The sequence below is a fragment of the Cibotium barometz genome, chromosome 6, assembly GCF_041138505.1.
Source record: "Cibotium barometz isolate CiBa-2024 chromosome 6, ASM4113850v1, whole genome shotgun sequence".
Taxonomy (NCBI): Eukaryota; Viridiplantae; Streptophyta; class Polypodiopsida; order Cyatheales; family Cibotiaceae; genus Cibotium; species Cibotium barometz.
This window is the reverse complement of record NC_141051.1, coordinates 25,790,392-25,862,480: the sequence shown is the minus strand read 5'-3', so window position 1 is coordinate 25,862,480 and position 72,089 is coordinate 25,790,392. Positions and strand designations below refer to the sequence as shown.

General features: G+C 41.5%; 1 protein-coding gene across 2 annotated transcripts; it reads left to right on the top strand.

The window, feature by feature from the left end:
* The first annotated feature begins 28,864 nt into the window (after positions 1-28,864).
* Positions 28,865-60,995, top strand: LOC147637570 (serine/threonine-protein kinase STY13-like). 2 transcript variants are annotated; one of them, XR_015266056.1, is made up of 7 exons: positions 28,865-30,088; positions 30,198-30,330; positions 30,873-31,071; positions 59,337-59,461; positions 59,555-59,713; positions 59,795-60,328; positions 60,643-60,995. XR_015266056.1 is itself a non-coding variant. In XM_086799369.1 (6 exons), the coding sequence occupies exons 1-6, from the start codon at positions 29,820-29,822 to the stop codon at positions 60,119-60,121; spliced, it is 1,212 nt and encodes a 403-aa protein (XP_086655495.1). In that variant the 5' UTR covers positions 28,865-29,819; the 3' UTR covers positions 60,122-60,350. The 2 variants fall into 2 exon arrangements, 1 of the variants encoding a protein (XP_086655495.1); XM_086799369.1 differs by lacking the exon at positions 60,643-60,995 and having other exon boundaries at positions 59,795-60,350.
* The last annotated feature ends 11,094 nt before the right edge of the window (positions 60,996-72,089 follow it).

Genomic DNA, 72,089 nt, shown 5'->3' with positions numbered 1-72,089 from the left:
GTCCACATACCATATATCATCATCGTTTGTGGATACATATGTAATTTCAACATGTGCTACATAACAAACAAATGCTCACGTCTATTTTCAGCCTGCTTGCTTGAAGATCATAATTGTTTTGTTGTAACTTGCCATTTTTAATATCACTCTACTTCTTATGACATTCTACTACAAGTGACTTGGTTTTCCATAATAAAAGCAATCCTTTGAACATCATCTCAATTGTTATCTCTTCCAATTGCCTCAACCTGCTAGCCTCTTCTACTTGTGTGTGTATGCTATGAATCATTGGAGTGCTCCTATTCATAATTCTGATTTACATAGATCTCTTTATGGTACCATGCTCTATGCTACCATAGAGAGATCTAGGATAGCATAGGATTCATAGAGAGCTCTCTATGGTAGCACACTCTATGCATTCAAAAAGCATAGCTAAAACAGCTCATAGATAGCATGCTCTAATGTACTTAAAAATACAAGAAAAACATATACAAAAGCATAAGAGAATGGGATAGTGTAGAGCCTAAACTTAACACAAGAGGGCTTAATAAAACTTAAAGGAAGAACATACAAAAAAAAAGAATCAGGCAACAAGATTAGTTTTTTTAACATCCTAATTAAATATTTTTAATGTGTTACCTTCCAATATTTAAAGATTTTTAATGTTACCTACCAATAATTAAAGATTTTTAATGTTACCTACCAATAATTAAAGCTTTTTTAGTGTTACCTCTACCAATAATAAAAGAAGCATGAAAGATAAAGAGGGCTTATTATGAGCATAAGGAGAGATTAAGAGGAAGAGAACTTGCAAAAAGGAGTTAGTGATTAGTACCTTGATTGCTTGCTTAGAGTAGATTTCTTGATTAGAGTTAGTGATTACTTGCTTGCTTGGAGTAGATAGCTTGATTGCTTGTGTGCTTATCTTGTAATAAGCATAGAATTGATAAAGTAAACAAAAAAGAATCTTGATTAGGATTATGAAACCTTGAAGAGAACTCATTTGCTACTTGAGAAACCAAACCCTAACTAAGAAACAAGGACATATTACTTTCCATGCATGTCAAATGAACATGGTGATACAATTATGAAAGAGAGAGGAATAGGAAAAGAGAACTTCTTCTTCTCCACCTCTAGTGCTATGCCCATATGGCATGCATGATTTTATCATTTTTCTATTAATAATACAAAGCATCACAATAATCATACAAAAAATTTCAAAAAATTGTGATGTTTATTACCACAGACCATACAATGATCATCAAATATAATAATCATCACATATCTATAGAATGGAGATGCTTATTGTGGCGGTTAATTGTGATGGTCTATGTAACAATAATGTAATTATCAAAATTTTGTTTCACACACCATAGAAGTGTATCCATATTGGTTTTGAATTTACTGGGCATATTTTGGACTTGGCAAATGGAATCTCCACATATACGGCTACACTACTATATTTTGAGGATGAGGACCTAGATATTGAGCTAACAAGGATCAAAATTCATCCATGACACAGGGGCAAGCCACACCTTGCTATTCTTTAAAACATGGGAAGCTCTAGGTAAACCATCATTGGAACCAACTGACGCTAGGGCTTGTAGATTATTCCACATAAGTGTGGTATTAGTGGAAGGGATGCTTACATGTGCAAATCATTGTCGACAACAACCCTGTGGTGGCCAAAAAGGTTTATGTTATGCATGTGGAGTTATGGAAGAATAGGTATTACTAGGGATAACATGGATTAGTGCAACCGATTACTCCATTCAATGGAAAGATAAAATAATCGAGATGTATATTCCAAGTACTAAGGAATGCTCATCTTCTGTAAATACTCAAATTTTTCCAAGATCAAAGAAACAAGGAGGACTACACCAAGGAAAGCCCAATACTAGTAAACCCTTTTATTACTTCTGGGAAGAAGAACTGCCATCACTCAAGTCAGCAAGCTAGAGAGCAATGGGTTCCTATGAACCTTTTGAGAACACAAGGGTATTATAAAGGAAAGATATGGATTTGGATACCTGAGCAAAGGAAAGGTGATCATAGAAAAGACACAAGAGCCATCATTGGTTTGGAGATGCAAGCGCCATCCTACCCAACTAACATAGATGAAAGCAACATACCAATAATGCATGAAGAACTAAAAGTCGCAAATGATCAACATCATTGGTGGTGACAAAGGAAAGAAAAAAGTGGTGGAAATGGCTAAACCAGATTCCATCAAAAGGACCGAACTCCATCTTCATCTACCAATGGCTAGAGCAGGAGATGCAACACTCAAAGAAAGAGCTAGATCACCTTTATTTGCTCGAGCTTCATCCACCAATGGTGGACTAGGAGATGCAATGCTCAAAGAAAGAGCTAGATCACCTTCGCCAACAATATCCCTCGAGAACCAACAAAGAGAGTGTGTACTAAAGACTTGAAGTTGGAGGGGGAGTAAAAGATTCAAAGGACAAACGGATAGGAAAGTCCCCTACACCCCTCAAAGACAATCATGAACAAACAAGTTGGAATGTTCAATGTGACTTTCCCCATATAGTCATGCCGTGAGCCCTTGCCAACCTTTTTAATGACTCGGCGCCCTAAACCATGTGTGCATTTATTCTATTTGTGTGACCCTTCTTTACGCTCAACTTTTTCTTTTTCTTCCACCATTACTTTCTACCAATTCATTTTCTTGCATCTAGTATGGCCATTCACCACCTATTTTCCCTCTTGCATCTATGTTCTCATCTACATATTCTCATTTTAAAAGCACATGGTTTACATGAGACAATAATTCTCTACCATGTGATGTGAATCTGAAAAGAATCCCTTTTGTCTCGGTTTTTCTGAGTCATCCTTTCTGTCTCGCATAATGTCCCAACATCCTACACATAAAAGCAAAAGATGTCACAAACCCTAGAAACTCTATGGATAGTCTTGATTTTTCATCTTAAGGGATGCTATCAAGATCTAGTATTCTTCCCTTTTACTCTCACCTTCCATTACCCCACAAAAAACTAAAAAATTCACCGACTCTTCCATCATAAAAAACTAGTTTGATCTTTCTTGCCAAAGAAACCTTCCCTATTTCAAAGGAAAACTCATATACTTGCTCAAAAAACCTTCCTAAACACAGTTCTATATTTCCCATACACTTCCATAACCAAAGATCACACGTGAATATCTCAAGATATTCACATCGTTGAAAAACCAGTCTGGTATTTTGCACCAGGATGAAATCTTAGGAAATGTATGATTTACATGTCCTATTTCTTCTTTTGCATTATTACACCAATCTAACACACTAGGATGAAATATCAAGAAATGTATGATTCACATGTCCTATTCCTTCTTTTACATTATTACACTAATCTAACTCACCACAATGAAATCTCAAGAAATGTATGATTCACATGTCCCATTCCTTCTTTGCATTATTACACCAATGTAACACTATCTTACATCAAAATGCTAAATTTCATTAGAAGTGAGTTTTTACAAAATTCGTGCATGAATATCCACCCTGGTTATTTATGTTACAGACATTATAAAAATTACATGATCTACTAAGCTCCACCACCATGTAAGTGATGCATGATACTAACATGCATGAAAAGGGTCGAAACTATATAATTTTGTATATGTGAATATCTCAAGCCATGAAAAGGATCAAAACTATATAATTTTTTATATGTGAATATCTAAAGCCATGAAACCCTAGTCTAGTATTTCATGTTAGCATATAGTCTAGTACATGATCTACTAAGCTCCACCACCATGTAAGTGATGTATGATACTAACATGCATGAAAAGGGTCAAAACTATATAATTTTTTATATGTGAATGTCTCAAGCCGTGAAACCCTAGTCTAGTATTTCATGTTAGTATAAAGTTTCAAGTGAGGCACTTTTCACATTATTTACATCTTCTTTTGAAATTATTTACAACTTCTTTTACATTGGTGGACCATTCTAACATCAATGCCATGAAAAACTAGTCTAGTTTTTCATGCCAAATGGAACCCTTCCATATCATTAGATAGGTCTGTAGATAACTTTAGTACACACTAATAATATATTTTACTACTAATATATTAACTAATGTTAACTAAAAAATAAAAAATAAAAAATAATCCAAGGAAAAGGTAAATTAATGATTATCCCTACCAACCAGGTGGCTAACACAAGTGGATGGTTACTTTTGCAAGACGACTTGAGAGAACATGAAAGAGCAAGCAGACTCCGACTATGCAACACAACTGAGCAAGAATCCTTTGAAGATATAGGATCCCCCCAACAACAAAAAGAAAGGAAATAAGACGATATCCAAATGTCTACCACTAGCAAAGATGAACACACAGGGTGGAGCACAAGGATCTAGCTTTTAACACAATGGTGAAAGAAATGGAGTTCAACAATAATGGGTCGAGTATATGAACATAAAGGAGAAGGAAGACAAACTGACAGGGAGTTAGTCTCAATGAAAGTAAAACCAATCAATCCATATAATCGAATAGACCTCCACAAGCTACAAAAAATCCACATGAACCTTATTAATGAATGGGTTTACTATATTTACAAAGAGCTTAATGCTTACCTACCACAACATCAAAATAAAGTGGTGAATCCCTATCTTCTCACAAAAGTGTTAAGTTACATAACAAGTACACCACTGCTTATGAATGAAGACGTGTCCAAAGACCCATCATAGCTCATCAACCAAGAATAATTGGTAGAACATTTGGAAGAATTTGATGCCCTCATTACTAGAACAAAAGAAACCTTGGCCACCATGGAGACAAGAAGAAAAAAAGTTCCCGCACCAAGAAGACACCAATCAAGACTTCTCCTCACACGATACACATGGTATGTAAATGCAACAAGAGATAATGAAGATGAAGAATATGAGTAAGGGGATCTACCACCATCTCCCACAAAGATGTCAAACAACCATCACCAAGCATGAATCCTTATTGGTATTGAGGTTTTCTTAGTGTTTGAGGTACATGCAACACCCCTAGTTCAAGTCCCACACTAAGTCATAATGCCATAAACATGTACTAGAACCAACAAGTGCAGAGGATCTCCACAAAATGGAACCCCCACCACTAAACATACAAGAACTAGAGGTCCCAAAATAGCTAGAGGTACCATCTCTACCGCAACAAGAGAAACCTGTCACAAAGAGACAATAAAAGTGGTGAAGGAAGAGGAGACTCCCATGAAAGAATAGGTAATCACCCTTGTGCCCATAAATACTAAAGCAGCAAGGCCTTCCAAGAAGCACGGAAGAGAGGATGATATGGAAGAAGCCGAGTAGCATCCAAGCAAAATGCAAAGAAGGTTTCTAATAAAAGATATTAATTTAAGGATGTCAGCACCACCTTTCCTCATAGACCTCCCACCCTTACTCCCATGCCACACCAAAGAAAGTTTGTGAGCTCCATGGTTGTGATGGGAGAACTATATCCATGATAGATACAAAAATACAAATGCATATATTGAGAATCCATATAAGGAGGATGATGTCAATCAAGATCTAGTTAAACTATCATATGTTGACAAGTTACATTCTAGACCATAACTAGCACCTCCATCTCAAAAGCAAGTAAAGTTTTGTGAAGAAGAGATGGAGATGATAATAAACTAGTGGTGGGAAATATCCAAAAGAAGCAAGGCCAAGTAGGCACTCAAGGAACATTAGCAAACTGCATGAGGGTAAGCTCAAAGAACTAGGACCCGATATGGATTTGTTAGCTTCCAAGTACTACTATGCCTCCAATCAAAGAGAACTACAAAGTATACCTCCATTTAAAGATAACTACTACAAATATTGTATTTGTATTCTAAGTAATCCACACATCTAAAGGCTAGGGCTACCCAACAAAAGAAACAAAAGCAACAAGTAACCAAAGTAGAATATGAAAGGAATTTATAGCTTGAGATAGAGAAATGTAATAAAATTAAGATACAATTACCACAAACAAAAGAGAAATTTGAAGCCAACAACAAGCCATAAGTTAAGGAGCAAACTGACCACATTACAAAAGACCAAAGAAATTAACAAGCAACACATAGCACACTTGGAAGGTAAGCATGAGGAACTCAACAAATCTCATGGAGAAGATATCTAATCCCTCCATGGTGACGCACAAAAAGGATGAGTAAGGTGGTAACCCATCTAACCAATACCTTAAATGAAGTAAAAGTAAAAGTTGAAGCAAAAGAGGGACTTCTTCATAAATCACAATTGTAACCCGAGAGGAGGTAACAAGGCAAACCCAAGCCTCCAACCACAACTATGCCACTTTAATTCAAGCAAGAGAAACATGCAAAGTATCCATAATAGCACTCCTTGACATTGTCATGTTCTACTACCACAAACTTCAATGCATGCCATCATACTGTTGAAATATGGTGCCTATCATGTCATGTATTGGGCATATGTATGTGGGAGTAAGGTAGATGGAGCCTAGGATGATATGAAATTATAATGGATGCAAGCTAAGGTTATTAGGGGATGTGAATGGATGAATATAAAAGGTGGTTAATGGTCAAAAAGGTAGCACATGGAAAGTGTTAGGAGGGACATGTAGTGTGAGCATTTATTAAGACATGGATGGCACAAGGGTGCACATAGCTTGTGACTTGAGGGCTCCTTAAGGGCTATAAGACCATGTAATTGAGTTCTCTCATGTGAGAGCAATGCAATGATATCATTTATTGTGTGATTAGTCTTTTCTTTTTTGTACAAGTTGTGATTACCTCTCAACCTTAAAATAGTCTTCTTAATAATGAATTTCATTACTTTTTATCCTTCGTAGCCTAGCGTATAGATCCATGCTTTCTCAACATGGTATCAAAGCCATGGTAGGTTAAGGTTGTTCAAGCCTAATTAGTGATGTCTTAGTAAAGATTCAGTTAGTCTCTCTCACTTTTCTTCTATTCATTATTAGGAGATTAGAGGATGTTTAAGGAGCTAATTTAGGATTTGATCTCCTCCTTCCATAATTAGAGCTCTTAATTAGCATTAGCCTGGTTTTCATGATGTCTTAGTAAAGATTCAGTTAGTCTCTCTCACTTTTCTTCTATTCATTATTAGGAGATTAGAGGATGTTTAAGGAGCTAATTTAGGATTTGATCTCCTCCTTCCATAATTAGAGCTCTTAATTAGCATTAGCCTGGTTTTCATGATGCGAGCAATCAACATGCTAGAGAGAGACTGCCTCCTTGTTAACGACAATAAGCTCAACACGGATTCATTAAACTGGTTGGTGGCAGAGTCTCTAACAAGCCGTGTGCATTCTAGGAGCGACCCCATCATAAGTACAAAGGCATTCTCTGTAGTTCATAAGAAGCCAGAGGAAGTAGGTGAGATCCCTTCACCAGAAACTTGGTGGTATTTATATATTAAAAAAGGATTCCAGCAATCGAGAGGAAGAGAAGTGCAGCTCTCCAGCGATGACAACAAGACGATAAGGTTGAAAATAATTTCAAAACCTTAAACCTCATTTTAAAAAAAAGGTTTTTTTTTGTGTACATTATCACCACAACAAGGGGTTGTTCAAATGGGGAATGAGTCTCATGTATGGTCTTTTATATGCTTGGGTAACACCATGATTGGCATCATCATTAACAAAAACTACACCAAATGTTTGATGTATATTACCTACTCCAATTTCATGTTTATGTATGTTAATGTCAATCTATGCTATGTCAAGGAAATGTATGCCACCCAATGCCATGTACAATGCAATGTTTTGCCAATGAACCATGTATTTTTCCATGAAAGGCTTTATGCCATGATATACACCATGATATACACCATGTATGTAAGCCTTGAATTTTCATGGGCCATAATGATGTATGACCTCATGATGATGGAGCCGCACGAAGACCAAGATGAAGCAGCATGTGTGAAGACAAATGTGAACGAAGCTTAAGATAAAGACCAAGATGGAGCTCAACATGAAGATGAGAAGAGAAAGATGAAGACGATGGCTATGTTTAGCTATGTTATGTTATGAAATGTATGTTCATGTTCCCATGTATGTCATGGCCAACGATGGCTATGTTTAGCTATGTTATGTTATGAAATGTATGTTCATGTTCCCATGTATGTCATGGCCACTCCCTTATAAGACATAGTGGTGGGTAATGTCCCCATGTATGATATCTATGTCAACCTTGCCCTTGGTTAAGATGTTCCCATGTGTGTGGATGTGATGATGTCTATGTTCGTGTCCATGATGTTTATGATGGTGGTGCCATGATATGGTGGTATCACGATGTATGGTTGATGTATGCCAACCTTGGAGCTCAGTGTGAGTGAGACAAGTTAGAAATGGGGAGTTATGCCAATGTATATTCATGATGATGTAATCACCTCTAGCCACTGATGATGTAATCACCTCTAGCCAACCACTGATGATGCAAGCTAAGTGATGTATGTGTGTCTCTCCATTAGGGGGGGCAAATGTCATGTCTATATATGTCACATTACCTTACACCCATTTGGGGCACCAAGGGGGAGTGTTGCAATATGGTGTTCAACATGTTATGTATGGGGCACATGTATGTGAGAGTAAGGTAGATGGAGCCTAGGATGATATGAAATTAGCATGGATGCAAGCTAAGATTATTAGGGGTTGTGAATGGATGAATGTAAAAGGTGGTTAATGGTAAAAGCTAAGATTATTAGGGGTTGTGAGTGGATGAATGTAAAAGGTGGTCAATGGTAAAAGCTAAGATTATTAGGGGTTGTGAATGGATGAATGTAAAAGGTGGTCAATAGTCAAAAAGGCAGCACATGGAAAGTGCAAGGAGTTACATGTAGTGTGAGCATTTATTGATGCATAGATAGCACAAGGGTGCACATAGCTTGTGACTTAAGGACTCCTTGAGAGCTATAAAACTATGTAATTGAGTTCTCTCATGTGTAAGATCAATGTAATGATATTATCTATTATGTGATTAGTCTCTTCTTTTTTGTACAAGTTGTGATCACCTCCTCAAATTTTAATTAGTCTTCTTAATAATGAATTTCATTACTTTTGATCCTTTGTAGCCTAGCATGGATCCATGCTTTCTCAACACATACATGCATAGTACTTTTGAAGATATGATCGCGAAACAAAGTTCTAGATGCCTTTCTATTACCTATGGCACACCATACGATAACTATAAACCCAGAGATCTAGATACAAGATCTATCTTGGATCAAATAAATTTAAAAAATAAATATTTTGAGGATAGAATTCACAACAAATAGGGGGATGTTAACATCATTTTGGGTTAGCGAAACATCTCTTCTCTACACATGAGATATGTCTTATAATAAGTTTCATGAACAATACTATAAAATGTTGTATTATGATAAAGGCCAGCCAATGACCAAGCTCACTACTACAAGAATTTAGGCACCCAAGTGTGAAAAAGGGCCAGATGTATAAAGTAACCTTTTCTCATAGTCAAGGGGACAATCCCTCTTTGTGAGTCTTGTTATCTACTTGCTTTCTTATGCTTTAGTCTTTTAGGAGAGAGTTGAGAGTAGTATGCATGATTCTTGGTGCATGTGCATCTTGTCCGTTGTGTGAGAGTGATCAAGAGTGAGAGAAGATGCCTCTTTTTTATTTATGTTGCATGCAATGCATTAGTGTCCTGGGGGTTAGCTACAAGGCAGCTTACTTCAGCCTATTTTGCTTTGATAATGCTTGAAGGGTAGTCTTCTTTTCTTTTTGAAGGGAATCCTCCTTTTCTTTTTTAAGGGAATCCCATTTTCTTTTTTCTTGTCTTTCTTGGTAAGGATAGACTAGTTAGCCATAAGCTGAGAAGTAAGCCTATCTAGCTTTAGTGTATGCTACAATTGGGCCTCAAAATGAGTCCTTTCCAATACATCCTTGGCCCTCAAAGTTTCATGTATTTAAGCTTTCCTCAATCTGATCTGTTCGTATAAGGTAGGGATTTCTTGAGCATTCTTGGTAACTCTTTGTGCTTGAACTATGTGTAAACAGGATAGTTGTGCAATAAAGGGTCAACAAATCAACTTGTTGATACATCTAGCTTGGAAGTTTGATTGTTTAATGGCAGTTAGTCTTTGTTTCTCTGAAGTAGCCCTCCTAGCACGTACATCTCTTGCCATCCATTTGTCGGCAATTTGGTTTACATTTAGGGACATCAAGCCTAGCAATTGTGCGGTATTGGAGGCATTCTCTTAAACTCACTTGTTGGTCCTTGTGATGTGCTTTCCTCCTACTACAGCCCTTTTTGTGGTAGTTTTTAGGTTAGTTCTGAGGCCTTTAATATCCTTTACTTGTGGTTGTGGCTATGGAGAAGGTGTTATTTCCATGCCTATGTCTGACTTAGAAGCTATCACCAAGAAATTTCCCCTTAACTTCAACCTTTCTTGTGGCCTTTGGCTTCTACAAACATCTTAGTAGTATGTTTGTGCCTCCTCTTCTACTTGCGGCCTTTGGCTATTACAAACTTCTTAGTAGTAAGTAGGCAGAAGAAAAAGAAGAAGAAGAGGAGAAGAAGAGAGGAGGAGGAGGAGGAGGAGGAGGAGGAGAAGAAGAAGAAGAGAGAAGGAGCAAGAGAAGAAGAAAGAGAAGAAGAAGAGGAGGAGGAGGAGAAAGAAGTAGGAGAAGAAGAAGAAGAAGAAGAAGAAGAAGAAGAAGAGGAAAAGAAGGAGAAGAAGAAGACGGAGAAAAAGAAAAAGAAGAACAATGAGAAGAAGAAGAGAAAGAAGAGGGAGAAGAAGAAAAACAAGAGGAGAAAGAATAAAAAAGGCGATTACTATTGTACGGTCCTTAGCTCTGTAGGGATCGCGACTTGGGTAAACTTCCAGTTATGCACCTCACTCGAACTGAGGCTATTTTAGGCTTGAGTTTGTGCATGAGGACAAGCATGTTGTTATGCATAGTGTAAGCGTGATGTGCAGGTTATTTTGACGATTTCTATTAGGGAGCCACGTTGAGCTTCCGACAATTATCACCTCGACTTCCGTACAATAAGTCCTCATCTTTACCGAATGATTATATTTTTAGTTATTTATGAGTTGTTTTAAATTCTCTATTTTTCTTAACTTTTTCATTTTTTAGCCAACAATACATCAAGATAAGACTTTCTTACTTTTGCATTCTATTTTACATTGTCAAGTTTTATTTAACATTTGTTGTTTAAGTTTATTTTTGTAGCAACTTTTAAAAAGTTTCAAATGCCAATGTTATCTATTTTTTCATCACTTGGTTTTACTCTAAGCTAACATAGATTTATGCATGTTTTTCTAGACTTAATTTATTTTGTCTCAGTACCTTGTGAAAATAAATTTTATATTTTAATTTTGTAATTCATGATACATTTGAAGTAACTTATTAACATCTTGATCTTAGTGTTGCAATTTATTTAGTAGAAACAGAGTGAATTTTAGATTTATACCATTGGATTTGGGTGTTACTCATTGAACTCCAAGGCTGTCTAAGGTATTCCATGTCCATGAGAACCTTTGAGCTATGCCGGATCAACCTCTGAGCCATGTTTGGACCTTTGAGTTTATTTTGTAAACCATGCCAATTTTAGCTTAAACCAGGGTTAACTATGTGTTGACCAGCTGTGTACTAGTATAACCTGTAACAATATTTTGGGCCTACATAAACTTCAATCGTGTTGTATATTCACATGACCAATACGTTTATGCTATATGTCAATATCTGTACGGATACATATTCCATCCACAAACATGGCTGCCTTTACCTCAAGTACGTTCACATCCAAAGTAAACATCTTGCTATTTTTGTTACCCTTTCTGACCAAGCGACACTGCTTTTTGAAGTCTTCCACAAAACATCCTTGAGGATTATGCCTCACTTGTAGACCCTACTTAACCATCTCCCCAACAGAAACCAATTTCTTTATAATATTTGAAACATGAAGTACATTTGCCAAGTACTTCATTTTGCCATCCTGCATAGATAATGGCACTTTACCAACATGCACACAATGGGATGTGTAGTATCATCACTTGCTTTACATAGCCTAGTTTTTCCATTTTTTACATGTCTCTAAACCACTCACCATGACTGGTCATGTGGTTAGAGGTTCCATAACCCACATATCATATATCTTTAGATCCTAATACATCTTTTCTTGTGAAATAAAGCATGTGCTACATTACAAACATCTGCTCACTTATGTCATCACCACCATGTTTACTAGAGGATACATAGTTGCCTTGCTGCAATTTTTTACTTTAAATATCATTCTGCTTTGCCCTGGGTTGCCACAATAATATCACTCTACTATTTGCACTCTAATTTTTTTGCCAACCACATAGGCCCCTTTGGCTCCCCCTGCCTCTAGACTGGCCTCTTCCACCTATGTATGATTGCTAATGTTGCTATCAATCATTGGATTGTTATTGTGTCCATAATTCTGGTTTCCATGTTGGCCACCACCTTGGCCTCGACCAAGATCTCTACCTGAATTGGAGTAGAAGGCCTATTTTGATGTGTTCTTGCTTTGTGAAGAAGAGTCCTCACCCAAAGACTTTTCTTCTATAATCAGCATAGACACTAAGTCCTCACCCAAAGACTTTTCTTCTATAATCAGCATAGACACTAAGTCCCGAAAGTTGGGAACATTCTCTCTGACTACAATGGAGGTCTTGAACGACTTGTACTTTTTGTCAAGCCCATTCAAACAAACACTCACTAAATCATCATCTTCCATCAATACATTGATAGACCCAAGGGATTCAACAATGCCCTTGATCTTTAAAGCATACTCATTTATAGACTCACTTTTCCTCTCCACAGTATGCAACTCTTGTTTTAGCTACAATTTCCTTGCCTTCTCCACAATATGCAACTCTTTTTTTAGCTACAATTTCGTTGCCTTTGGTTGCACTAGGTTCTGCCATGCAACTGCTGGAGTGTTGGCATCTTGTATGTGTCCTATCATTGTATCTATGACTAATTGAAAGCTAGTACATGACTTTCCTTGCACCCTAGTTCTAGTCCTTGAATGCCTTTATATTTGCTAGAGTGGTATTCTCTTCGGACAACCTTGGAGGCTTCTCATTGTCGCATTTGACATAGTCTTGAAATCCTTTACCTATCAAGAAATTGGTCATTTTGAACTACTAGGCATGGAATTTATTCTTGTCTAGTTTCTCATTAATCTAATTGAGTCTATCAACATGTTTGTCTTCAACAACCAAAAACCTGTAAATAGATAATTTCTATATGTAATATGTAACACGACAGTATGTTCTGTGTGACTGAGCAACGATACTTCAGCCCAGCTTGTATATCACTAGATGTGACCAGAGTATATGTACATACACCCAAGTTTAGCAATACATGTGCAAACATTATCTGCACTCCGAAAAATACTACACTGATTTCGACCAGAAATAGTTCTCAACGAGAACTTCCTGAAACTACCGAAAACACCTTGTAGTGATTGAGTGAACGGAGCTCGAAACACGCGCAAAACGCAATTCTGGCTACAAAAATGATATACAAAGTACTGGCCACCTTACAAAAACCTTTAAGCCTGCAAAGAAAGCTCCTTAATCAAGGGGTGTCATACCTAAACAAGAAGGGGAAGAGATGATGATGCTCTTACCTGGGTACCACTTTCTTGCTTGTTTTGTTCTTGCCTCTTGCTTGCCTCCTTAGCTATCACACGAACTAGAGCTATACCATAAAGAGAATGCGGGGGAGAGGGAGAGCTTGAGTTCCTTGTAAGCAAACACACACACACACACACACACACAAGAGAGAGAGAGAGAGAGAGAGAGAGAGAGAGAGGGAGGGAGAGCTTGAGTTCCTTGTAAGCAAAAACAAACACACACACACACACACACACACACACACACAAGAGAGAGAGAGAGAGAGAGAGAGAGAGAGAGAGAGAGCAAGACACAAGAGAGATGGATGGCTGAATTTTCTTCTATCTTCTTCTCTTCTCTACAACCATATAACTCAAAGATAAGAGTACATACTATAAGGGAAAGAACTCTCCTACAATAACATATGATGGTCGGTCCATAGTGTGAACTCGACTATATGAGCTGGCACTTTAACTATGCCATAACTCTAGTACTCCAAAGTGGTTTTCACACAGCATGTCATCCACTGACAGCATATCAACCACCATAATGTCACCAACCATGCCAGTGGCATAAGTGCAGAAACTATCACCCATGTGTGAGCCTGGGAATGTTTCATAGACTAGAGTGAGATTATAGAGGTAAAGGCTTTTTTTCTTATACAAATGTCCATTCACATATAGGAACATGCATGGATACCTTTATCTATGAATTTTATGTTCCTCACTTCTCTTTCATACACAAACACACATGCACATGAAGATATGTGCATGCAAGAACCTCAAAACATGTGTTCATACCTTTATCTATGAATTGTGTATTCCTCACTTCTCTTTCATGTACAAATGTACATGTGCATACAGAAACCTCAAAACATTCCTAGCTTCTGTTTCCTATGTGAATGTATATTTGCATGAAGGAATGTGCATGCCTATCTTTGTATATGAATTATATGTTCATCAGACCAATAGCTCTATCAGCATCATGGGCAAGATACCGAGTTAGAAAATGGCCATTTTAGAATTTTACAGCTAATTATGGAAAGAATACTTTCATTGATACGCCTTAATGAGTATATTTTATATTATTCTCTATCATACATATCCACATGCGTTCCTATAAGTGAACGCACAATCACATGCCCTTAACACTCCTTAATAATTTCATTGATAATCCTTAATGAATTATTCTACTTTCAAACATAAAAAAGTGCATTCCTACAAGCAAACTTACGTTCAGATTCCTAATCAAGCTCGTACACGTAGAGAGCTCGACTGTAGAGTAGTTTCCACTGTTTTCCCAAAAAACCCAAGTTTTGCTTTGCTTAATCATGCATGTTTTTAATTTTCACTTGAATAGGTTATGGTTTATCTATTCCTAGATATACCTAATGCAATCTAATTATGTCTACATACACATTAATGTTTGATTAAATCATCCTAAAGGCCTAACAAAATCTAGAAATGTAACAATGTAAGAACAAGAAGCTTGAATCAAAGGGAACACACCTACTTGCACTCTTGAATCTTGATCTTGAGGGAATTCCCAAAGTCCCCATGCTCCATAGCTGCATCAAAAAACTATTAAAACAACAACATCAAACAAGTTAGATCAAATAAATCTACAATGGATTTGCATTCCATTGTGTTCGAACTCAATAATGACAAAACATCAAAAACTAAGTATAGCAAGGGAGTCCTAAGCTAGGGTACTTTCCCTTACAGGTGATGCCAAAGATGTTTGCCAATTTGGGCACACTTGACCCTTGCATGGGAGAGGAAGAAATAAAGAATGCAAATGGTCTATCCCGATTTGCAGCCTTAGCCGTTCGTGGTAGAAAAACTAAGCTAGGGTCCTCAACCTTGTCTCCTTTGGTCTCATCACAAGGGATCTTAGCTCAAGGTAAAGAGCAAAGAAGGAGAGAGCTATGGAAATCTTAATCTCAACCTCAATACGTATGTGAGTGTGGGGGGGAGGGCGAGGGGAAGGGGAAGGGGGAGAGGGAGAGGGAGAGGAAGAAGATGAAGATGAAGAGATCAAGCAATATCACTCAACACACTCAATTCAAACATGCAAACATGAATCAAGATAAATAAAACATATAAGCAAGCATCAACTTAAGGCCACAAAAGTAAGCATCAACAAAAGACGACAAAAGTAAGTATCAACAAAAGACCACAAAAGTAAGCATCAACAAAAGACCACAACAGCTAGACTCAATTGTTAATAATGGAATTATGTCTCTTCTCATTAGTTAAAATGAAATGAATTATATACAAGCCCCATCTTTAATTAAAATGACTTATATGACTCATATACAATATACAAGTCACATATTTACAATGTTCGGTCACCCATGCAATGATTTATATACATGCCTCATATTTGTGAGTCCCATCTTAGTCAAAATGAATTATATACAAGCCTCATATTTATGATCCCCATCTTTAGTCAAAATGATTTATATGACTTATATACAAGCCTCATATTTACAATGTCCAGTCACCCATGTAATGTTCGGGGGACCAAGAGCTAAAACAAGGCTTATTTTCTAGGCTAAGTATATACTATCGGTGTTATGTAATCTCGGTAAATGACTATTGTCTGGCATTACATAAGTCATAGGCTTGGAGATATCCTAAAATGTGTTACATGAAGCATATTTGTGTAGTAAAAAAAAATATGGCAGTAATGTTAACCATTGTGGTTTAACAACATTCTCACCTTACCAAAAGGTACTAATTTTCAGAGTAGGTAAAAATCTGTAAATATATTGTGCTATAATAGGTAGATTTTAATTAATGTATTTAAGATAATATTTTATTACACTTTTAGGTTGATATTTTGGTGCATATTAGCTATCGTCATGTAGTGATACAATTGGATGGAGTTACTAGCACCCCAAAGGATCGCATCATTGTCAAGGAGTACTAATTTTACATAAGCAATAATCACTCAGATGATGCACAATTTTTTGTAGCATTGCTTCTCCCTACACGATACAAATTTATGAGGGATCGTGGAGTCACATGGAATCAATGGATGGTGGATCTTTTTAGATGGATGTGGTGGTTAGTTTAAGTCTTTGAGGCGATTGTATTGGTAGGTGGCACTCACAAAGTAGAAAATAGATGCATTTATGAGGGATTGTGGAGTCACATGGTATTAATGATGGATTTGGTCTAATGGATGTGGCAGCTAATTTAAGTCTTCAAGAGGCACTTCTATTGGCTCTACATGTGGCACTTGTAGACTGGAAAAACAAATGCATTTATAAGGGAACATGGAGTCACAAGGCATCAGCAGTGGTTTTGGTCTATGATGGATATGGTGGGGTTAATCCAAGTCTTCAAGGCAATTCTATTGGATATTACTCAAAGGCTAGCAGACATGTTATTTGGAGCTATTTTGAGACCAACCATGGGAATGGGGAGCATGACAATGTTGGTACATGCATGAAGTGCACTTTACGATGTTTACTCTCATCTTGTGATTGCAATTAAAATTTGGCTTCATTGAGTTCAAAGCCGCAAATGTGGCTCTCGATCATGCTAGCAACTTCATGTAGATAACCATGAGAACATATTAGATGCTTTGAGAGATAGAGAGGGTGCCAAATGATTAGTTTGATATCATCGTGCATTATACCTTTCATTATTATATTTTTTTATTGTATTATTGGTATCTCACTTTTTCATTGTAATTTATTATACTATTTGATTATTGTAATTTGGTTCTCTCTCATTATGTGTAGCTAGGCCTAATTTGGTGGGGACTACATGTCTACTTTTTTATGATGTTGGAACCATGTGAGACCCTCCAAATTAGGCCCCAATATTTGATGATTTATTATTGTATTATTGGTATCTCACTTTTTCATGTAATTTTTTAGACTATTTGATTATTGTAATTTGGTTCTCTGACATTATATGTAGCTAGGCCTAATTTGGTGGGGGCAACATGACTACTTTTTTACCATGTTGGGACCATGTGAGCCCCTCCAAATTAGACCCCAGTATTTGATGATTTGAATGATTCCCAATAGAACCTAAACTTTTTGAATGATTCCCAATAGAACCTAAACTTTTTGAATGTTGGAACACACATCTCCCACACGTGTAAATTTTGGTCACCATTAGGCCTCGTCTAGATGGTGAGCATGGGCTACATGCCTACCTTAACCACACGAGCTCCCTCCAAATTAGGCATTGGGTATTTCTTAATGACGTGAACAAGGCCCGATGGTGACCAAAATTTCCAAAGGTATTGGGATACATACCTCCAACACCCATGTAGAGTTTCACCACCATAGGGCCTCGTTCGAGTGCACAATGCCTACTTTTTAACTTTTTACTACAAGCCCCCTCTAAAATAGGCTTCAGGTATTTCTTGATGAGCCAAACGAGTCTTGATGTGGCAACCAAACTTTGTGAGAGTATTGGGACACATACCTCCCACATTGGTGAAAATTTGGTCACATTGGTCCTTATTTAGGTGGTGAGCAGCCACATTAGGGTCATGGCCCCCTCTAAATTAGGCTCCGGTATTGCTTGATGATCAGAATAAGGCCTAATAGGTGACTAAACTTTTCAAGAGTGTTGGGACACATACCTCCCACACTCATGCAAAGTTTGGTCACCATCGAGCCTTGCAAGAGTGCTGGGACAAATCCCATGCAAAGTTTGGTCACACCACCATCAACCCTTGCGAGAGTGTTGGGAAAAATCATGTGCAAAGTTTGGTCACCATTGGGTGAGGGGATACATGCCTACTTTTTAACCACATTGGAGCCATGCGAGCCCCCTCCAAATTAGGAATTGTAAATTCCTTCATGACTTGAATGAGTCTCAATGGTGTGGCCAAACTTTATAAGAGTATTGAAAGAGTACTCGGACACATATCTACCATACATGTGCAAAGTTTGGTCACCATCGCCTCGTTTGGGCAGTGATGTGGGGGCTATATGACTACTTTTTAACCATGTTGGGGTCACACAAGTCCCCCTCCAAGTTAGTCCTCAGGTTTTTCTTGACAACTTGAATGAATTGCTGATAGCAACGAACTATGCAAGAGTGTTGGAACCCATACCTCCCACACTCATGCAAAGTTTGGTTACCATCAGCATCTAGCCTTATTCAGTTATTGAATACATGTATATGCCTACTTTTAAACCACATTGGGGCTAGACAAGCCCCCTCTAAGTTATGCCTTTGGTATTACTTATTGACAACCCAAACAAGTCCTAATGGAGAACAAACTTTGCAAGAGTGTTGGGACATATACCTCCCACACCTATGCAAAGTTTAGTTATCATTGAGCCATAAGCGGAGGCTGTTAAGGCAAGATGAACCCCCTCCAAATCAGTCTCCTCGAGTTGACAACCCAAATGAATTGCTAATGGCAACCAAACTATGCAAGAGTGTTGGAACCCATACCTCCCACACTTGTGCGAAGTTTGGTCACACCATCAGCATCTAGCCTCATTTGGGTGTTGAGTGCACAAGCATTGCATATGCCTACTTTTAAAACACGTTGGGGCTAGACAAGCCCCCTCTAATTTTGGCCTTGGGTTCTACTTGTTGGTGATCCAAACAAGTCCTGATGGAGATCAAACTTCATAAGAATGTTGGGACACATACCTCCCACACCTGTGCAAAGTTTAGTTATTACCATCGAGCCATGAGCAGAGACTACAAATGGTCTCACATCACTCCATGCTAACGAGGATCAAAGCCGTATAAACAAGTAGTCCATAATGTGAACACGCTAAGAGGAGTGGGTAGATGTGGACTAGTCAGTGTAGTCCAACTATAGAATCTCTAGCGAAGATATGTGGGTGCCAGATACCAAACCCGCCAGTGATATAAATGTCGAACGGTCATGCAGGTGCCTCGTGAGTGTCAGCTCATGTTGAGCTTAACATCTCAACACTCCCCTTCAAGCTCAACTCCAGCTCATGAACTCCAAGCATATCTTGAAATCTACGAAGCTTCTCAGCTCCCAAGGCCTTCGTGAAAATGTCAGCGACCTGATCTTGTGTGTTGACATAGGCCAAGTCGATGTCGCCTACTGCATAAAACAATGCATAGTCAACAATGGCCCTTAAATACCAAAGTGTGAGTCGCGCACTGTTAAGATGTGGTTTGTGTGGAACCTACATAAACTGGCTCTCTAAGCCAATAGTGTAACTCAAATCTGGCCTGTTGATTGTGACATAGATCAAACTCCCCAGAATCTTCCTGTACATAGTGGGATCCTCCACCCAACAAATAACATGCATCCGCACTAAGCTTGCCATTTTGATCTATTGGCACCGAGATTGACTTACAATCAGCCATCCCATACTTGGACAACATGTCCAATACATACTGTCTCTATGATAGCCAAATACCCTCGGGTGTGCGAATGACCTCAATTCCCAAAAAGTAGTGCAAATCTCCCAAATCCTTCATCTCAGACTTCCTTTTGAGAAGACTTTTCACATGCTCAATTTCATCCAAGTTGTCGCCCCCAATAATAAGATCATCTGCATATATGGTGATGATCACAATACCCTTGTCACTCTTGTGCACATACAAAGAGTGATCTACATCTGCCATATGAAAACCAATAGTACTCAACGATCTTGTCATGCCATGCTCGTGGAGCTTGCTTCAGCCATACAAGGCCTTACGAAGCTTACATACATACTATGGGTGACCTGTATCCTCAAAACCAGGTGGTTGATCAATATACACTTCTTCTTGCCAGTCACCATCAAGAACACATTTTTTACATCCATCTGATGTAAAAACTAGCCTTTAGCTGTAGCCACTGTAATCACGGCTCTCAAATTTGTCATCTTTGCAACCCGGGGTAAATATCTCCTCATAATCAATCCCATGTGTCTGCGCATATCCTTTGGCTACCAATCTAGCCTTGTACTTGCTTATGCGACCATCACTGTGTTTCACCTTATACACCCACTTACAGCCGATAGCTTTCTTGCCTTCAGGCAATGGCACCAAATCCCAAGTCTCATTTCCATATAATGCATCCATATCTTTCTCCCAACACACATTTCCAATAGCCTCATCAAAACATGTGGGTTCTACAACCTGCACAACTTTTGCCATATAAGCATAGTGATGTGCCACATAACCATCATAAGTCAACCTCTGCACAAGATTTTTAACTCTTCTAGATCTTTGTAACTTTGCATTCATAGCTTCCATAGCCTTCTTCACACCAGGTATCCTCATTGCTGGAATCCCAAGCTCCTCATCAAGGCTCATATCCGAGCCACTAGACTCTCCATCAACAAGAGAATGGCCTACAGAAATATCAGGTATACCAAGGGCCTCAACCACTTTCTCTTTGTCTTTATGTGATGTACCAACTATATTTCTAGGATTGGTATTATGACGCAACCTGCCACACCATGGTCTATCAACAAAACTATTGGATGACTCTCCTGGTCCACTCAATGATTGTGATTGCTGACTTGCATTCTGTGCAACCACATTTCGACTTGCATCAACCCCAACAGCATACCAGCTACTCATCTCATCGCATACAACATCCCTGCTTATCCTCAATTCACGTGTAGCAGGATTATAGCATCTTAATCCCTTTTGCTCAAGGGAATACCCAATGAACACACATTTTTCTACCTTTGGATCTAACATCTTACACAACTCATTTGGCACATACACATATGCAATACATCCAAAAACTTTCAAGTGAGACGAATCAGGTTTCCTACCAGTAAACTTCTCCTCTGGCGTTACATCATGTATGGCTGCAGTAGGAGTCTTGTTCATGATATAAACTACTATAGACATAGCCTCAACCCAATAGCTATGTCGCATATTCTTCTCTGCTATCAATGCCCGTGCTATCTATGCAATGTGCCTATTTTTCCACTCAGCAACTCTATTTTTTGCGGAGTGTACATGTAAATTATCTCTAAATTCCATTCTTTCGCAAGAATTTAGAGAACTCATTGGAGAAGTATTCTTCCCCTCCTTCTAGCCTTAGGCACTTCACACGCTTTCATGTCTGTTTTTCAGCAACCACTCTAAAATTCTAAAAATGAGTGAAAACTTCACTCTTCTCCTTCATGAAATACACCCACACTTTCCTCGTGTGGTCATCAACAATGAATGTTATATAGTACCTGCAACCACCCATAGACATAGTTTTCACAGGACCCCATACATCTGAATGCACAACATCTAGTACATTCGTGCTCACATTTCTATCATGTGGAAATACATGCTTTGTTTGCTTTCCAAATTGACATGCTTCACATACTTTCTGCATACCTTCAATCTTAAACTTAGGCAGCCTTGTCACAATTTCTTTAGTATGCATAGACTTCATTCTTTGCACATTTACATCCCAATTCTCTTATGCCGAATGTTTGTATTAATTCTGATTACCTGTTCAGCCTCCACCTTGGCCACGTCCATAACCTCTACCTCTTCCTCTTCCTCTACCTGAACTTGTGTAGAAGCCATGCTACTCTGAACTGTTTTTGTTTTGTGAAGATTGTTGATCTTCACCCAAATTCTTCTCTTCAATGATCATCATTGACACCAAATCTATGAAGTTGGGAATGTTCTCCCGAGTTTGAATAGACATCTTGAATGCCTTGTATTGTGGCCCAAGACCACATAGAAACACTTCCACCTTATCATCATCATCAACAGAAACACCAATAGATGCAAGGGATTCCACAATGCCCTTGATCTTCAAGGCATAATCATTCACTGACATATTTTTCTTCTCCACAGTATGAAGCTCATTCTTCAATTGAATCTTTCATGCCTTGGTGTTAGTTTCATATAGCTTCACTAAGATGTCCCATGCCTCCTTAGGTGACTTGGCATCTTATATATGCCCAATCATGGTGTCGTGTATATGCCCAATCATGGTGTCGTGTATACTAATAGAAAGTCAATACATGACTTTCCTTACTCCTTGATTCCAATCCTTAAAATCTTTTATATCTGCAGGCAGTTGAATTAATCTCCGGTGCAACAATTTGGTTTATTCCATCATTCGACATCTTGTCTACAACACAAATTTACCAAAAATAACACTCTTGTATGACTTGCACAAACTGCTATATTCTTTGTAGTAGTACTATACTTACTGCACCCAAATTGTCACAACCAGTGACCTCAATTTGCATACATACACCCAATGGCAACTTTGAGACCACTTTGCAGTACACACAGTGTGTGCACAACCAATCGCCCTTCCTGCAATTCCAAAAGCAGAGTTCTGCAGAGAATCGAAACTTACTCGTGAACGCCAGCGAATTGAAAAACGGAGTTCCAAATGCACCCGAAACACGTTTTCAACCTGAAATTTTGACCAACGGATAGTATAGTTTCCTTGTAGCTTTGCTCCCATGAAGAAAGCTCCTCAATCGGAGTTTGTTTGCTGGTGTCTCCCGAAGAGCTCCTGACAAGGACGTAGTAGCCAACACAAAGGGGGAAGTAGATAAAGCTCTTACCCTCGTACCACTTCTTGTGCTTCTCTTACTTGCCGCTCAGCCCTTAGCATGAACCAGGCTCTGATACCATGAAAAGATGCAGGAGAGAAGAGAGCTTGAGCTCTTGCAAGCACACACATACTCACACAAATCCTAGAAGAGAACACACAAGGTGAGAGGCTGAAATTTCTTCTTCTTCTTCACACAACAAAAGAGGTCTACAAAGAAGATAAAGTGACTAACACACATAATAGAGTATATACAAGCGGTCCATAATGTGAACACGCTAAGAGGAGTGGGTAGGTGTGGACTAGACAGTGTAGTCCACCTATAGAATCTCTAGTGAAGATATGTCGGTGCCCGCTATACCAGAACCACCAGTGATATAAATGTCAAACGATCATGCACATGCCTCATGAGTGTCAGCTCATATTGAGCTTGACATCTCAACAATTATATGGTCATGGGCGTATATTATTTCACCATTATGAAACTTTAAATAGTCATATAATTATAAAATTATATAGTCATGGGTGAATAATATTACACCATTATGGTAAGGGGTTCTCTGAATGAAAATTCTATTTATTTAAATACACTACTCATTAATTTAAAAGTAATAAAAACTATCATTTCTGGAACTAAACTCATGGAATTTCTTCAATTACCCCCCCCCAATATATATATATGTGTGTGTGTGTGCAAAATTTAATATATATATGTGTGTGTGTGTGTGTGTGTGTGCAAAATTTAATGTAAGTCCACAAACATTGAAATCCTTTCTACGCTATCTTATATATTGTAAAAATGTGGGATCTTGCATTTGTGGGTTGGAGAAGATTTTACATATCAACAAAATGTGTGATTTGCATTTATGTGGAGTAAATTTGCATTTACTCCACATAAATGCAAATGTGTGATTTGCATTTATGTGGGTTGGAGTAAATTTTATTATTTTTAGAACCGTAATGAGGGTCCAAAGTTAGAAATGGTGTGTGAAATCTTAAGTGATGGTCCAATGTGTGATCTTGCATTTGTATGGGTTGGAGTAGATTTTATTATTTTTTGAACCTTAAGTGATGGTCCAAAGTTAGAAAGGGTGTGTGAAACCTTAGAGTTTAGAGAAGTGGAATATTTAGTTGGTATGAGTCATGTGAGTGGTAGGTGAATTATAGAAGAGATAGACTATATTTAGAGGAATATGAGAGATTTTAGTACTTGATTATAGGCATACATTTAAGGATATTATTTTGGATCTAGATGCGTTCTCTAAGGCTAATCCTTGTATGAAGTAATTAAGCAAGAAACTTTAGTCTTCTATATCATCATTTGAAGTGTTCTCAAATGGCAGCTTCTTTGTGTCTTGAGCTCTCACACTACCACCCACCATGAAACTTAACACATATTCCTAAGTGAACCCCTTGAGAACCAAATTAAGGTTTTTATTTTCTAGCTTTGAAGTTTTTGTGACATTTGAAGTACTAAAGTAATTAGTTATTTCTAGTTGAACAACAAGTGCTCTAAATGTCCACATACCTAGGTACTAGGTTAAGGGGCTCACACTTATGATAGCATTATAAGGACACATATCACTTGTGTGTATCAATCATATGCACAAGTATGATCAATTTTTTCGGCCCAACTTAGCAAAAAGTGTTATCTTTCAAACTAATGTGGTGTAATAGATGCATTAAAGTTAAAGTATATGCTTGAGTAGTGGCCTATGTATCCTTGGGCTTTTGTGTGTGTGATGTATTAAAAGCTAAAGTGTATGCTTGAGTAGTGGCCTATGGACCCTTGGGCTTTTATGCGTGTGATGTATTATGTACCATCATTGGCATACTATATGCCATGAAAACTAATCTATATATGAGGGTTTTCCATAATGGTCTGAATAGTATGACTTTTTTCAACTATGGCCAATTCTCTTCACTTAAAAACAATCAGTGTATGATAAATACATATTGTAATTATAACTATTTTATATCAAAGTAAACTGCTCATCCATGCAAAGCATAATTCAAATACTTAAAAAAGATTCATGGATGACCATGTGATGGAAGTGGAGAAAAATATTTAGAAGTCGCTCTGTAAGGCTCTTTACACACTATGGACATATGTAGCAATGAAGCACGGGTAAAGAAAATATCTATCCATTTTTTATGGGAATTGATGTCTAATACCTTCTAAAATGAATTTCTCATTCATGTCTAATACCTCCGAAACTGAATTTCTCATTGTTTATTGTTTTAAAATCCCTCTCCAAGTTGCAAATCTCTCGACCCTTGCAAGATGTTGCATTTTACATAGCAATTATGTAGGTTTGCAAGAAAGAACACCTCATAAATTGATTTCTCACAAAGAAATTGTGTGCCACATGTAATATAATAAATGTGAGGAAGTTTTGGGGGGTCTAATCCAATAGCCCCCAAAGTTCACCTAACAACATCTTTAGAAGAGACCAAGAGCTCATACCACTAATGCATTTAGAAGAGACCAAGAGCTCATACAACTAATGCATTTTCTTATCTAGATCTTCTACATCTCTTCATATGGAGAAAGACTCTAAATGATAGGTTTTGTTTAGTGTTGCATAGTACTTTCATGTGTAAGCATAAACAATGCAATAACATGCCATGCCTCTATACACGTGTCGTGGGATAGATGTGTGTACCAATGTTTTTCATGTGCCATAATTTTAAATCAGCATGGAGAGTCAAATGCTTGGCATTTTCTTCTGCATCCATGGTGTTTCCCCTACTTTTACTTTTCACTTTCTTAGATTCAAGGGACTCAACTTTCTAAAGCCAAATTTTGATGAGCTTAGCTTTTGAAATTCCTTCAAATTTGAAGTGATAAGCACTTTGTCAAATGACATAAAATCTCAAAATTATACCATTCACATGATACTCAATTGATCAAAATGAAAGGATTAAAAAAAGAAGTAGAAATGCATTATATTACATAAGAATGCTTGGGAGGTCATCATTGCCATAGCAAGATACCTTTTATTATTGCTTCATCATAACTTGGATGATACTGCCACTTGGAGGGATGGACAAAGACTCTTCCAAAGAGGTGTATATAGCATCAATTTTCTCCTATTGAAATCCTTGATGATTGGTTCAAGGTCATGGGTTAGCATATATCCACACATATCAGTATAAAAGGCCTATATAATCTTAGTTTCTACTCTCCAAAGCGCAAAAAAAGGAGTGGAGAGTAAACAATATTTCTACTCGCAAACTTTGACTACAAGCTGATGGTTGTCTGCCCACCCATGTGCTTTGGGTAAGGAGCTTTAAAGGTGATCTAGATTGAGTATGGATGGAAGATGTCTTGCTTACAAAAGTGCTTAAACACAATGAACTCAATGATGAATAAAGGTTTCCAAACTAGTTTATATATAGTGCCGATGATTGGCATGGCCATAGGTTGACCATGTCCGCTAAACCTACAACTTGTTCCAAAATGACCAACTAACCATATTATCTGATTGGGACTATAGTAGACTACAATAAAGTCTCATAGGGATCACACCTAGCTCCCATGGCCATCTAAGACTATATAGACCCTTAAACGGGCCCACAAGCTGAGAACAATGTGTCCTCAATTTTCTATCACTCACTAATGCGGTTACATATCCCACACAAGCATGCATCACTGAGTTCTAAGTCTACATAAGCCATCTCTGAATCATCTTGCCACATTCAATGTCTAAATTGGGAATTGCCAAGTGCCCGAGTGCTCACCCATAGTGGCTACTACTTATATAGGGGGCTTACAAAATAGAGCACATCCATCTCATCACCCACACATGAGGGTGGAGCATTGAGCAACAACCCCCCTAAATGTGAGTTAATGAAAATGGCAATGTATCATCAAATCTCTTTTAAGAGCCTTTGTGAAAATATATACTCATTTCTCTATCGTTGGGCAATAGACATGATCCACCTATCCTGGATATCCATGATAAACTCATGCACATAATGAAATTGTATCTCAATGTGCTGTGTGACCATGAAAACATTGGGTTCTTGGTAATTGCAACTCTGATTGTAGCATAACACTCTCTCGTTGGGTTGTGATAAACTCTACACATAATGATACTGTATCTCAATGTGACAAACTCATGCACATAATGATATTGTATCTCAATGTGCTTCGTGTGAACATGAGAAACATTGGGTTCTTGGAAATTGTAATTGTGATTGTTGTAGTAGACATGCTCCACCTATCCATCCATGATAAACTCCTGCACATAATGATATTGTATCTCAATGTGCTTCATGTGAACATTAGAAACACTAGGTTCTTGGCAATTGCAACACTATCCCTCCATGTCTTCTAAAATCCTTCTCAACCAGGTTGCTTCACATGAAGCAAAGCATGCTGCCTTGTATCAGCTTGCTGGTCTCGACATTGGATCAGGCTATAAATGCCGACACTCATACAAGTTATTCCATGTCCTGACATCAACTCAAGCTATAGAAGATGATACTTATACAAGTTGTTGCGTCGGATTCCTCTCCTTTCGACATTGCTGTTAGCATTTGTGATGAGTACACCAACCTTATCAAAGAGAATCTTCAAGTCATGGTCAGCTATGACTGCAACAACTGACATCAGATTCCTCTTGATGTCTGGCACATAAAAGATATCAGACAACTTCTTATTATCACCATTGCTAGAAACAAAAGAAATGGTACTTGATTCCATGGTGGCTGGCATTTGGCATCGTCCCCGACCGCTACCAAGATGGACTCCACCCCACAGGCTTGAGGGAGCTATACCAATCCTTTTGACTAGTCATATATTAGGATGTTGCATTGTCGATGATTCATAAACCATTGGATTTTGAGAATGTTCCGCACATATCTCTTTGATTGCCATAAAAAAACTCCAATTATGCTTCAGCAATGTTCTCGGACTCCTGTAAAGGCTTCAAAGTACCATTCCCCTTGTTTGCTTCCTTTAGTCTACATAATCACATAATCAAGCTTGTTGCAATAGAAAATTACTTTTGATTTCTTCTTCTTCTTAGAAGTATTGGGGTTATCAGAGCCCTTAACCTTATCTTTCTTTGCATTTACGAAGAATGCAATGTCACTACCACCTTTGGCTTTAAAATGCATCTCCTTCTCCATCAACATTGTGCCCAACTCAAGAGGCCAGTCTTGTCATGCATTTGCTTGTTCAATGAGGCCACCAAACTATCATACTTCGGGGGTAACACTCTCATGCACCTACGTGTGGTGCTAGTTCTTCATTGGTCTTGGTGATCCCATTGCCACCATTTGATCTTGCACTTGTAGAGACCAGTTAAGCATTTTTCATGCGATAGGGACACATGCAAGTGGAATAGATTTAGACCAATCAGCCCCACTGGAATGTTATGAGTTCGATGGTGACCTGTGCAAGGAGATTCAAATTCTGGAAAATAATGCCTATTGACTCTTAAGGCATATGATCTTTGATGACCTGTGTCCTAGGTAGAGTTAGGTTGCAACCTTGTGTGAAATTTTATTTTGCAATATGAGAGAGAGAGAGAGAGAGAAGTGTTGAAAAAACATATTTTTTTGAAAAATTTCTAGATTTTTGAGCCAAATTATAACTGAAATTGAGAAAATATTTTTGAGTAGAATCTTGCAGGAGAGAGAGAGAAGAGAGAGGACGCGTGGTGTTTTGTGATTTGATATTTCAGAATCGCCCTTTCATGAATAAATAATAAATGAAAATATATACTTAAGAGTCTATATATATATAGAGAGAGAGAGAGTGAGAATCTGAGAAGCTACAGAAAATAGAAGGAAAGAGAGAGAATGCCAGCACTGTGAGAAGCTACAGAAAATAGAAGGAAAGACTATAGACCTGATTAGGGTTTTCTAGCTTGGCCCTCTTAGGATGACCTTTTAGGGTTTCTTTTTCTTAAGGGTTTCTGAACATGCCCTAATTAGGGTTGCCAAACTTGGCTAATTCAAGAAGGTTTTCGAGCATGGGCAGATGAGGGCTTTTGAACATGTCCAGATTAGGGCTTTCGAACAGGACCTGATGATTATGGCCAGATCGTAACTCTTAAAGCATAGTTTAAATAAAACAAGGGATTCAAACAGGCGATCTGCAGTTACAGATGGCCTGTCCATGCGTTTGTGGTTAAAGCTTAAATAGCTCGTAAACTACAATTATCTTTCCTGTAGATCGCCCATTGAAGCTATACACAGGAGTGCAAAATAGTTTCAAGCACAGTTAAATCTACGGAAAGGAAACTCGCATCGATTGAACATTAGGATTTCCATTATGACCCCATTAGGGTTTTAGCGTCTGAACACTTTCTTGCTGAAGCTACAGGCGCAGTGGTTAGGGTTTCAAATTTGGCCAGATTAGGGCTTTAGGCAGGGAATTCTAAGTGTGAGTCCTCTCTGTTGCAGGTTTTCCATGAGTCATTGAAGCTACAGTTTGAGATTTCACGGGTTTAGAAGGTACCATTGTGGGTTAATCATATTGATTTTACCAGCACCATTGAGGCTTGGTGGCAAATAAATTTCTTTGACATGCTTGGATCTGCCCACTCTAACGAGCTGCAAAAGTCGGCTCCAACCTCAGGCCCATGATGAAGAAAGTGGAGGAGATCTCGCAACCTCAGGCCCAGGATCCGGAGGAGTCAAAAGGATGAGCTTGCACTTGTGTCATTGGACCTCAGTATTGTGGCAGATTTAGTCCAGAGATAATGAGTTCCGGCGAAGGAGTGCAGTTTGCGAGGAAAGATCTCATCAAGGGTGATGCAAAGGTTTTGCCAGAGTCTCTTAAAGATGGAGGGGGAAGAGAAGAACTGTATGGCAGCACCATGGATAGCCCCATTTCCATACACAGCTCGGGGCTTGGGCAGAGCCCAGCCCGTGACTTTAGCATCGACGAGAGATGGCTTATTGATCCCAAGCTTCTGTTTGTTGGCCCCAGGATTGGGGAGGGTGCGCATGGCAAAGTCTACGAGGGCAAGTGAGTGTACCGTTTTCCTCATCTTCCTTGCAACCAAAGCACTTTCTCAGATCTAGCAGACTTGGTCTACCAACTGTTTTAATGTTCTTGATTTCCCTCCCCTCCCCAGGTATCGGGACCAGAGTGTGGCTCTGAAGTTAGTGCAAACAAGTGGCACACCTGAAGAAGTGGCGAAACGGGAAAATAGGTTTGCAAGGGAGGTTACATTACTTTGCAGAGTGCAACACAAGAACCTCGTCAAGGTAGCTGCTCAGCATCAATCATTTGGCAGAGAAGCTAGGGTTTTACACACACAGAATGATGTGGATCGACTGGCTTATATTTGTGCTACTTAAATAGCTGGAAAAACTGGGTGATCATATGGCGTCACTCATTATATTATACAGAAGTTTTTCAATAAAGCAAGAATGCTTAACTGAAGCCCTTTTTTCTCAGAAGAAACATTACTCTCGTGGGCTTAATCGAATCCCCTTTGTAGTAGTTGAGTGGTGTCAAATGTAGTAAACAAAGAAACTGTAACCTTTTGCTGTGACTAAGCAGCTTCTATAAAGCCTTCAAAAAAGCCATATTGCTGGATGCCAAAATGTATTAAATTTATGATGGCATCTTCAGTTTCTTTGTCGTAGTTGATGTTCTTTAACCGTGGGTTGGCCTATACCTTCGTGTATTCATTTTTTTTTGATAGCTGAAAAGATAAGAGTACTCTATGAAGCAGGGTTTACCGCACATGCTGATTGCACCGTTATTGTTACCCCAATGATCGTGTATCTTGTGTTATTGGCAGTTCATCGGAGCATGTAAGGAGCCGGCGGTAATGGTTGTAGTGACAGAATTATTGCAGGGAGGATCCTTAAAAAAGTATCTGATGAGCATGAGGCCAAAGCGGTTGGATCAGCGTGTGGCCGTCAAATTTGCATTGGACATTGCTGAGGCAATGGACTGCCTTCACAATCATGGAATCATTCATCGCGACCTCAAGCCAGGCATGGCATTCTTTACTAATTTATCTGTAACCTCTTTAATACACCCATACAAAGAATGCTATTCTGTTTCAATTGTTTTGTTGCGCAGGGAAGGAAATGTCTTGTGAATGATCTCATGACTCATGTGCTCCACGATCTATGTGAAATGGAAAATACGCAGTAATTGATTTATAGAAGGAAAGAAAGAACACAGATCTCATTAACATCTATGAAAGACCCAAAGGGTTTATGAGACCAAAATGTATCACATGTGTTCCTTGAGTAAACTAAATGACAAAATACAAACATGGAAAAAAGTTACCTAAACTGAAGAAACTTCTACTACCTGAATCCGTCTGTACAGAAGATTCATGTGTATCCAAAAAAAAGAAGGGAACGAGAGAAGCATCTCTAATCTCTGTCATGTGTCCCTCCCTGAAGAGACAATGGTAGTGTCCCCGAATCTTGTAGTAAAGTGGGCATCTAAGTATGTTGTGCTCCTCTCCCAGTGCTACATAGCTTGCTTAGCCGTCTATCTTATGGGATGCCCTTTGCTCTCTCCGTCTCAATCCAAAGGCGATGTGATGACTCCCTGAGTTGGGTGACCAATGGCAATCCTCATGTGTACGACACATGTCCATGGAGATAATTGGGCCTCTTGATGAATCCATCCCCAGTGATCCTCAGGATATGCTCTCTGTAGGTCTAGAGCTTTGGGGAAAGCTCTGCTAGGAATATCTATGTCGTCTGGCCGGCATGAAGCTGGGTCAAATCTAGACAGATGATGTGATTGATCTCTTGCCGTGAGAGATTACGAAAGGGGAAGTCCAAGCTATGCTCAAGGCTATACTCAAAGGGGGGAGGCGGTCCATCTGAAGGCCCTGTGACTTGAACCAACTGTTGAGATGGTGCTGGTACCTCGTGTGCCAAATGGGATTCCAGAGCCAAATGTGGGAGGCTATCTCTATGTAGTGTGGTATAGGAAACTGATTCTTGATTGTAATCTTGTTCAAGGCTATGCAGTCAATGCACATGTGAAATGAGCCATCCTTCTTCTTCACTAGAAGCACTAGAGAACAAAAGGGCGAAAAACTAGGCCGTATCAATCCCTTTGATAGCACGTCTCTTGTACTTGTGTCATATTCTATTTTATGCCTTGCTATTATGCCCAATCAGCCATCTAGAAAATGTGAATTAGTCTATGTTTCCTTATCAGTGAATTAGTTTGTACAACACTCACACGGTAAGGAAGTTGATTCGGGGTGAACTCCCTAGAATCAACTCTATCACATGATCCTCTGGTTGCTAAGGAGGCAACTCTCCTGGAATAACATCCTTGAAGCGTCCTTGTATTCCTCTAGAAACGGTAGTCTCTCCCTCTCAAGAGAGTTAAAATCTTTCACGGAGTCTTCACTCTTATCCCTTAGAAAGATCATATACGCAAAGATGGTAGACTTTATTGCTTTGAAATAGATACATGGGATACAATAGGGATGATATCTTCCTTCTTCTTTGCTACAATAGCGATATCCTTATTCTTGCTTAAAAGAAATGGTCCTCTTGGGAATTTGGATAATAGCACTCTTTCTATGGAACCATGGCATCCCCAAAATGACATCCGAATGCTTCAAAAGTGAAATATAGAAATCCTCATAGTCCACATAATCTGGACATGAATCCTCAACTTACCAATGATAGGCATTATTGCCACTGCATCACCATGAAACACTTGCAGGCTGGTCCCGTCTCCTCAAGTTTGATACCCAACTGTTCCGCAAGCTCTATGGAAATGAAACTATCTATGGCTCCCATGTCAAACAACACTAGAGCATTCTTGTCCCACACATTGCTCCAAGAGAGGCACAACTCTCTAGCCTCGGGTTCCGAAGTGTTTCCCAATACATCGAGAATCCCACCAACCACTGCCTTAGACTTTTCCTTGCTCTCTAGGTCCCTTAGGACGATCCAGACATTGGGCTGACGTGTGCCCCTCTTTGACACACCTAAAGCATTTCCCTTCCTTGCGGTAGATCTCTATTTGCTTGTTGGTCAAGTTGTGCTTTTCTTTATAGGAGTTTGGAATACCCCCTCGGCATCGTAGGTTGAAACCTATTCGTGGAATTCTCACGCTTCTCAAGTACCGAAAACTTTTGATCTCCAATACTTGTCTTTTTCTTTGGTTCGTCTACCATGTAGACCTTGGCAACTGAAGCTGAATGCATCAAATGTTGGTTGGTATCATTTGGACATGCATCAAATGTTGGTTGGTATCATTTGGACATACATTCATAAAATCTCGAATGTTGTCATGCAAATTGGCCCGATACTTTCTTAACTTAGACCTCTGAGAAAGCTCCTTAAAAGGAGTAATCTTGAGATATGCATCCCAAAATTTCTTATTGATGATTGGGCAATCTTTGAAGTAATGTCTTTACTTGTTCTGTTTTAGTGAATTAGTCATTTAAAGTTTGTTTTGCTAATTAGTCATTAAAAATTTGTGTTAGAAATTCTTTTGTTGTGGTTCAATAAAGAATTTGTGTGTGTGTGATTTATTTATGTATTTGTCTATTTTTACAAGTTATTATTACTATTATTATTATTATTATTTTTCTCGGGTGTCTCTAGTAAGCCTCTTTTTTTTTTTTGGTGGGTTCTCTTCTTTCTTTTAAAATTATTTGTAAGTTCAGTTTCATGTAGCCTTATGACCGTATATCAATTGTCTCACCTGTTTCCATCTGCAATCTTTCCCATGGAAGGTGCAATCTTCAAACTTCTTAGGTAAGAATTGATCATAAAGCTGCTTCTTTAAATCTTTCCATTTCTTGGGAAATGCATTGGCTTTCTCTGTAAGATGTAAACTAGCCATGTGAATCTTGGATGACTCCGAATAGTTTCGGAATCAAAAGCAATAATTGGCGGATAAAAGTGAGGGCTTTGTCTATGTAACTGTCAAATCCCCACGGATCCCCTCGTGATCGATCTTGGTTCGAAACTTGAATCCTGCAAACAAACGAACAACAAACAACAAAGGGGGTGCAGGCCTGACTCACCTCCCAACCATGACAGCTGTGGGCAAGCTCACAGTCTTGGCTGTCCCCAGCGAGCCACGAGCTGAGCTAACTAGGTTGACGTACCGACCAGTGACGTCCCATACCGCCACGAAGCTGCCCTCGCGGGCCTCGAGATTGCTGCCGGCCTCGGCTGCGTAAAGCAGGTGCACGTCTGCACTAGATCCAGGCTCCAAGACCATAGAGCTCTCACAAACTCGCGAGACTCTCTATAATACAATAACTAACCTTGGCCACCCTTTTATAGGCTCTTGGCCGGTCATCGGGCGTCCACACTTGGCTGCCCGCCCGTCCATACTTGGGTGCCCGCCCGTTAGTATTTCCCTAACTCAGCTCGTCAATCAGCCTGCCTAGTTCCAAGCTTCCCCAAGCCTCGAAACTAGTCTTGCATGCGTATAGCACACGGTAGATACGCACTGTGCACATGACATACTCCCCTTCCTCTAAGAGCTCACTCCTGAGCTCACTAAAAAGCCAGGGTAATCTCTCTGAAGAGAAGTCAGTGTCTCCCATGTAGCGTCCTCCTCAACACGATCCTTCCACTTGATCTTGTATTCCGTGATAAGCGTATGACGCAATCTTCGTTCACGAAAGCCAAGAATCTTTTCAGGTTCGTGCGGAACAAATGTCATGTCCTGGACATCTATAATTTCTTGAGGAGTAACTAACTGATCTGCTCCACCCAGTACTTCCTTAAGTCTACTGACATGAAATACAGGATGAACTTTCACATGAGAAGGCAAATCCAATTCATATGCAACTGAACCAATCCGTCGTGTAACACGAAATGGTCCACAGTATCTAGGGGATAATTTCGGAGATCTACCTGTCCGTAAAGTCTCGGAATCTTTCGGAACTCGCAAATACACCATCGTTCCTTTAGAGAACTCTCTAGGTGAACGATGTCTATTAGAATAAAACCTGTCGCGGTCTTGAGCACTTCTAATAGATTCCTTCGCAACTTGTAACATTTCCTGCATATCTTGCAAAAAATTACGTGCTGCATCATGCTGAAGTCCTGAGAATCCTACTGTAATAGGTGATCTTGGTTGAAAACCATATATAAGCATGAAAGGACTAAACCCTGTACTCGTATACTTAGTACTGTTATATGCAAATTCTAACATAGGAAGATAATCCTCCCATGAACTTTGTCTTTTGGATACATATGCTCGAAGCATATCCTCCAAAATCTGATTCACTCTTTCAGTTTGGCCATCAGATTGAGGATGATCAGAGGAACTCAAATTCAAAGTTGTTTCCAACTTCTCGAAAACAAGTTTCCAAAAGTCACTCGTAAACTTAGAGTCTCTATCACTGACTAAGTCCTGCGGTAACCCGTACAGTCTAAACAATTGCTCGATAAACTGCCGAGCTAATTGCGTAGCTGTAATACTCTTCCGGGTCGGTAAAAATCTAGCCATCTTTGTCAAGCGATCTACCACAACCCAAATAGAATCGTGGCCTTGATGTGTTCTTGGCAATCCGGTAATAGAATCCATGGAAATACTTTCCCATTTATTACCTGGGATTTGCAAAGGATGCAACAACCCAGCCTGTCTAAAGCGTTCAGCTTTATTTGCCTGACAAATCTGACACTTGAGAACATAATCTTCTACATACCCTTTCATCTTCGGCCAATAAAAAGTGTGTTTCACTAAAGATAGTGTCCTGTGTACCCCAGGGTGTCCAGCAGAAGGGGCGTCGTGACACTCCCTCAGAATCTTGGACCTAATGTCCGGGATCTGTGGTACACAAATTTTGTCATTACGGAATAGTAAACCATTCCGAATCATCCACTGACCTCCTGCAGTGTGAATGGTAGACTGCGCAGTCACCGAGTCTTGGTCAATCAATGAGCTCCCGTCCTGGATCTTCTGCCAAAATGGACCAAAATAACTATCAATCCTGCAAAGCCCTCTCAATGACTGAAATAAGTCAGTAGAAATCTCGGTGAACGACAAAGTATTCACCTCTCTAATCCGACTAAGCGCATCTGCAATATTATTCATGGACCCTTTCCGATAACGGATCTCAAAATCAAAATCTTGCATTAACTCTGCCCAACGAGCTTTCCTTCTTCTCAAATCATCCGCATCACACACATACAGTTATCGGTAGTGTGAGCTGAGAGTACTCCCGTACAGATTTCCGAAGAAAAAACAACAGAACCGAGAAAAGAACGAAGTTGTTTCACTGTTCGCGGTATAGGCCAGTCCAAAACCTTCTGAACTCGGTTATAGTCAATGCTCAATCCATCTCGAGTGATCTTGTGTCCCAAGTAAATGATGTCGGTCATAAAGAACTCACATTTACTCAACTTGGCATATAGTCGATTCTGTCTTAAAATAGATAAGACAATCGTGAGGTGTCTGACATGATCCTCAAGAGTACGACTATATATCAAAATATCATCCAGGAACACCACCACAAATTTCCCCAAATGTTCACGAAAAAGATCGTTCATCATTTGCTGGAAAGTGGCTGGAGCATTGGTTAACCCAAAAGATAATACGAGAAACTCGTAATGGCCATACCTAGTCCGAAAGGCGGTTCTTTCGACATGCCTTTCATGAATACGTATCTGGTGATAGCCAGTACGCAAATCTATCTTCGTGAAATATTTCGCTCCTGCTAACCGGTCAATTAGGTCATCTGATCGAGGGAGAGAATAACGGTTCTTAATAGTTAACTTGTTCAATCTTTTGTAATCTATACACATTCTCCAAGTATTGTCCTTCTTTCTCCTAAGCAACACAGGTGCACCCCAAGGTGATTTACTTGGACGGATCTGGCCCATCCTCAGATAATCTTCGAGTTGTTTAGCCAACTCATCTTCCTCAGCTTGGCTCATCCTATAAGGTGGAATACTCACAGGATGAGCACCAGGGATCAAGTCAATACGATGATCTACTGTCCGTTCAGGTGGTAAACCCGATGGCAATTCCTTAGGAAATACATCTTGAAATGAATCAAGTATCTTCTGTAATTCTTTGCTTTCAACATACTTAATTCATTCACATCCATGGAAGGGATGAGAAAAGAAGAAAGTGGAATCAAGACACAATGGAAAGCGGTGTACAAAGAAGAATTCATTATATTTCCAATCAATTGTATTTACAAGAGGTCCCTGAGAGGGATGAATACAATCACCTAAAATACTATACTTGGTGTTCCTATGTTGAAAAGAAAAAATATGACTAGACCAATCTATCTGGACATCAAGAGTCTTAAACCACTCAATCCCTAATAACAAGTCTACATTTTTCCAGATGCATAACATAGCATTCCAGAGTATCTTTGTAGTCCTGAATCTGGATTGGAAGCATCTCCACCTTGCGATCCCAAACTTGTCTGCCCGCAGGTAGACGTACCTCATAGGTATGGTCGCTGAGTGTCGTATCAAGACTCAATTTCTGCACAAGTTTGTAATTAACAAAGTTATGCGAACTGCCAGGGTCTAAAAGAATGTGAATTTTATGACCATTCACTTCTCCATAAACTCGGAGAAGATCATGAATGCCAAATACTTTAGAATTGAACAGACAATCAGAACAAGTACTAGGGCGAGAAAGTACAGTAATTGACGTACCTGTCAAAGACAACTGGTTAGCTGCCTTTGGCTTGGGTCCTGCGTTTGACTTGGTACCCTTTTGCTTTGGGCACTCATTACGCATATGTCCTTTTTCTTCGCAGATAAAACAACGTCCTTCCTTCTTGAGCTTCAAAGCCCGAAGGAGTCGTTTCTTCTTCACTGGTGTCGAACTTGTATTCTTCGAAGGTTGGTTCGAAGACTTGCCTTCAGGCGCTTAGCCATAGGTGCGGAGAACTTTCTTTTATGCTTGTTCCCCTGCTCGGTAACGGGTTTTGACTTGGAAGAGACCATCGTATCATCATAGATACGAGCTGAATGAATGGCCTCGTCCAATGTTTTGCATTTGTTATTTTCAACCTGTAATCGGTACGAGTCCGGTAAACCAGCTACGAAAAATCCCAAAAGGGTAGTGGGATCCAACTTTGTAGCTTTCATCTGCAAGTCACGAAACTTCTGGAGGTAGACCTCATAAGTGAGGTGCTGCGAGGTCATGGTCAAAGCTGAAAACCGGGCAACAACATCGTAATCATCCTCTTTCTTGAGGAATTCTTTCTTGAAAATGTCTTCGAATTGTGCCCAAGTCGTTGGCTTTGGGTTCAATTCCTTCCACCAAAGCAAAGCTTTGCCGGACAGGAAACCTGCTGCTAACTGTATCTTCTTTCCATCATCATATGGATGAAACTGAAAGTGAACTTGCCACTTATGTAGCCAAGTGTCCACGATCTCCTTGGTTCGCTGCTTTTGCTCGCCCCCAAACGGTTCCGGAGTAATATTGGGGCCTAAAGCTAAAGCCAAGGTATCCATTCCCGAGAAAGTAGAGAGGGTAGTGGTCAATAGAGCGATGGAGTTCTGCAAAGCCTGCATCTGGGCTGCGATTTGTGCCTGACACTCTTGGAAATCTGATTTTGACACAAACTCGTCAAAAAGATCGGCATCAGTGCCTTCCGTAGCCGGCAAGCCTTCGCGTTCCACGAGGGGCTCCAACTCTGATTCTTGGGTCGACATCTTGAAGAGGGTACGTGGAGAGAAAATTTGGTCTTTGCACAACAAAAGTGCGAGCGAACTTGAGAGCTTGAAAACTTGAGAACTTGAGAACTCGAGAGATGTGTGGCAAGAAGCCCACTTGAGGGGGTTAATAAAGGTTTCCCAAAAGCCAAAAAAAAATCTCGAAAAGCTATGCTTAGCTTTTGCTTTAGCTTTTGTGTTTTTTTTTCTTGAATAAATAAATATATATATATATTTTAATATATATATATATATATATGGATATATATATTCTCTTTTCTAAAAAAAATAAAACACCTTGGAAACCTTAGAGAGGGGGGGTTCTTTTAAAATTTAAAAATTTTAACCTCCCCTAAAAAAAACAAAAACGAAAGCATTAAAAAAAACGTAATGCTTTACGTGTTTTTTTTTTTCCGCGTCCCTCCTGGATTAGCCCGACTGCTCGTTGCAGACGTAACACGTGCAGGGGTCGCCATCTTTGCTGCCGGCTTGCTTTGCAGCATCTGCGTCAGCCTCGCGTAGGTCTTGCGATGAAGCCACGTGGGCCTGCGCTGGCTACGCTGCCTGGCCTGGCTGGTGTACCTGCCCGCCTAGCGTAGGCGCTGCCTAGGCAGGCTGCGCAGGTCTGATCTGGGCGCTGCTTAATTGGCTATGCAGGCCTGGCCGCAAGGCTGTGCAGGCCTAATCGCCTGGCTACTCAGCCTTGGGCGCTTGCGCAAACTTGGCCGGCTACAAGCCTAGCCGCCAGCATAGACACCCAAAAGCTAATGCTTGCCCAACGTGCAACACGTCTCGACCAGCAGTCCTTCACGACCAGCGCTGCAGTGTTCGCCTAGCACGCTCTCTCTCTCTCTCTCTCTCTCTCTCTCTCGTACGCCAAAAAACAACGAAAAGCATCATGCTTTTTTCTTTTTTTTTCTCTGTTTTCTCTCCCTGCAAGTTATGCGACTGCACACAAGGCCTCTTCTTTGCAAAGCAATCAACCTTATTAAAACTACCATCTCCCATCATCAACATGGGGTTCTTTGATGAAGGAAAACACATACTAAAACTGAAAACTGCAGTATGCACAGAAAAAACAGCAAGCTTTTTTTTCACATACCGTTCTTCGACCTCTTCTTTTCTACCTACCGACTTGCTTGTTCACGAGGTATGCTCTGATACCACTGTCAAATCCCCACGGATCCCCTCGTGATCGATCTTGGTTCGAAACTCGAATCCTGCAAACAAACGAACAACAAACAACAAAGGGGGTGCAGGCCTGACTCACCTCCCAACCATGACAGCCGTGGGCAAGCCCACAGTCTTGGCTGTCCCCACCGAGCCACGAGCTGAGCTAACTAGGTTGACGTACCGACCAATCTCCTCCTCGTGACGTCCCATACCGCCACGAAGCTGCCCTCGCGGGCCTCGAGATTGCTGCCGGCCTCGGCTGCGTAAAGCAGGTGCACGTCTGCACTAGATCCAGGCTCCAAGACCATAGAGCTCTCACAAACTCGCGAGACTCTATAATACAATAACTAACCTTGGCCACCCTTTTATAGGCTCTTGGCCGGTCATCGGGCGTCCACACTTGGCCGCCCGCCCGTCCATACTTGGGTGCCCGCCCGTTAGTATTTCCCTAACTCAGCTCGTCAATCAGCCTGCCTAGTTCCAAGCTTCCCCAAGCCTCGAAACTAGTCTTGCATGCGTATAGCACACGGTAGATACGCACTGTGCACATGACAGTAACCATAAGCTTCATCATATGGTGTAAACTGCACCGTCCTTCCTCCTCCTTTGAATTCCTTAGCTTTGCGCTTACCTTTCTTTCCTTTCTTTCCATGCCGTGGGGAGGGTGACCTAGAAGAAGAAGAAGAAGAAGAAGAAGAAGAAGAAGAAGAAGAAAAAGAAGATGATGAGGAAGATGAAAGGTTTGATGAAGAAGATGGGCTCTTGGACCTTTTCCGACTATGTCGGCTTTTTCCACGATGAGAGTGGGCTGATTTGGAATGGCTCCTCTTCCTTCCACGTGAAGATAGAGGACTGGGTGATCTCTTTGATGAAGACTTTTGATTATCAGCCGCATTCTCCTTTGTTGGTTGCTCATCCCCTTTCTTCATTTGCTCGATCTTCTTAGATAGTTGCTCAAAGATTCTCATCAAGTCGGGATCTTGGAGAAGAGTGTCCAAATTGGTCATGGCCATGTGGGTTCTCGGGTTTTCTTGGGTTTGCCTTGCACATTTGGTGGCTCAATCCTCTTCTTGGTGGTGAGTGCTTCCCATTGCTTGAAGAAAAAGCAAAAAGCACCGCATGTTTGTTCTCATACCACTGTAACAGGCCTTCGTAAGGGCTGTGGCACGGGCACCTAGCTTATATTCAAGAAAACAACAAATTCATGCATAAAATCTTTAGAAAATCTGAAAATAAACAGAAGAGAGAGTAGAGAGAGAAGACACCACACTAGGGGTCGGAATAGCCTTGGTCTGACCCCCCCTCCGAGTTATATTAGATAAAACCCCTTGGAGGAGTCTTGAGCATAGTAACATGGGACGGGGAACGTAATGGGGAACGGGGACGGCATACAAAATATGCAATTTTAAGTAAGCACTCATTCAAGAAACTTAACAATACTAAAACAAAGTCACTTTACACTTCCAAAGCATCAATATTAAGTCATACTAGCAAAAAAATGGGTGTTACAAAAAAGGAGATCGGGCAAAGGCTAAAGCAAAAGACAAGGGCAAAGGCCTAGGCCCTAACCACGTAAGTGGCATACAAAAAAGAGACTATCACTAGAGTAGTACAAATGTCAAAAAGTCTCAAGCAGCATGTGAAGTGCTGGCCTCACGATCATGGGTCCCTGCAATGCCTGCAGGCTCCATAGAGATGTCCTCCACTTTCTCCTCCAACTCCTCATCATCCTGAGACATCTCCCACTCGATAAATGCATCAGCCTTTGCAGTTGCACTCTTGCAAAGCATTCGCAAGTTTGCACTCACAAAGACTAGATCATTTGCCCGTTCCACCCCAAGACGGTTCCTCTTCTTCGATGCAATGTGATTGTATGAGCTCCAAAGTTGCTCTAGGCAAGATGAACTCACTACCTGGCTGAGAATGCAGATGGCTAGATGCTGAAGCTCAGGTCCATCCTAACCAAAATCTTCCCACCACAAAGCAGCCCCAACTTTGAAGCGATGATCCTGTGCATCCATGTCTCCATAAGAGCCTTGAAAGCTCCTATACCTGGACAACTGGTCATGGATCTTTTGCCTAACATTTGGGTCAGGCACAAGTTGAGTCAAAACAAGTCTCCATAGCTGGCTCACCTCTACGTCACTTTCTTGCCCTTTACCCTGAAACTCAGGGTCCACCACAAGGGGTGGTCCGTGTAAGTGAGGGCATGATGAGCAACTCCCCTATGGGAGGACCCAGGCCTAGAAGCCCCTGTCAAGGTGTCTACAAATGAGTAAGAGCTTGGCCTTATATAGCCCCTACTGGAGCTAGCTGACTTGCTCTAGAAAAAAGACCCACGACTGGACAAAATAAACATGTGAAAAATGGGTGGCCAACCCTACAACCAAGGGCCTTGAGTAGAGGGAAAAATATGGTGCTGCCCGGGATAAATCTGGGCACCCCTGATACACAACTTGGGCACACTACCAGGAGATGAATAATGCTAACAGCCCCTCTCAGATCCTGGGAGAGAAACCGGTCCAAGGAGCTGGAAAAGGAAACCTCCAAAGCAAGTCGAGAAGTCGATTTGCTCCCGCCTCTGCCACGTACTCCAAGAAACTACTCCCGATCTAGAAGTCCTGCAAAATCCAAAAAAATGAACCACCAGATGTCCATATCTCCAACCCAATCTTTATCACACTAGTCCACACAATGTGCTCCCTCTTCAACCCAAGAAAGGATGTCGTCTGACTCTCTACCTCCAAGAAAAAATCTGCTCCTTAGAGAACACTGCCAAACTGTCTCCCCGTTGGCACCCCCTCTAGACACCCTAGAGGCCCACAATGTCTACATCAGCCATGGTACTCAAGCCTCCATCTCTAAGCTTGTTGAGCACCAATCTCCAGATACAAGGTTTCCGGATCTCCATGTATGATTGTATCCCTTGGTCCAAGAATGCCTCAGTCTTGCTAACACTCCAAGTGGAAGGAACTTACCTCCAGCACAGTAGCTGACAATCTTGCTGGCACCTGACCTTTAAAACCTGTATCCATAACTCGCCGTTGCGTGATGGGACTACTACTCACACACTCCTATGAGTCACCTAATCACATGGCAACACCCCCCTGAGCTCTTTGGTGTTAACTATGACACTGAGCTCAAGAAAGTTCTCCTGCCAAAACCTGACACCCCCAGCTAGTCACGTGTCCATGTGGGACCAAACATCCACAACTCTTCATCCCAAAGCACAATTTGATGTCAATCATCTGCTCCAAACTGCTGCTCCACTGGTACCTACCTCTACCCAATGAACCTGTACACCTGCCATGCATCCTGTTCCCATCGTGCAATTGAGCAAGTACATGTGAACCTCGACAACAGCTCTCGTCACCAAGTGACCTAGCCTGCCTTTGCATGAATGCCAATATCAACCTGTACACCAAGCTCCCAAATCAATGCTCATCCTAGGGATGAAGACTCCTGTGCCTGTACCCTGTAATCCAAAAGGCCATCTACCTAGTTGCTCACCTTGCCAAGTAACCACAACCCCCTCTCAAGGTGAACACCCTGAGAACCTAAAGGAAACACCTGTACACCAGCAAAACTATGCTGAACTGGCACAAACTCATAGACCCCCTCTGCTGTCAAGAAAGGACTAATTGTCTCCACACACACCTCGAGGATGTGAATCCAAGTGTGCACCCATGAGTCTGAAAACTCTGACAAAGCAAAGATTGGCCGAGCAAGGACTAAGGCCATGTGGGAAGGCACCATTCCTGGAAAAGAACACCTGCCTCCACTGCCTCCAAAAACACAGATGAGATAATGCAAAAAGTGCTGCTGTAACCAGCCGGCAGCACGTGTACCAAGAAGAATGCCGCACCTCCTCCTCTGGACCATGTTGCCCAGCACCCCCTTTGGAGAAAAACACAGCCATGCTGCCCAGCATCTCCTCTGGAGAAAAACACTGCCATGCTGCCCAGCATCTCCTCTAGAGAAAAAATGCAGCCAGGCTGCCCACCTTCAGAGAAAAAAACGCAGCCATGCTGGCTGCCCTTCACCTGCTCACAAGGGCAGAAAACGCAGCCACAAGAGTACCTACTCTGGCCGCCCCAGTCCTGCAGAAAACGCAGCTAGAAGGGGCTACCCTGAATGTAACCATATGGTCCATCTTCGTTTCTGGAGCCACTTCTATGGGACTGTCAGTCCATAGAGCGGCCAGATTTGTGCCATGTTCACATGGGGCTAGGCCAGTGTCCCATGTGAAAGGGCTAGTTTTATGGTGTCACATGGACGGGAGCCAGATCAGTGCCACCTGTGTGCGACCAGTGCTGCGTCACATGGACGGGAACCAGTTTCGTGTCACCCGTGTGATTTGCTTCGTGCTGTATGGACGGGAGGCTGTTGGTGCCACCTCTGTATGGCCAGGATGGTGTCTTACCTATGGGACTGTCACTCCATAGGAAGACTGTAACTCGCGGCAGGTGCCCGGGGGACTAGGGCCTTTGACACACTTGTTGATACCATCAATGCATATTAAAACATTTAAACATGGCCAGAGCCTTAACACATATCCATCATCACTTTGCATAAAACATAAAGTTGGACAAAACATCCACAAATGCTGAAAATGGAGCTTGCACACGTGACACCACATAGAGGCCAGAATGGGCCGACCCCCCCCCCCCCCCCCCCCCCCCCCCTCTCCCCCCTTGGAGTATTTTATTACCCAAGGAGAATAATATCATGTACAAGCTTTGTACTCTCCCCACGGGAGATGCCAGATTATCCATATACAAATGCCATAACACAACCCAACATGAGGCAACCAAGCCGGAACATAGGCTGTAGAAATGCCGAGCCAACAACATAATCCATATACCTCCGTGTGGTACTGATTCTTCCCCAAAAACCACGGGTCTTCACGCAATAGAGTTGGTACAGCAAGTACAACTCTCCACTCAGCTCGTATAGTAGATACAATGGTTGGTACAGCCGGTATAGTGGTTGGTACAGTAGGTACAGTGGCTGGTACAGTCGGTACGGTGGTTGGTACATCAGGTACAGTAAGTACAAATGCTGGTACACCATGTACAGTGACTAGTACAGTAGGTATAGTGGTTGGTATAGCAAGTACAGTAAGCACAAATGCTGGTACAGTCGGTACCGTGGTTGGTACATCAGGTACAACAAGTACAAATGCTGGTACAACATGTACAGTGACTAGTACAGCAGGTACAATGGCTGGTATAGCAAGTACAGAAGTTGGTACAGTCGGTACAATGGGTGGTACAGCAAGTACAACAAGTACAAGGATTGGTACAACCAGCACAATGGCTGGTACAGTAGGTACAAAGGCTGGTACAACAAGTACAATGGCTAGAAATCATAATAAATGATTAAATACCCTTGCCTTCAGTATTTCTTCGGGATGGAAGCCTCCAAAACAGTCCCCAACAGCCGGTATTCTTCGTGGGCAGCCTTCAAGAGAGAGAGAGAAAGAGAGTAGCCATCATTAGGGCAGCCTGTAACGGTGGTAGAGGCTAGTGTGCAGCAAGAGAGAGCCTCCATTAATGAAGAGAGAGGGCTCCAATTTATAGATTTGGGCCTCCCATGAGCTAAAATGGCAAGAGAAAGCTACAATGACAAGTGGAGAGCCACACAATAGCTGTAGTGACAAGTGTGAGGCCACTTGTCTCACTTTGATCCACTTTCTAACAAGTGTCAGGCCACTTGTCTCACTTTGGTCCAGTTTCTTGCCACATGTTCCAATCTAAGAGATGGGTCCTTCCATAAACTTTATCTCTAAAAATATCCCAACTGGTAGACATTCTATCATAGGTACTTTGCCAACTCTAGGTATGTGCTCAATTCCAGATGTAATGACGCGAACAGAATTTTCATCGGAGTCAGGCCAAAAATAGAAACTCTCCTAAATTTTAGGAGTGTGGTCCTTTGTATGCTAGGATAATCCCCCATTCCCAAAGCTTGTACTTTCCAAATATTTAGACATCCTGGAGTCCACCAAACTCCTTTCATATTGGGAAATGTCCAGGCTAGTTGCATCCTCCCAAACTTCTTAGAAGTTGTCTGCAACTTTAAGCTTCAAGATATAATCATGTCCCATCAAGTGGGCGAGACAAGACAGTCTCAAAAATCCAATATAACTAAAGAATCCATGTCCCAAAGAAATGGGTGAGACTAAATAAGTCTCGATAATACCAATATCAAAATCATGTCCCAAAATAAATGGGCGAGAATTCCGTGGAAGATATGCTAGACACAGGCACAAGAACCAATGGTGTCTCAATCACTTATATCATTGAGATAATCATATGCCAATGATAATCACCAACCAGGTGCTAAGACACTTAAATAAGTGCCATGCACAAGAAACTAGTGCCTCGCATAGAAACATGTGCTATGCACACAAACTGGTGCCATTCAAGAGCACAAACCATGGTGACAGAAAAGCTGGATCTCCATAGTCCTTGGCATAGACATAAGTCCCATGCCAACCAGGCGTTATGTCCACTTTACCACTTGCACTCCGTGTTAGTACTTTGACCACACACCTTGGATGAGAGGTGGGCTCAAGTAACAAGATAAAACAATCACTCGCAGGCATTGATAACTTGGTGTTCCATAAGCATTTCTGCTACACATAGTTTATAGGCATTTCGGCCACCAACTCACACTACTCTCTCAAGTGCCCATGTTCCCTTCCATCTGCTCTCTATTGTTCCACCCACACATGGTAGAAACAATCTTCAAGAGAGCACGTAGGACAAGAGAACACTACACAGGGTATGTTGTGCTTGTCACTATCCTTTGAAGTGCCCATGTTCCCTTCCATTTGCTCTCTATTGTTCCACCCACTCATGGTAGAAACAATCTTCAAGAGAGCACGTAGGACAAGAGAACACTACACAGGGTATGTGAACAATGAGTTTCATAAGTCCAATGCATCCCAAATAAAGGGAGCCAAAAAGAATAATCCATAAACCTGAGGATAGATCCAAATCCCTAGAAAAGAAGTCCAGGAATCCATAGACCTGTATACCATAATCCTTGTATACCATAAATCTTACCACATACTCCGTGCTAACCACACATCTTGGAGTAGAGGTGGACTTTATCCATAAAAGCATCATATCCATGAGATATCCAAAGATTTCTTCTCTATAAACTCGGACAGATTCATCCATAGAAATTGCTTGTGAAGCCCAATATCTATATAAATCTCGTCCAAGAAAGAAATCTCCATAGATATAATCCATCCCAATAAAGGGAGCCATAAACAATGTTTCCCTGAAACCATCTCAAGGCAAACAACACCACCTTTCTCCTTGCATGGCTATACAAGGGTTAGTGAACATCAAAACCACTTCATAGTAAATAGCCAAAGCACCAACTTTGCAAACTCAAAGTATACTTAGCTTTTCTTTGCCAGGTTGGTCATGAAGCCAAAAGAAATATCTCGTCACCATATCCTTAAGATATCCCGAGATATATCTCCATATAGCTTGCGTGTAAGCTTGATAATATAATCCACAATATCCATATGGAAAGAGTGCTAAACGTGTGCACATAAAGCCAACTCCACACTTCCAAGATAAAATTTTGTGAATTCATAAATCCTTAGATCAACAAGCTGTCTACTGCTCATGCTCTTGTTTCATGAGCTATGAAGCGGTTAGCCATGCTTAACAGCAATGATGGTAAGTGTGGTCCCCGCTTGAGATCTTTTCTCTTCCTTATTGATAGTAGGAAGCCTCCGCTTCCAAGAAAGCCTATGCTCTGATACCAATGTAACTCGCGGCGGGTGCCCGGGGGACTAGGGCCTTTGACACACTTGTTGATACCATCAATGCATATTAAAACATTTAAACATGGCCAGAGCCTTAACACATATCCATCATCACTTTGCATAAAACATAAAGCTGGACAAAACATCCACAAATGCTGAAAATGGAGCTTGCACACGTGACACCACATAGAGGTCGGAATGGGCCGGACCCCCCTCCCCCCTTGGAGTATTTTATTACCCAAGGAGAATAATATCATGTACAAGCTTTGAGGGCCTTACTCTCCCCACGGGAAATGCGGGATTAACCATATACGAATGCCATAACATAGCGCAACACGAGGCAACCAAGCCGTAACATAGGCTGTAGAAATGCCGAGCCAACAACATAATCCATATACCTCCGTGTGGGTACTGATTCTTCCCCAAAAACCACGGGTCTTCATGCAATAGAGCTGGTACAGCAAGTACAACTCTCCATTCAGCCGGTACAACAGGTACAATGGTTGGTACAGCCGGTATAGTGGTTGGTACAGCAGGTACAGTGGTTGGTACAGTCGTTGCGTGGTTGGTACAGTAGGTACATCAAGTACAAATGTTGGTACAACATGTACAATGACTAGTACAGTAGGTATAGTGGTTGGTATAGTAAGTACAGAAGTTGGTATAGTCGGTACAATGGGTGGTACAGCAAGTACAACAAGTACAAGGATTGGTACAGCCAGTACAATGGCTGGTACAATAGGTACAAAGGCTGGTACAACAAGTACAATGGCTAGAAATCATAATAAATGATTAAATACCCTTGCCTTCAGTATTTCTTCGGGATGGAAGTCTCCAAAACAGTCCCCAACAGCCGGTATTCTTCGTGGGCAGCCTTCAAGAGAGAGAGAAAGAGAGTAGCCATCATTAGGGCAGCCTGTAACGGTGGTAGAGGTTAGTGTGCAGCAAGAGAGAGCCTCCATTAATGAAGAGAGAGGGCTCCAATTTATAGATTTGGGCCTCCCATGAGCTAAAATGGCAAGAGAAAGCTACAATGACAAGTGGAGAGCCACACAATAGCTGTAGTGACAAGTGTGAGGCCACTTGTCTCACTTTGATCCACTTTCTAACAAGTGTCAGGCCACTTGTCTCACTTTGGTCCAGTTTCTTGCCACATGTCCCAATCTAAGAGATGGGTCCTTCCATAAACTTTATCTCTAAAAATATCCCAACTGGTAGACATTCTATCATAGGTACTTTGCCAACTCTAGGTATGTGCTCAATTCCAGATGTAATGACGCGAACAGAATTTTCATCGGAGTCAGGCCAAAAATAGAAACTCTCCTAAATTTTAGGAGTGTGGTCCTTTGTATTCTAGGATAATCCCCCATTCCCAAAGCTTGTACTTTCCAAATATTTAGACATCCTGGAGTCCACCAGATTCCTTTCATACTGGGAAATGTCCAGGCTGGTGACAAAGACCAGGACATTTATTAATATTTGTCGCGCCAGTTTTGTACCCGACAGGAACCTCTTGTATAAGTTTCATGAAAGGGAGATTTCGTCCACTATTTGTGCACATGCATTTATGCCTACATACATAAATTTGTTTTTGCATGACTTGTTTGTGTGTGTCTGCTTGTTATGCCGTGCCAGTACACTGGACGGGGACGCCCCCAGTGTACCGTGGAATGCTGTTTGCTGACTTGGTGGTGTGGCGTGTGAACAAGTGGTAAGTATTACCATTTTGGTCCTTTTAAAATGTAAAATCCATAAACTATGGTTAACTTTAATGTTTATAAGCTAATGTGTTCACACACATTTAAAAAGGGGCTGGACATTTTCTTTTGGATGGTGCCCATAAGTGTTAATTATGTATTAAGGTATTATAACCTTTGATAAGCCTTTTGCATGGAACATTATTGGAAACTGCCCACGTGTGAGGTTGGTGGGTTTTCTCTCTCCATCGCCTGCAGTCTTTTCTCTCCATCGCCTGTGGTGTGCTGCTGTTGTACCCGACTGCTGTCCACGCTTGTACAAGTTGCTGTATCCGACTGTACCACGCTTGTACCAGCTACTGTACTTGGCTGTTGTACCCGCTTGAAGTTGCCCATGTGTACCTGCTGGCTGTCCTTGTGTACCTGTTGACTGTCCTTGTGTACTTGCTGTACTTGTTGCAAGTACATGTACTTGCATAGTACCTGGTTGGTTGTACCTGCACACATGTGAAGTACTTGATGTGCTTGATTGTACCTGCTATAAATTGTACCGATTGTATCTGGATTGTACTCACCGTACTAGGTGCTCTCATATTTTTTTTCACATTTGTATAAATCTGAAATTTGCTAATTTAAAATTTAGAAAATGCTTTAAGTTGTGTAGTGCAAGAGCATGGCATGTATATGCTGACCATGTTCAGGAAATTCTTCCTGGTGTGGCTAGTATATTTCCTGTGTGGTGTTGTTAACTGCGCTCTCAGAGCTTCTGAGAGCCAGTGAAGGTTAGACTCACTAGGAAATTTGGGAGCAAAGCTCATTGGGGAGAACTAGGCCACGTTCCCTCCACGGTGTACCCCTTGGCTTGCGTTAGTACGGGCGTGCCTGTTGGTGCACGGTCATGGAAGACCAGTGAAAGGCAGGTGTCCACCCAGTGAAGATGGGAATGAGCTTGTGATTTGGGGCTACTCCGACCAACATCTCTTCATCGCCTTGAACTAGTTTTATTTGGTTGTTTTCACTCCCTTGTGGAGAAATCTGGCCTGTCAGTCCCGTGACACTTGTACAAATATATATACTCCAAGAAATACAAAAAGTATTGAGGGGGGGACCCATTCTGGCCCTAGTGCTGGTGTCATTTGTATTTTCAGTATTTCCAGTATTTGTGTTTGCTGATGTTGCTTCCATTGTTTAATAACAGTTAAATTAAGTGTTCTAAATATGTGTATATTGTCTTCCGATCTATAGGCCTCCTGTAGGGAGTGGTCACACTGTACCTCCTCTAGCCGCCCTAGACAAGACCAAAACACTCCCTCCTCTTTTGCAACCAGCAGAATCAGAAAACGCAGAAATCCTTCTCTCATAAAAAACGCTAGAACACCTTCTGTAGAAGAGCCTCAACCCGGTGCTCTGATACCATGTCAAAAGTTTGCAGCGGAAAGCGTGAGACATAGGCACAGAGAGAAAGAAAACAAATCTGCATAATGATGAAGAAGCAATGATACAAACAACCCTGTGCAAGGGGTGGTCCCCGTAAGTGAGGGCATGATGAGCAATTCCCCTAAGGGAGGACTTGGGCCTGGAAGCCCCTGTCAAGGTGTCTACAAATGAGTAAGAGCCTGGCCTTATATAGCCTCTACTGGAGCTGGCCGACTTGCTCTAGAAAAAAGACACACGACTGGACAAAATAAACATGTGAAAAATGGGTGGCCAACCCTACAACCAAGGGCCCTGAGTAGAGGGAAAAATATGGTGCTGCCCGGGATAAATCTGGGCACCCCTGATACACAACTTGGGCACACTACCAGGAGATGAATAATGCTAACAGATCTTTCAACCTCCATAGCTTAGAACATTCAACAAGGTCTTTGCATCTTGGCCACCTCTTTTTTTTTTTCCCCCCTAGAAAAAGATCCTTCTATTAGTTAATGAAAAACAGCCACGATGGGCTAAATACAACCACGAAGGGCTAGATACACCCTCGCCTCATGTACAAGGCGGGGATCAAATAATCAAAAGATAGAGAGAGATGCATTTCTCCTCCGCCTGCTCTATGAAGAGAAGGCTATCTCACACAGGGGGTGTTAGCAGTCATCTCCTGTCTGTACATTCTCTCACAGAGGGCCTTTGTTGTGGGTGTGCCCGCCCATTAGGTGTTTCTCCATTTTCCCCCTATTTTTCCTTGTATTTTCCCCTGTTTTTAGTGGTCGTGGGGCAGTAGATGCTGGCTGCCTATTTTTCTGGTTTGGCCAACTATGTTCAGTGCTGGCCGACTTGGTTTTTTCCTAGCCGATTGCTGTTTTTGGGTCGTGAGCATATGGGGCTGCTGTCGTCCTGTTTTGGGCTGGCCGAACAGCAGCCTGGACCATATATATATAGTGGGCATGGCCGCCACACCTATTGTATTGGGTATGTGTACCGGATCTTGTATATAGAGCAGAGTTCATACAACTTCTCTCTCTCTCTTCTGTGTTTGCTCTTCTCCACACAGTTCAGCGTTTTCTAGGTTGGTGGTTCTCTCTTGCGTTTGCTCATCTTCATTGTTGGTGTCTTACTACGTTGTGCTCTTAGCAATTTGTCTCATATCCGTTGCGTATTCCGACATGGTATCAGAGCCCCATGTGGCTTGAAGGATGGAGACATTGGAGAGCTTGCGGGACTGTTTCTTGAAGACCTTGGAGCTTGCGGGACTGCTTTTTTTTCTTTTTTTTGGTGTTGATTGAAGATCTCTTGGGCTGTTCGGGACTTGGAGATTGGGTAGAAGGCGGCCATCACCGTTGGACAGCCACCTTGCAAATTAGTTGCAGCCTCTTCTTCATTTTTTTTCCCACCCACCTTCCCTTCACAAGATCAAAGTACCCCCCCCCCCCCCCCCCCCCCCCCGAGATGGTAGACTTGCTTGAGATGGTTGAGAAGCACGTGAAGATCCCTACTCTCCCCACGTTCCCGGTGCATCTAGAAGGTTATGATGGAGTCTGTATTGGAGTCTTATGACTTGGCTGATTTCATTATTGTTGGTGTTCCACGGCTAGAGTTGGAGGACGGGGAGTTGTTACCCTAACGGGAGGCTTAGGCACAGTTGTGGGATCGTGTCAATGCCTGTGTGCGTTCTTTCATCTTCCTTAATTGCACACCATAGGTGATTAATCATATTAAACATATGACGCCAGTTGATATTGTGCTTATTCTTTCTATCTTTAGTGGTGCATTTTTCCTATCAACTACTGATTTGCTGTACTAATTCTTTCTATTTGCTACTTCCCTTAGTGCTAGGCTTCATTATGGCTGAGTCTGCCCTGCATCTCCGGAGGTTTGACAGAAACTCAGTACGAAGGGCTTTCTGTGAATATATGCTCATGTGTGTGTGTGTATGTGTGTGGAGCGCGTGTGTGAGACCATATCTTGATACAGAGTTCTACACCCACTATTGGACACTGATGACGTTAGTGGGGATGTCGTAGTATCTAGTCCATACTATGCATAATGGAGTTGATAGTTATATAGTCTTGTGGGTTGACTACCATGAGTATATAACATGCACGTTCCTAAAAGATGAATTTGGGCATGTTCTTGGATTCATCTAGGTATATAATTCAGCCATATTAGCGGACATGCAGATTTCACATTGTGAAGTTTTCGTCCGAGTTTCGGCCAGTTGATATTGTGCTTATTCTTTCTATCTTTAGCGGTGCATTCGCCCTATCAACTACTTATTTGCTGTACTAATTCTTTCTATTTGCTACTTCCCTTAGGGCTAGGCTTCATTATGGCTGAGTCTGCCTTGCATCTCTGGAGGTTTGACAGAAACTCAGTATGAAGGGCTTTGTGTGAATATATGCTCTTATGTGTGTGTGTGTGTGTGTGTGTGGAGTGCGTGTGTGAGAGCATATCTTGATACAAAGTTCTACACCCACTATTGGGCACTGATGACGTTAGTGGGGATGCCGTAGTATCTAGTCCATACTATGCATAATGGAGTTGATAGTTATATAGTCTCGTGGTACAATGAATGCATTGAAATCTCCAAAAAGCAGCTTATAGCCCACCTTTTCTTGAGCATCCCTAGGAAGCTCTTGCATAGGATCTCCCTGGCAGGCCACGATGTGGTGGCCAACCATATTCTCGTTATGCTGGAATTTGAGGAGGCCAATCCGCATGACTACCATGAGTATATAACATGCACGTTTCTAAAAGGTGAATTTGGGCATGTTCTTGGATTCATCTATATATATAAAACGTTGGCCACAGGGATTTGGCAGCATTTGGCTTCTCTGTGTAACAGGATATCGCCCATGAAGCGGATTTCCTTGGAAGGGGGGGGTACGCTATGGAGGTGAGTGGAGTACAGTGAGGGGATACAATATCATGCGGGACGGGGGGGTACACTATGGAGGTGCCTCCATCTCATAATATGTGCCGCATCGGACGCTGGCGGATCTCCTCAATATCCTCTGTGGTCAGCACCCTGACTGGGTGTCCTGCATGTCTCGCAAGAATAATCCGAATCCGCCGCTGCAACCTCTGTCTATGCTGGGATGCCCTCCTCCGTAGTCGTGGGCGTTTGGACCACCCAAGCTCAATCGCACGATCAATCAGTGTACCGCTGGTGTGGGCGGTATCCATGTCCTGTTGCTGCTGTGGTCCATCTGGCGCAGTGATGGCTGGACTAAAGAAGTCTGTAATGTGCCTCTGAGTTTGGCTCTCTGTGCGCCTAAGCAGGCTATCTCTATATCTCCGCAGCTCAAGCAAGAACAATCCCAAACACCTCTGGTCATGGTACCCCATGACTCTGGAAAGTGGTCCAAAACGCTCTCTGAATAAACAGTGGAAACGACCACGTATCTCATAGTATGCAGTACAATGGCATATATAATGCAGCTCTGTCTCTGGCTCCCCATGGCATATTCGGCATATCCTGGCCTCAGCTGGTATACCTCTATATCGGCCAATCTCAATCTCAAGCTGGTGTGAGGATGTGCGAATCTGACCAATAGCACATCGTACTGCATGAGACAAGTGTACATCCATGTAACTGGGTCTGATCACAAAACCATTTGCTGTGAGCTGAAGAAAATGCTCTCTGTAGAAAGCCATCTTCGTGCCCAGCTCCTCAGTCGGCTGTATCCATGTCCTCCTAATGTCCAGCTGAACTAAATCCTGACGGATGAGTCTGGTAATCTCTGTCCGTGTGAGAGTGAGAGAGGGTGCCTCGAGAGAATACTGGAAGGGAGGCAATCTGTCCATGCTAAAACCATGTGCCTGGAACCAAGATGTGCCTGGAACCAAGAGAGAGGGGGGTTTGATGGTCACTTGAGCAAGACTCAAGAGAGGGGGGGGCTTGATGGTCACTTGAGTCTTGACTGTAATGAGAGCCTTGAGAGAAGCTTAGGGGGTGGGCATTTTATAGGAATGTTCAATGGGCCAAGCAAAGGCCTAAACACATGTGACATGTGACATGTGACATGTGACATGGGCCACAAAGCAAGCCAAAAACGGCCAGAAAATGGCCCTTAAAACGGTCATAAAACAGCTACAAAACTGCGCAGTGCAATGGCTATAAACGGCTAATCGTACTGTACGATATCGTATGGTATCGTACCGTACGAACCAGTTCGTATCGGTACGAGAAACAACTATGCTGCTAGGCTACAATACTATTGCAAATCTCCCATCTTTGACATGAGCCCGGCCTCTAGTGGTCAGTAGATGGGGCTATGATTGGTATTGCCGAAATGCGGAGGTGAGAAACCTGAAGGGCAAGCCCCCCACCGTCCTCCTCATAAGACCTGGAAACCTCAGCCTCTGTGGCCCAAGCGATGGTGTCCCATGATGTAATGATCCGGGTCGAGGTCCTATCCATTGTGAAGATGCGGAGAATCCATTGCCAAACTTGCTGAGCCTTCGGGCAATCCCAAGGACAATGTCGTTGAGACTCCTGAGGGTGGCCGCACCTCGTGCAAGCTGCTGGTCGACCTCCAATGGCCAACCACGTGCCAACCGCCAAGCTCTTGTGTGCCATCAGCTAGAGAAAGAGGGTGATCTTTTGAGGTCGAAAACTGTCCCAGAGCCTCTTCAGAGAAAACGTTGGGAGAGGCCCCATGACTGCCAATGTACTGTTGCTGCTGGGGTGCCATCAATCTTTGGCATCTGAATCCTGCGCCCTAGCCACACTGTATATGCAAAAAAGGGGGCATCCAAAGTCTCCTCCTGATTAGTAGGATCATGCCAAGTCCACTCTCCTGGGTCCCATTGGAGGCGCTTGAGAGGTCGGCTCTCCCATATCCATAGCCGCCATAATCTCTCCCTGGCCACCTTGGCCAATGGGGGGTCTATGTGCCACTCCCGTGCGTGAAATCCAATCACCCTCACCCTCACCCTCTGTAAGGTGCAGCCACTAAAATCCTCCAAGAGGGGCTCGGATCTCTCTAATTTGCCATGGGAACCAATAGAAAAAGTGAGCAAACCATTGTCCTCATCCGCTCTGTGGATTGCGAAAATAATATCATGCCGGGTAAACACGCCTAGCCACAGTGGGGAAGTCGGGTCTGGGATAGGAGTCAGCCACTCGTGAGGAATAGTAGAGTCGATGTCAATGCTGAGCCTGTCTCTATCCCGGGTCCGTCTCAAGCCTCTCTCCTGAACCTTTGGGGGTAAGTGCCTGTGTGCAAGCCAATCTCCAAGGGACTTGGTAGGTCCTATACTCAACGTGTCCCATGATACATGAGGTCGGGCCCCCGACATATGGCCACTGGGTAAACAGATTAGGGGGCTAGAGACCAATGGTTGCCGAAGACGCTCCTCTGAGGCTACTGGAGCTATCTGTCTACTACTAAGGGCCGGCTTGAGGTGATCCCAAGCTCGAAGTAAATTGGCTGCAAATCTGTCCTCAAAAGCTGGGCTAAATCCACGGGCTCGCATCTCTGTGAATTCTGCGGCAAGGGCCCCCTAGACTTGGGGTGCGGGTTGAAATCCGGGCCAAGAGGAAGTCCTTCCAAGGCTCACCACCACCGGGAAGGAGTCCTCTAACAATCAGCTTGCCTAGCAGGGCGCGGTTCTGAATAGCAGGGTCAATGATGCCTAGCCCCCCTCTATGTCGTGTTTGAATGATCACTCTCCATGCCACCTTGGCCCTGGCAGGCCTCCCGTCACTGCCGGCCCATAACAAGTTTCAGATCAACCGCTGTAACTATACATGCTTGAGAGAAGGTCGAGCAAGTAGTAATGTACCACATGGTGGCAAGAAGGACCTGGTTTGCCACCACCGGTCCAGCACTCTACTAGCTAGGGAGAGCCTCGTAGAACTTCAGTACAAAAACTTCTTCCGAACGCTCAGAAGAAGAGGTGCAAGCTGCTGCTTCAGAGAGATGTCGATGCCTCCGAGATAGCGAACTGGAGTGCCCCTCCAGATGTTAGAAGTCATCTCCTGTCTGTACATATACACCAGGGCCTCTGTTGTGGGTGTGCCCGCCCGGATTAGGTGTTTTCTCATTTCTCCCAACTCCATATTTTTCCCTATTTTTTCTGTTGTGGGAGGCTGTCCTGTGCATGTCAGCTACCTCTGTATGCTGGCCGACTGCAGGATTGTGCATTCTGACACTGGCTGACTGCCCCCTGCCTCTCTCTGTTGTTTGCTGGCCGGCTTCACACGTGTGAAGGCCGACTGTTTGGTGCTGGCCGACTAGAGATGTTGCAGTCGGGTGTCTACACAGGTGCTGTCGGCTGGTCGACTGCTGGCCGATTGCACATGTGGGGCCATATAAAATGGCCCCATGGCCCCCCACTTGTTGTATCATATTTTCGGGATTTTCTTGTGTATATAGAGCAGAGTTACACGCCTCTCTTTCTCCTTCTCCGTTGCTGTATTTTTCTGCAGTGCACTTGCTCGTGTTCTTAGATTTTGTCATCATCTCCGCTGCATATTTTGACATGAGATCCACTGAAAAGCCTCAATTGGGCGCCAAGTCGGGGCAGGTGCAGAGCCTACCCAAAAACCACACGACTTGTGCCAGTTGATTTGTGCTCCTGATGTGCGACAAAAGATCTCGATCACCTCAGCGAATCTCTGGAGATTCCCCACATCTCCTGAAAGGTAAGCTGCTGTGTCATCTGCAAACTTTGAGTCCAGCAGCTGTTCCTGAGTAATGAGAGGGAGACGCAATCCTTGAAGCCCGCCTTTTGGGCTGAGAGAAAACTGCTCATGGCCTCGGCGATGAATAGGAAAAGGTAAGGTGCGAGAGGACAGCCTTGCCGGACCGAGCAAGAAAGGGGGAATCTGTCGCCATGGGCCCTTTGAATGAGAACCCGAGTGTGAGAGGTTGAGTAAAGTCCTGAAACCCCATGGATCCACTCCACGGGGAACCCCATCTGGTTCATCGTGCCCTCCAAAAAGCTCCAATCCACCCTATCGTAAGCTTTCTCAAAGTCTAGGAGTAAGACTATGAGATCCTGCTGCCGCATCTTGGCCGAAGCAGTTGCCTCCCAAGAAGGTGAAGATGTTGTCCAGAATGCTCCGATCCTGAACAAAACCTGACTGAGTGTCATGGATCAAGTCCGGGAGGAAAGGCTGAAGTCTCCGGCTAATGGCCTTGGCCAAGATCTTGTAGGCGGTCCCAAGAAGGGTGATGGGTCTCCATTGCCGGATCTCCAATCTGTCACCACTTGTGTCTTGGCCACCTTTACCCACTTGGAGGTTTCATCTACCCCCTTTCTGGTGTCTTTGTGTGTCCTTGCGGAGCCCCACATTCTCCTCTTTAATCTCAGTCCGGGTAGCCTAAATATCCTTTAGAAGGCCAACATTGGTTTCCACTAAATCCTTCTTGGCTTTCTGGATTTCTTGGCGAAGGGAAGTGCTCTTATTTTTGAGATCCTGTAACTCTTGTAGGGAAGCCCTAAGCTCTGATACCTCTGTTTTGTGTTGTAAATGTGTTATGGTCTTTAATAAAGGTCTCTCTGTTAGATCGATTCACTCCTTGTGAGTGTGACAGCTTGTGTTGCAGATATTGGTCTAATTACTAATGTGCCCAAATGAGAGGATGAAGGATGTTCGTTTTTATGCGAGGCCCTGTGGGTGACTGTCACACTTTCACTGGGACAAGCTTTCACTTCGTGCTTTGTTCTTACTCAGCCCATTCTGGCATTGGGTTCCCCTGCCCGCTCGCCCCTCCTCCCCCCCTTCCCCCTCCCTCCCAAAAAAAAAAAACTTTTTAAGTTTTTTTGTTGCGTACAAAGAAAGCTTTTGGGGTGGTGTTGCATCATCAACCTGCATCCAAAGCACAGAACACCTTCAAGAAAGCTTTTGGGGTGTTGCTGCAACATCAACCTGCATCCAAAGCATGGAACACCTGCACACATTGAGAGCACACAGAAAGTAGTTGAGGGACTCACCAACCCAACTGTAGGCCCGGCAGCTCTGGACCACCCCCGAACAAAGGAGTGTTGGACATCGGAGTGCAAAGCTTCCAGACCATGCTCGCGGATGACTGCTGAATGTATCCCATACCACATCTGGCAACCACTAGGGGCGCTGCTTCATGGGCTAGATTAGATGCAGACCCACAGTGTGTCTCAGACACAGTTACATGCACACCTACTCGCTTATTATAGGCCCTGAGCCCAATTACACCCTGCTTTTATGGAATCATCAACCCACTGTCAATAACGCACCATTAACCCATGTTACATCTTGCATGACCCTTTAGTATTATCCACTCCCTCTAGCCAATCCGTGTCAATGATGTTACAGTTGTCACAGCTCATGATAACTGAAAACAGTCAATTCTGAACTTGTAGCCAATGCATCTAAGGGTCTTTTATGATGTCGAGGAGGTCCGCTTTTGGATATGGCTACTTTTTTTCCCTTGTTGATGTGGTTAATGTTACAGCAACCTGACAAAAGCTGTGATAGGATTATGATGAAGACGACGCCAAAAATTCTAACATCTTTTTTTGCTTGGATGTAGACAATCTTCTATTGACAGCTGATCAAAAGACTGTAAAACTAGTGGATTTTGGATTGGCAAGAGAGGAGACGTTGACAGAGATGATGACAGCAGAGACAGGAACCTACAGGTGGATGGCGCCTGAGGTATGCATCACACACTTTGATAGCACATGATTATAGATTGGTGTTGGAATGATCTTATAGCATTAACTTGTTTTGTTTTTGCTTGTGATGCAGCTGTACAGTACAGTCACATTACGGAATGGGGAGAAGAAGCATTACAACCACAAAGTAGACATGTATAGCTTCTCGATTGTTTTGTGGGAGCTTCTTACCAATCGGATGCCGTTTGAGGGCATGTCCAACTTGCAGGCAGCATATGCAGCAGCTTTCAAAGTATGGATGGCTTTTGCAAGTGCAGCATTTTTGTGATTCTTATGCATGTGCCTCAGTTGTCTGACACTTTATTTTATACAGGGGACGAGACCAAGTCTTTCTGATAATTTGGACCTACCAGAGGAGTTGGTCTTTATCATGCAGTCGTGCTGGGCAGAAGATCCGAATGTCCGGCCGAACTTTGCTCAAGTGGTACGGATGTTGAATGCATTCTTGTCGACTCTTCCAGCACCTGAACAGTCTGCTCCCCAGCTGCAGATGGTCTCTAAGAGCATGCCAGTTCCAAAAGAAATGTCAAGCAGTTGTTCTACAAGAGAGAAACAAGATGAGGCTATTGATAGCAGCAATCCCGATTTGTTGGGCAAGTCAAGAAGTGGCCTCTTTGAATGCTTTCGTTACTGCATTTAGTATAATGCGACCACCTCTGATGTGCCATGGAGTTCTGCAGCAATTGCGTAAAGATGGCATTGGTTCGTTGCATATACTTTAGATTCATAAAACTCCCTCCTTTCTTACTTTGTGACAATGATTTGTACATTAGAGGGATGCAGCCTTCAAGACTTATGACAGCGGAAAAATAAGACCGCTGTAGTTGTACCATGCATGCTTAGACAGGCAGGTGTTTCATTTTTTTTAAGTAGTGTTTCCCCCCCCCCCCCCCCCCCCCCCCCCCTTCCCCCCCCTCTCTCTCTCTCTCTCTCTCTCTCTCTCTCTCTTTTTCTTTTTGGTTGTTACTGCACTTGGTTCTTTTTGGTTGTTACTGCACTTGGTTTAAATAGCTTCGTGCTTAAGTTATTGATTGATCGTGTGTTGGATCAAATATGGCCCATGTAACCGATCACAACAAATTAGTTTAGAAAGGTCAGACTAGCCTAAAAGTAGTTTGGAAAGGTCAGCACTAATTAATTCTAGCTTTTGTTTGTGTGCAGATGGAAAATGGAAAATCAAACTGTAATCTTTTGTATACTAAATTGACAATTTTGAATAGTTTGATTGGCTATTGCCAACCAAGGTGTTTTTATGTTACAAGTGACAACCGCATGACCAAATAATGAACTCAAATTAAAATGATAGCTTGATTTTATAAGGTAAGTAAGGCCATTCTAACACGATCAATTAGTTGCCTTGCTAAACATTTGTAACATGGTTTCACTCGCTTGATCTACCATAAGGTGATTTGCTATCTTACTCGTTTGAATGGGCACTTATCTTTTGTAAGACCACGTTGGAACATATAAAGTGTTATTACTTTGTGCTTAATGTCAAATAGAGAAAGTCTAAATACTTCATGCATATACTTGCTCAAGACTTGTAATAGAGGTCTGACTAATTGCTTAAGACTAGTAATAACGATTGGATCATTTTTAATTTTTGACGGCGTAGTGTGAAAACTAGTCACTTGTATATCTGTCATTTTTGATAATAAACAGTACACAATCATTCCTTTGGAGGTTACACTTTGAAAAACTTACTGTTTTGGAGCCTTGGATGTGTTTGTTTTGTTGCTCTTGATTTTATTTTGAAGTTATATTTGTATTAACATATTCTATTTTTATATCTTGGAAGGAAAAAATCTTGCGTTCTTGGTGATTTGCATAATTTTGGAGTCCATAAGGCTTTGGTCTTTATTGCATTATAACTTAGTAATTATGATTAAGAGTGGAATTTACTCTGAAAACATAAGCATTAAGCTCTATCAGGTGTGGATTATAGTAGGAAGGATAATTTTTATTTATGTATCTCATATTTTTTTTATGCATTGTTCGAAATGGTGGCATAGAAACATGCAAATTCAACAAAAAATAATAAAAAATATTGAATTACTTATTTAACAATCATTAACTAGGATTGAGATCCATAATAAATCTTTTATCAAGTTTAAAAAACCTTAAAAAACTTAAAAAAGGAAGCTAACAAGCTCTCGGGTTGGGAGATGTGACTCCCAGTCTTTTGAGAAAAGACGTGAGTCAATACATGTGAGTTGTGACTTTGGAGATGTGAGTTAGCACACGTGAGTCGTGACTTTGGAGATGGGAGTCAACCATACATGAGTATAAAGGTAGGTATACCTAATGTTGTTTCTCGTTATATAATCTATATCAACTATAATTTTTAAGATTTTTTTTATAAGTTGTAATTATTAGGGTGTTAAAGTATCATAATTATCTAATAATTGCACATCAACTTTGTCATAGGTCTAGTGTATAAAATTTTGTGTCCCAAGTAGGTTACTCATGTTCTTTTGCTTGTCATAAATCTAGTGCATAAAATTTTTACCCCAGGTAAGATCGAATTCATAAAATTAAAGTACACGAGTCTAGTTCATACAAAAAAGATGTGAATCTATATGCTTGAGTCATTAGACGTGAGACATTAGATGTGGATCAATAGACGTGAGTTAACACACGTCAACTTAGAGATAGATGAGTCAACAAACATAAGTCAACACGTGCCACACTGCGAATCAGGTGCCTGGGTGCTCACCATGACGGCTACTCCTCATAAAGGGGGCCTTATAAAATAGTCGATTCATCACCTTTAGAAACAACATGAGAGTGTTGCATTGAGCAAATGCATCACCCCCCTTGAATGTCTACCCTTAGGTGAGCCACGTCTTCGATCCAACGCCGAGTGGATGAGGATGATGCTCCAACAAATCTCTCTCCAGTGCCTTGTGAAAATGTATGCAAAATTCTCTATTGTCGGGCAATAGACAAGCTCCACCTCTCCATCCATGATAATCTTATGCACATAATGATATTGTATCTCAATGTTCCTCGTGCGAGCATGAAACACCAAGTTCTTGGCGATAGCCATGTTATTCTATTGTTGCACAACAATGCTGTCACTCACTTTTGAGCAACACCCATGTCTCTCCTAAGATCCTTCTTAATCAGACTCCTTCACATGAAAAAGCAAAGCATGCTACCTTATACTTGGCCTTTGTGGAAGAAAGTGCCACTCTAGACTGCCTTCTTTGCTGATCTAAGATGTAATTCCAGACCTAATAAGACAACAATAACCAAAATAAGATGTCCTACTCTCACAATCTCATGCCCAATCTGAGTCAAAATCTAGGCAAGGAATTGCCCAATTTGTAAGTGATGGCATACCCAATGGTACCTTTGATATATTTCAACACCCACATCCTAGCCTTTTAATGGTTCTCTTAAGACTGATTTGAGAATCTACTAAGGACACCAACTATAAAGCTGATGTTAGGACATGTATTGCGTAGAAAGATATAAATCCCCACCAACTTCTTGTACTTCATATCCATAAGTGGAGGAGCATCTTTCACAGATAGCTTTGCATCAACCCCCATGGGTGTAAGCATTGACTTGCACTTTAGCCATGCCAAATGCCTTTAGAATTTCTACTCCATACTTTTATTCAGAAATGAAGATTCCACCTTACTCTTGCCAGACCTCAATAAAAAATGATAAGCCCAACTTTGAATTCAACATCTCCTATGTCTATTGGATCTTTTCTTCATAGTTCTCCATCATAATGAGGTTGTCCACATAAATACACAAATTTGCATCTAATTGATGATGGGCATTCAAAAAGGTCAATACTTATAAAGAAAACATTTATCCATTGGTACCATGCCCGAGGGACCTATTTCATCCTGTACAATGTCTTTCGAAGTCTATATGTTTTGTTTTCTAAATCAAACCTAGGTGGTTGCACCACATAAACCTCCTCCTTGAGATGGCCATTTAAAAATACTAACTTCAAATCTAGTTGCAATGCCATCCACTTTCCATGAGCGACCAAGGCTAGTACTATGTGAATAGTGGTCAATCTAGCTGTGGGGGTAAATGTTTCTTAAAAGTTGAACCCTTCGATCTATGCAAAATCTTTTGTTATAAGCCTTGCCTTATACTTATTCAATGTACCATCAGACTTGTACTTGGCCTTCCAAACCCACTTGGTGCTAATAACCTTCTGTTTTGTAGGAGATACATAAGATTGCAAGTGTCGTTTTTCAAAATTGAGTCAAACTCAAACTCCATGGGCCCCCTCTAGTGCTGTTAATGCTTCCTCCAAGAAGCTGAATGACTCTTGTACTTTCATAAATATCTCAGCCACATCAAGGCCATATTGATAATGGGACCAAAGGCGCTCTTCTACTCCTCTATTCTCTTAGATCTATGAATAGCTATTGGCTCTTTTGCGATTTGTTGGTGGAGCTTTCCATCTAAGCTTCATCCATTTAGGATATTGCCCCTTATAAGCTTCTCCTTATTATCAGGCTTATGAATCTACCTCTTGTGGACTTGGTAACGGTCACTAGTGGTTGTGTCTACTGGGCTACTTCTTTATTAAAGGATATTGTGGATGAAGCTCTCTCCTCCACCTTCTACTGATGAGCTTGTTCCTCAAACACCACAGCATGAGATGGGGTTGATACTTATCTTCTTTGCCTCTAGGTCATATAGTCGATAGCTCTTTGACTCCATACTGTATCCCAAGAAGATATACTTTTTGCTCTTGGAATCCCAGTTGGTTTTGGATGAGTGTGGAACATGTACAAAACATTCACAATCAAATGTCCTAAAATATGAAATTGAGGGTTTCTTACATGAATAAGCTTCTTGAGGTATCATCACGTCCTTCACTAACTTTGTGTAACTCTTGTTAAGGATATGCACTGTAGTGTTGAATACCTTGGTCCAAAATGAATTGTGTAATCCTTTATCTTCGAGCATACTCTATGCCATCTTCACCACTCCACCACTGTGCAATTCTTGTGCTCTGTAACACCATTTTGTTGCTTAGTATGAGCAATTGTCAAATCTCTCTTGATCTCGTGCTCCTTATAGTAGGCATTGAGCTCACTTGATGTGAATCCTCCTCCTTAATCTGTTTGAAACTTACTCAGCCTCTTTCTTTTGTCATTATCTTACCAAGTTATGCCATATTTTGAACTTTCCAAAAGCTTTAACCTTATCCTGAAGAACATACACCCACATCGTTCTACTAAAGCCATCGATTACAAGAAGTAGGAAGAGCCATCCAATGCAGTGGTTATGGAAATGCATGCTGATGCTACTTGCCCATCATACAAGCTTCACACATCTAACATACCTGAAAAATGATGGTAGATGTGCCGCAATCCTAGACCTTTACATCTCTTTTAAGATTAAAAATCTTAGGTGCCCAAATCTTTCATGCCATAGCCTGCTTGTCTCGGATTGCAGAAGCTATCATCTCTCATAAAAGTTGTGCCAGATTTCTTTCCCAATGACATTGCCGCTGGCATCTATGATGAAACTGCACCAGCCTTGTCAAAGAGAACCTTCAAGTCTTGGTGGTAAACTATGATCGTAAGTAGACAATAGATTCCTCTTGATTTCCACTACATAAACTTACATAAAAAAACTTCTTAGTATCACCATTACTAGAAATAAAAGAAATGGTACCTGAACCCATGGTGGTTGGATATTTGGTATCATTTCGGACTGCTACTAGGATGGACTCCCCCATAGGCTGCTTGAGGGAGGTATACCAGCCCTTTTGATTGGTCATATGTCCGGATGCTCCATTGTCGATGATCCATGAACCCTCAGATGCTGAGGAATGCTCTACTTTTGCATATATTTCTTCTATTGCCAAACAATTTTAATTCTGCTTCAGCACTATTCTGGGACTCCTTCCAAGGCTTCAAAGTGCCATTCGTCTCATCTATTTTCTCCAGTCTACATGTTTTGACCACATGACTAGGCTTGGTCACAATAGACACACTTTGCCATAGCTTTCTCCTTCTTTTTAGAAGCATTGGGGTTATCGGAGCCCTTTCCCTTGCCTTTCTTTCCATTTTCCTCTCCAATTTTGCGTCGTCAGCACTATTCTGGGACTCCTAAGTCTTCAAAGTGTCATTCATCTGTTTCCTCCAATCTACATGTTTTGACCACATGACTAGGCTTGTCGCGCGAAGAGTAGTAGACACACTTGCCTTAGATTTCTTACATTGGGGTTACTAGAGCCCTTCCTCCCCTTGTATTTCTTTGCATTTGTAGAGAATGCTGCATTGCTACCATCTCTGGCTTTGAAACACCTCTCTTTCTCCACCAACATTGCACCGAACTCCTTAAAAGTAAGAGGTGGGTTATACATCTACATGTTCAGTGAGGTCACCAAACTGTTATACTTCAGGGGCAACACTTTAACACACCCACCTGCTAGCTCTTTGCTGGTCTTAGTGATCCCACTTCTGCTATTTAATCTTGTAAATTCTTTATTTATAATATGAACTTCTTTGCTGCTTCTCTCGATTAAAATGCCCCTCTACTGCAAGCTGATTCTCAAGGTTTTAAATCCTTATATCTAATGACTCGTCTCATACTAGTTCTTTAGAACTTGCCATACTTCAAAAAATGTGGTAGTATGCTAAATTATGGTCATCACCGAATAGATGATGTTGGTGGTGATGGCACATACAATATTTTGCATTCCTTCACCTCCATGCCAAAGCGGCGAGACGAAGAGCAGGATCTGGCGATATAATTCGTAGTGGATTTACTGGATCTAGAGTAGGACCCAACTTTTCATCAAACCCTATTGTCGTTTCCCATTACTTATATGAATCAAGAATAGACTTAATCTTGAACTACTAAAGAGTGTAATTTGTCCTATCCAACTTCCCAACAAGAATAGACCTAATCTTGAATTGAGTATTTTTTCCCATCTAACTTCCCATCACCAAAAGGTGGAGGGTGGGCACGAGAAATTACATTGTTTGTAGGTTGGGCCATCTCTAAATCTATCTTTAAAAAGTGAACTACCAAAAACAAGCTCTGCCTAGAGCCTATGCTCTGATACCATGTAAGAATGCACAATAGTAAAAGCTGGATCAACATAATATAAAGCACTAAATTGCAGAAAGAGGTGGAGTAAACAATATTACTTCTTGCAAAAACTTAATTACAAACTGATGGCATTTTCCCACTAGTGTGCTCATGGCGCAAGGAGTTTTGATGGCAATCTAGACAAACTCTCGATGGAGGATGTCTTTCTTACAAGAGTGCTTGAACATAATGAACTCGATGATAAACTAAGGTTGCCAAACTACTCCATATATAGTACCTGGGCTCGGCATAAACATAGCTTGACAACGTTGACCAATCCATGATTTGGTCCAAAATTACCAACCGACCACATCATCCGAATGGGACCATATTAAACTACAAACGGTTATTTGAGATTGTATCAACCCTTACATGGGCCTTGTAACCCAAGAATTTTACTCTCAACTGTCTCTCACTTATATACACAAACAAGAGAAAAGAGAAATTAGATATTATAGAACTTGGTTAGCATAAAGAGGGATCATGCCTTTTCATTATAAGAAAATGCTTTATATATAATTGGCCCTTATTCACACTTAGATGCACAAAACCCATAAAATAACTAATTGAACTTGGTTATATCTATCTTTCTCATAAATATTATAACTTTTAGGTTGTCTTTTTATGAAACTTATTACTACTGCCATGTATAGTAAAGAGCATGGGGTCACAACAATCCCGGTTTTTGATATATTAAAGTAAAGAGCTAGGGTATCTTTTAGAGTGCCTTTTCATGACACTTATTACTACTTCATGTGTGATAGAGAGGATTTAGCTAACCCAAAATTGGTTATCATTCCCCTTTTTGATATGTTGAAGTAGAGAGATAGGGTACCTTGCTAATGTACTTTTGCCATTGATACGTAGATATTTTCTTTAAGCTTGATGGAAGATGTTGATGAAATCTTTGAGTTATACTTTGAGGCACTTGGGCTCTACCTTCATAGAATATAACCATAGACATTATTGTGTAGGTTCTTGTGTATTCATTTTATGTACCCATTCTTCATCCTCTCTTTTTACTTAGAGTAGGTTTTTAAAGATGTTTCCTATTTTACTCCAGCTCCTTGGTCATTAGGGTCACTGGTACAAGATGGTTTTGCTATTAGTAATCCACCCTCGTTGGGTTACTCTATTTTTTAAGGCCCCATGCATGAGGATGCTAGTCTCTAGTTTAGACACTAGATCTCACCTTATTGTTATAGGACCTGAATGAGCTGCCACCAAAACAAATAAGTCTAGAATATGCATAGACAATGCATATCTTAGTTGTAGTAGTCTAATATGGTTCCACTTGGGTGATGTGGTTAGTTTGGTCTATATAGACCACTCGTAGGGTGGGGGACTAGGGCCACCCTCTATGCTACATATGCTACAACTAGTGGTGGGCCTATGTCACTTACCACTAGGGTGGTTGACATAGGTCCATCCTCTATGCTATAAGTAGGGCCACCATTTATAGGGTAGGTGACATAGGCCCATCCTCTATGCTATAACTAGGGCCACCACTTGTAGGGTGGGTGACATAGGCCCACCCTCTATGCTACAACTAGGCCCACCACTCACATAGGGTGGGTGTTAGATCGCTGTAACACCGCTATACGGGCAGGCGTTACAGCCTACGTGACATTACCCCCCCTTAAGAAGAGTTTTCGTCCTCGAAAACAAACTGGGGAAACTTCTTGGAAATTGCACTACGGCATTCCCAGGTAGCTACCTCCTCATCCCTGTCTGTCCATTTAACAAGTACCTCTTGGTACACTTTATGTCGGGTTTGTCTATCACATGATACTCTAGAATCTTTTCAGGTTCATGTGGTATCTTTGGTGGCTCTATCAAGTCCACCAAAATCTCTGGAGAAACTGTGTTCTCTAACCCGTGAATTGATTTCTTCAGTTTACTGACATGGAAGACATGATGGACTTGAGAACTCTCCGGTAACTCAAGTTTATATGCTACGTCTCCAATCTTCTTAAAGATTTTAAACGGACCACAATATCTCAGAGAAAGTTTATTACACTTTCCCGTTTTCATGGTTTCTGACTGCGCAGGAACCTTGAGGAATACAAAGTCACCTTCTGCAAAGGTCACCTTTCTACGTCCTTTATCCGCATAAGTTTTAGCGCGAACCTACGAATGCTCTCATGTGCGGCTCTGAGCATATCATTCATATCTTCAAGGAAATCCTTGACAGATTGAATCTTCTCCTTTTCTAGGCCTACAGCCATCGGAGATCTCGGCTGGAATCCATACATTAACATGAATGGTGTAAATCCAGTCGCTCGCTGAGTGTTTGGAGCTGTTGTAGCAAACTCCAATAAGGGCAAGTACTCTTCCCAATTAGATTACTTCTTACTAACATATAAGAACGCAACATATCCTCTAGAATTTGGTTAACTCTTTCAGTTTGACCATCAAACTCCGGATGATCTGCCGAACTCATACTCAGAGTAGTATCCAACTTTTTGAAGACTTCCCTCCAAAAATGACTGTTGAACTTTCTCTCTCTATCCGACACTATATCTGCGGGCAGGCCATATAGCTTCTAGAGATGTTCAATAAAGAGTTTTGCCAACTCTGGAGTTTTAACAGTTTTCTTCGTGGCAATAAACTTTGCCATTTTAGTTACCCTGTCCACTACCACCCACATCGAGTCATTCCCTCGACTCGTCTTTTGGGTAAACCGGTAATGAAATCCATGGAAATGCTTTCCCATTTCCCTTGAGGAATCTATTCACATGGTACCTCAGCCTGTCACAATGGAGACAATATGATTTATATGCACAAAAACCTTTTCACCTTCCACAATTCTTCCTGCCTCTGTCAGTTGTTTGAAGGTATCCCAATGGTCTAAAAGAAAATCTCTGTGATGCTCCAGTACAAAGCTCAAAGTGAACTCCCTGTTGAAAATACTGTGGTAGATGTGGAAGTTCCTCTAAGCCTTGCATTTGTGAAGAAAGTCAAATAGGAGAAAATTTGGAGATTTGTCCTCTTCTGGTTCCTTTTGTTTTGAAAGGGAAGACTCAACTTTCTGCTCCAGTCTCTTCCTTTTGCCTGAACAAAAATTTATATATCATGAATTCTATATGCTGACATATGCAATCAGGGAATGTATAGGATATCACCAAACAACTCCCTTCATGAGCACACATGACTCACTTGGTGATTGCTGTGGTCTAAGTATAGCAGCAGAAAAGTCCAGCTTCCTCTTGAAAGGAGGGGCCTAAGAATCAACTGTTTCAAAGCAAAAACTTTTCTCATCATCAAGGAAGAAATCCCCAGGGTCAAAGAAAGCAAAACAATGAGGAAGAAGTGAAAACCAAAAGGGACAGAGAAATTTGCAAGAAATCGCGATGTAGGGCCATTTGGAAAATGTCAAGTACTCTCCTCGCATTTAGTTGCAAATTTTCCATTTCTATTGACATCCATCTCCAATCAAATGCTAGGATCATCTCACAGATTCCTGGACAGTAGATGATACTAGGAAGAATTCCTCAAGGCCAAAGAAAGCAAAACAATGAGGAAGAAATGAAAACCAAAAGGAATATAAGAATTTGCAGGAAAATGCGATATAGGGCCATTTGGAAAATGTTAAGCACTCTCCTCGCATTTTGTTGCAAACTTCTAGGTTCTATTGATATCCATCTCCAATCAAATCCTAGGGTGATGTACCAGATTCCTGGGTAGTAAGATTCAAGAATTATATGGATGGAAGAAATATATATCAAAAAACATTGAAAAGAATATAGATCTCTGAACTTTCTTTTCCTTTTCCATGCTGTTGCACTGGTGAATCTTCTGCTCTCTTCCAAACTTGAGCTGCAGCCTAGGTAACCTTGAGATCTGGCAGTGGTAGTAGTCTTCAGGCAGGTTGCAGTCTGGATGGAGTGTGTTGGGTAGGAAGGGATCAGAGGGGGAACGAAAATGATGATGGGAGGGTGCTGGCAGGGATGAAAGATAGGGAGGGAAGAGTGGTTATGGATCTGATTATGAAATCATGATTGGCACAAGTTCCAAGGTAAAAAGTGTCCCATTCACACGTGCCAAGTTTCAAACTCCAAGAGATCTGGGTCCCATCCACACGTGTGAAAAAATGACTCCATTCCACACGTGTGGTATTTAGTAGCTACTTTGTTTGTATTTTGCACTAATCTTTTCCCTCTTGTTTAATCTCTCCTGTCTTGGCCCTCCCCTCTCAGCTCTCTTGCCTCTCTACCTCCCTACTCTGCACCATCAGCATCCTGACCAGCAGCACAGGTTCATCCCCAGGACAGGGTACTCATCACCAGCACAACACACCCACAGATAGCTTCCAGGTCAGTAAGACTCTCTATATCCTTATCTTCTTGTTTAATAGTATAACACACATACTTTTGGGATGTGATGTAGCTTAGATATTAGGATAAATATTATATGCATTCCTTAACTTTTTCCACTGCAACCACAAGCATGAAGACTTTTGAATTGGGCTGGTTGAGTGAGAGATTGATCACTTCTTGCCTTCCATAGACTCAATCCATCCTACACCAAGTTGCAAACACAGTGAAATGACTGAAGGCATGTTCCAGTATGCTGCCTCATGAATTTGCAGGAAAACGCGAGGAGAAGGCTTTAGGAATTTCAAACAGCCGAAATCGCGTTTTGTTACAAATATAAAACTGTTGCTTCATCCACCCCTATCATTGTGGTTTTGTGTCTTTCCAAGTTATCCATGGCTGTATACTCCTTGCATAAATTCAATCCATATTTTATTTAGTTGTAAAGACAGAGAAATCACTGTAGGAATGTAATAGCATGTTACTTCAGGTATTTGCAGGAAAACGCGAGAGTGAGCTGTTAGGAATTTCAAACTGTCGAAATCACGTTTTGTTTGCAAATTCATTAATGTTGCTTCATCCACCCCTGTCATTACCTTCTTGTATCATTCCATGTTCTCCATGGCTGTAATCTCTTTCCATTGCTTTGTATACAGCTTGTCAGAGTGATGGCAAGAACCAAGTCAACTGCAAGGAGTGCTGGCAAGGGGCCAGGGCTTGCACAGCAGAGCAGCAGCTGGGGCAGGTATCAAGGAATTTAGTGTGCCTCCAAAGGGAAGAGTTGCACATGGCAGGAAGGGGAAGCCAATGAGCCTGCTCTAGCAAAAGGCCAAGAGATTGAAACATGGTGCAGGTGTGCTAAAGGAGACCAGGAAGCAACAGAAAGCTACAGGCTTTGCAATCCCCAAGGCACCTTTTCAGAGACTAGTGAAAGACATATGTGATAGTTGGCACCTTGGTTTCAGGTGGAACAGGACTGCCATTCTTTCCTTACAGGAAATGGCAGAGGATTACTTGGAGAAATATTTTGAAGATGTAATGCTGGTAGCAGCCCATGCTCATAGGGTAACTCTGATGGCCAAAGACTTCAACACTTTGTCCAGAGTGAGATGGAGGTATGACAAGCTGGTCCATCTTGTGGAATGGCAGGACATCAAAATGAGAGACATATTATTAATTCCACCTGCAAGAAAGTTGAAGGTTGAT

Coding starts and splice junctions, on each gene's coding strand:
- LOC147637570 (XM_086799369.1), top strand. CDS start 29,820: ATGAGTTCCGGCGAAGGAGTGCAGTTTGCGAGGAAAGATCTCATCAAG. Junction 31,072..59,336: donor TCATCGCGACCTCAAGCCAG/GCATGGCATTCT, acceptor GCTTGGATGTAG/ACAATCTTCTATTGACAGCT. Junction 59,462..59,554: donor ACAGGTGGATGGCGCCTGAG/GTATGCATCACA, acceptor CTTGTGATGCAG/CTGTACAGTACAGTCACATT.